At 41.0% G+C, this 71916-nt stretch overlaps 4 protein-coding genes across 5 annotated transcripts in view; 3 read left to right on the top strand and 1 right to left on the bottom strand.

Moving 5' to 3' along the window:
• Positions 1–5030, top strand: part of LOC307033374 (putative monooxygenase p33MONOX) — an 8273-nt gene extending 3243 nt beyond the window's left edge. For both annotated transcript variants that reach the window (XM_079671811.1, XM_079671812.1), the window contains 3 exons: positions 1911–2086; positions 2197–2393; positions 3877–5030. In XM_079671811.1, the coding sequence (XP_079527937.1) occupies positions 1911–2086; positions 2197–2393; positions 3877–4082 (579 nt within the window). In that variant the 3' untranslated portion in view covers positions 4083–5030. The remainder of the gene's footprint in view (positions 1–1910; positions 2087–2196; positions 2394–3876) is intronic.
• A 10035-nt stretch (positions 5031–15065) lies between these two features.
• On the top strand, positions 15066–31392 carry gfpt2 (glutamine-fructose-6-phosphate transaminase 2). Its single transcript, XM_079671793.1, has 19 exons — positions 15066–15216; positions 16199–16306; positions 17628–17735; positions 17956–18081; positions 18517–18575; positions 19364–19498; positions 20771–20832; positions 22852–22931; positions 24614–24731; positions 24929–25092; positions 25657–25752; positions 25990–26087; positions 26196–26316; positions 26504–26661; positions 26834–26948; positions 27755–27882; positions 28440–28607; positions 28741–28902; positions 30227–31392. The coding sequence occupies exons 1-19, from the start codon at positions 15210–15212 to the stop codon at positions 30269–30271; spliced, it is 2058 nt and encodes a 685-aa protein (XP_079527919.1). The 5' UTR covers positions 15066–15209; the 3' UTR covers positions 30272–31392.
• Positions 31393–32049: 657 nt separating this feature from the next.
• mapk9 (mitogen-activated protein kinase 9) lies at positions 32050–47643 on the top strand. Its single transcript, XM_079671808.1, has 12 exons — positions 32050–32249; positions 37901–38047; positions 38923–39052; positions 39864–39922; positions 40208–40346; positions 40971–41136; positions 42856–42927; positions 43930–44112; positions 44533–44657; positions 44954–45017; positions 45418–45489; positions 45651–47643. The coding sequence occupies exons 2-12, from the start codon at positions 37932–37934 to the stop codon at positions 45785–45787; spliced, it is 1263 nt and encodes a 420-aa protein (XP_079527934.1). The 5' UTR covers positions 32050–32249; positions 37901–37931; the 3' UTR covers positions 45788–47643.
• LOC307033377 (uncharacterized protein) lies at positions 47317–50100 on the bottom strand. The gene is made up of 2 exons (XM_079671815.1): positions 48972–50100; positions 47317–48101 (listed from the first exon to the last, which is right to left on the bottom strand). Exons 1-2 carry the CDS (start codon positions 49886–49888, stop codon positions 47864–47866), a joined length of 1155 nt encoding a protein of 384 aa, XP_079527941.1. The 5' UTR covers positions 49889–50100; the 3' UTR covers positions 47317–47863.
• Positions 50101–71916: the final 21816 nt, after the last annotated feature.

Here is a 71916-nt window from a genome sequence, read left to right as displayed (position 1 = left end):
GGTATGTCGATGAATTACTGTGTAAGCTGTAGCTATTTGTACACTCCGAACGAAAAGCAGGCCGTTAGCAAATCATCACTGTAGGGCAGCTAGCTGGGCTAGCATTCGTGCTAACCTGAGTAAACAAACTAGCGTATGCATTATATATCTCCCCGCCAATGTCAGTTCAACTACTGTGGTTATACCTGGGTCAGTAAAAGTTGATTCACAGAAACTAGGGCTGGCTAAGTAAGAAACGTAAACGTAGTGTGTAACTTGATGGTTATTATAGTAGCTAACGTTAGTTGTTAGGTTGCAGTCCTGCAGTTCTCTTTCTACATCCATGGCCTGCCACGGTTACCGTTAGCTCAGCATCAGTTAATGATCCTTCAGATCCCATTCTAACTTGGTCTCCTGAGGCAAAGTAGCTTCAGCTGTGCGCCTCATCTTTTCTTTTGGTTTTCATTCTAAAGAGGCTATCTGGACTGAGGCCCTAGCTAGCTGAATTATATAAAACGAGATTACAAGCAGCAATAGTCTTGCTTTCACATTTGCTATCGCTTTATTTAAAACTAACACACCACTAGCCGCACGTTTGCCTGCCCTGTGTGCTTACTTTAAGTGTCAATAAGTAAATTACTTATTTACTTTTACTCATATTTGTTATACAATATACCTGCTTCATTGAGGGGCACAGGGTCTAACATGCTTTAATGTTTTCTCTTTTCCCCTGCCCCAATACTTAAATCACACAACAACAGTTGAACTGTCAAAATGTTGTTGTGTCCTGATATTCTGGCTGAGGTCCAGCAGGGTGGGAGCAGTGATGAAATCCAAGGATACAAACCCAAATAATATTACAGGGCATTAAAAGCCAAGGGGGGACTCTTTCCTTTGCAAGATAGCCGTTACCCTATGCAGAATGCAGGACCACATCTACTAGAAGATATTGATATACGTGTATGGAAGGACCCTCAAGATAGGATGGGGAAAATGCCCACATTGAATGGAAACTTAACTTCAATACTCTAACAGAAAGAAGTACAGGAATAAATCTAAAGATAAAGGCAAGTATTGTGGAACATACATTTGCCTACTTAGAGTTGTAAAGACTATTATTTGTTGCTTTTATTGTCATTTGTACATAGCTACAGTGTAGTTATGTCGATGAAAATCTTAGGTCCCAGGCTCCTCCAACAGTGCAACACAATACAACAGATAAAATAGTGCAAGTAAATACAATAAAATAGAATAGAAGTATTGCCATAAGAGTCGAAGTGATACATAATTTGTAAGTTACAAACAGGTGAATGTTATGGATGTTCTTAGTTGCAAATCCACTGCAGGTTATATTCACTTGGACCGGTGGTAGAGCAAGGTGTTTTTTGACTGAGTTTGTATTAGTATGTGTAGTTTATATTCATTGCTGTAATGATCTTCAAATAGTATGACCTATTGGCTCAGCGCTTACATTATGAAACTATGTTATTTATTTAGACTATTAATAAAGTAGTTCATCGTCCACTTTTCTTGTTTTATTATACAGCAGTCCTCTCTTTGTGTCTTACCTATCTCTCTTTTCTTGCCCATGACACATTTGCACAGCAGGTTTTGGCTCCAACAATGTGTGTGTGACGCACTTTCTTGGTCTGCAGGTCCAAAAAAACACTGCTGACCTTCTGTCATTGTGTATTCAGGGAGAGTTTGCTCTTTAAAAAAAAAAGATCAATGCTCTATTGCAAACATTGGCTGTTAGTGTGACACAGCCTTGCCTCTTGTACAGAGTGATACCTCAAAATTGATCATCCAGACACTTGCCATTATTGATATCAAAAGATTGTGCAATCACTTTTAAATGTACCTCGTGAATCTAGAACATAGAAGATAATCTTTGATTGTTTCTTTCATTGCTTAATTTTCTCTCTTTGCAGAAGTTGAGAATGCCAACCGGGGACTTCAAGGAGGACAGGTGTACAACATCAGCACAATCCACCCCCAGTGTCACCCCTTGTGTCACCCCTTGTGTCACCCCTTGTGTCAGCCCTTGTGTCACCCCCAGCGTCACCCCCTGTGTAACTCCCCACACGTCACCGGCTGTTAGTCGCAGGTAAGCATCAAGCTACTGAGATATTTTTTTGCTCGTGTTGTTATTGTCATTTTTCAACATGGCTCAAATGATGATATGTTACTTTTTTCTTTTGCTTGCCCTAAATACAGGAACTGGTTCCAGCTGAGTCCTGCACCTTTTCTTGCCCCACCAGAGCTCAACAGTCCCAACCCCACCACAAACATGGGAGGAAATGAGGGAGGAGGAGGAGGAGGAGGAGGAGGAGGAGGAGAGAGGTGGAGCTTCTTTGGAACTCGATCTGTGGTACAGAAGTCCCCCACTGACCCAGGCTGTGAAACCGGCTCAGGTGAGACATTTATGGCGCATTTCCACGGCAGGGCCTCGCACAGCTTAGTACGGTATAGTTAGGCCTTGGTAGGCCAGGCTCACTTTATGCTGCTTTTCCATTACAGTTTAGGAACTGGGGTAGTAACTATAGTAACGCAGTGTCAGCGGAGCCGTGATGTCATCTTCAATGCGAAACACAAAACCAACATCAACCGTTAGCTGTTAGCACTCTCTCTTTCTGAACAGATATGAGGAGCTCACAGCTCCTCATATCTGTTCAGAAACTAGACAAAAGTGAAACAAGTACAAACCACAGACTGTCTGTGTCATGGCGAATACAGTCGCTGGTTTATTTATTTCTGTATAGGCCGTTGTTGTGAGTGTGGACTGTCGGAACAGTCGGAACATATACAACGTTAGCTTAGTCGATCTCCATTTAGACAACACGCATTTTAAAAGGTTTTTCGCCTGCCGTGCGTCTGCAGACTAATTAATTAAATCACGGTAAAATATGTTAATTTTGTTGTAGTTGCCAGCGATTCTCTCACTAGTTTAGCATACTCAGCTCGGTTGTCGGCCCGGAAAGAAACTCGATTTTGGAGAGCCTGAAAAACTGTGTACAAAAAAAGTACCCGCTAGCCGGACTACGCCTAGTTGAAACGCAACCAAAAACGGGCCGGGCACGGCACGCTTAAACCGCGCTCCACGCTGTAGTGGAAATGCGCCATTATACCCAATGTTGCTTTTGGGTAGGGATGGGTATCGTTAAGGTTTTAACTGTACTGCTACTTTTATTGATACCGCTTATCGATCCGGTAACAGGTAAACAAATTGTGAATAAAATTAACATTGCTTTTTATTTAAATTAAATAAATCATATTTCACATCAAAAGAAAACAACAATGTTTTAACAAATCTCGAGTTCTCTCCGCCATCTCCGCCCTGTGTGTGTGTGTTGCTGCATGTAGCAGCCACGTGTGTGTAAACTGCCCCGCCCCCTCGCACACAGACTGGAGAGAGAGATATTTCGTCTGGATTGGAAAGATCGAAAATACTAAAAACAATCATAGACGCATTTTGCAGTCTTTTTGCATATTAGAAACGGAGTTGGCGACTCTAAAATTGCAATATAATGTTTGTGTAGCATAATACATAATACATATATTTTAGATGTCTCCAGTACCGATACAAATACCGATAATGCTGGAGCTTAATGCTACCACGGTCTTTAATAATTCAGCACCGGGGCCTGTTTAATACTGGGGCTCGGTACCCATCCCTACTTTTGTTCTCGACTGTATCACGATATTTATGCCTAGTTGATTGGATAGAATCTCAAAGCAAGAGGTTTTACATGTGCCACCCAAAAGTGTTCTGTATAGGAAGGTATAAGTAAGGTAGTCCCACTAAGCAAAAATAACGACACAATATAGCATCCTCACTTGTATTACTAGTACTCCTATTATGTTAAGACTTTCCTCTCTTCCTCGTCTTTCCTTCAGGCTTCTCATTGCAGTCCTACTTCGGCATGCAGAAGTCCTCCACCATGGATAGCACTAACACCCAGGTCAACTTCAAGGTGGACGACCCTGCCAACTTCATGCCCCCGAAGATTGAAATCTCAGGCCTCGATGCCAACCGAGCTCCTACACGGCCTCACAAACTGAAACCTCGGGACATGAATGTTTTAACACCTTCGGGCTTCTGAAGCCAAACCAGCTCTTTAAGTGACACCTCTTCCCTCTGCCTGGGAGCTCCTTTTCTTTTCTTGCCCCCCCACCCCCCCTGCATTTCACTCTGGCTGAGAGTACTGCAGACCACCCGTAGTAGTAGCTCATCCTCCTCTCAACTACTCTGATGGACTGCCATCTTCTGCTATCCCTCTCACCCCCCCCCCCAGGCTCACTTGTCCAAATTAACATAATTAAAGTAACTTCATTTGTCATTCCCTATGATGGTTTTGCTTTGTAGTATTATTATTGTTATTCTGTTACGTATTGGGTGCATTAGCATGCATTGCTTTGCTGTCTTTGTTCCATTGTCGATGATGACATGAGATTGAAGTTGTTGACATATTTTTTCAGTCCTTTGCTCAAGTTATTCACTTTAGCATTGCTTCTGGGGAAATGAACCAGCTATTTCATTCATAGTGCTCATTTGCCTCATTTTGTATTTTCTTATGTTATTTTGAACAAGCTCACAGATTTGTAGTTGTAGTGCTTTCTCTGTTAGCATGCAGAGTATAGTGTGGGATGACTGATTTTGTGCCTAAACTTGCAGCATATTTGCTTTATCGAAGTACAGTTTTTGTTTTTATTATATCAAAGAACATATTATTTTACCCTGTGAGAGAGTATGACTGAAGTGATTTTCTAATGATTATTTCCGCTTAACTAAGTTCATACAGTTCTTCTTTAAATCAATCATAATTGTTCATTCTCAATAGGAGTGTAATGGGTTCATTACATTTTTCACTTGCATTACTGTATTATTTAACATGTTATAAAAATACAAAATATTGCCATGGTAACCATTTTTATAACAATTCAAGAGTCCCCGCGTTCCCATTTGAAAAAGATGTTGAATTCCAAAAAGTTATTGCACAAGGGAAATAGTCCCCTACTTAGATCTGTAAATAAATCTGATTCAAGCTAAATTCTTCCTTGTTCTTTTTTCATGGAAACATATACAACAATATAAGTACACAGGGCCCTTCGGAGCACCCCAGTCCTTTATTATATTATTATTATATATATGTTTATTAATATATATATCTGCAAAGTGCACAATCATTTGTATTCCATGTGAATACACAACATCATGCATTTCTTTTTGTGATAAGCATTATGTAGTTGTGTCTTGGAAACAGAACCAATTTAGTCTCAAACATTATTTTTGTATTTATGTTTATTAAAATAAACAAAGGCTTTGAAAGAACGGCCTAATTATATTAAACTGCCACTTTCTCATATTTCATATATTTGCTTTGCTGAATAACTCATGGATGTGGAGTGGATGGCAATATAAAATAGTAACTCATTGTGTACCATTCCTTGGAGTAAAAGTAGCTACATTAATTTGTAGATTTTCCTGTCATTCAAAAACATAAACCTGTATCCAACTTTAATTTTCTGTTGCGAGGATATCCCTGTTGTGATTCAAGGATTTTACACTAACCATCAGCCACAGTCTTTGTCCAGAAGATGGCGCAATAGGCTCACAATGCAGACATGGTTGTTGGAAATGAAGTTATACTCAGTCTGTCTCTTATGATTCACTATGTGTTATATTACCCAGATTACAATCAAGAAAAAGGAGTTTGTATGCTGGAATCAAATGAAGTATTATCAAGCCAACAGGGGTGCAAGGGTGATAGATAATTAGGAAATTAACCTTTGCCACAGACCCATGAATGGCAGGGGTGAAGAAAAACAGGAGAATATAAAACTCTATGTTTACTAATCAATCATTTATTGCGTACACACTGATATAATGAATATAGCGTCATTGATTTGATTTGTAACAACAGTTATATCGTCAAAAAATAGCTGCCGGTTGTAAACTACCCAAGCTCTCTCCTCTCCTCTTCACATCAAAGCAAACATCCAGGCCATCCAGGAAAATGAGCCAGCAGAGGGAGACAGTAGGGAGCAGAGTCTCTCCCCCCCCCCTGTCTCAGGGTTTACAGCTTGTTAAAGATCTGTAGCTATCGTGTGTGTGTGTGTGTGTGTGTGTGTGTGTGTGTGTGTGTGTGTGTGTGTGTGTGTGTGTGTGTGTGTGTGTGTGTGTGTGTGTGTGTGTGTGTGTGTGTGTGTGTGTGTGTGTGTGTGTGTGTGTGTGTGTGTGTGTGTGTGTGTATGTGTGTGTGTGTGTGTGTGTGTGTGTGTGTGTGTTACCTGGTTTTGTTTTACCAATGATGTCTTTGCTAATACCCCAAATACACCTGATGGTGCTAATATTAGAAGTAGGCTGTGCCTTTGACCTGTACATGGACCAGGCTTCCCAGGACAAGTATATCAAATACCAACCACTGCTCGATGTGCTAAATAGCCTTGCCACCCAAGCTGACACCCCAGTTGGCAGCTTTGTTTTGAAATAAAAGTTGTGGCTCATCGGACATTTATGAGAGAAAATCCCTAATGTCCGAGTGCAATGAATGCAGCACAAGACGCGAGTCTTGTAACCCCTGCCCTGGCGCGAGCGTGGAAATATGATTGGCGGCAATTTCATTTGAACGGGATGGCGCAAAACGAGAAGCATTCGGATTCGGACAGCCTATGATTCGGATCCAAGTAGACAGAAGGATTTAGGTATTTGCGGTGACAGAGAAGAGACTGTTAAGTTTGGCTGTACTCAGCATTGAATCAAAACGCACTCAAGCTTTGGATCTTAATAAGTTTGTGAGGCGTTTTGCTGAACAAGATGGTAATCGCCGCATTCAGCTGTTATAGGCATGCCAACTTGATGCTCTGCTCACAGATGACTCGATGAGCATAACAAACTGTTAAGATGATGACCTTATGTGTGTATAATATTTTTTTCTTTGTGGGGGTCTGCGCCCAAAAAACAGTTTTAAGTCCTGACAAAGTCAAATAAGACGGTGTGTAAAACTTCACTTCCCAGCCAAAAAACAGTAACCACTTTGATTTAACTAGGCCAGTAGGTAAGGACTTTCCACTGAATAATAACTGAAGCGATGTGTTTTAGCTGAATACACTTTTTTTTTTAACCCTAATTGATGCAGTTAGTCACTTCTTTAATGTTTGTTATTTCTGATGTAAAGTCAAGGTTGTAACTGTCTGCAGTAAAGTTGTGGGGCGCTGAACTGTTCCTTTGATTCTTATGAATTTTTCAGATATGATAGTAATTTGTCTTTCAAATTTGAAGGAGGGTGAGCAAACATTTTGAGGAACATTCATCATTAACTCCTCCCAAAAATATAGTTTATTCAATAATAAATGAATATGTGAATCATAACAGTGATTAACAGCTGATAGGAATAATATGATTGTTAATAGTATCATATTCATACAGACACACATCGATGAGACAGTTAATTAATGTACTCATTGCAGCAGTCTGCATAGATTTGGTACCACACAGCCGCGTTAAAAAAATCTTGGCGGTGGGCGTATCTAAAGCTTGGGGATTTTTTGCGAGCAACGCGACCAACAACCAATCACATGAATCTCCCGCCCCCGACATACAAAGTAATAGCAATGTTAAAACGAAGTAAACTGGTTATAAAATCCCCAAACAGGCGAAAACCTACCAGTTTCACCCACTGTCTCTGCCACCTCCCTCCATGCCTGGTTCCTCCGATTTGTATCCTGGTACGTTAATAGGGACTAGTCATAAAGAACCGGGTGATTTGCTACCGCAATAACTAATTTCTCCTCCATTTTTAGGAATATAGAAAAAGAACTGCGGTATGTCAATCCCAGCTTGTTACATGTTGTGATCATGGATGTTGCCCCTCGTTTCTGTTATGTGATTGGGATGTGCTATATGTGACATGTACTGTAGTAACGTGTGTTGTTTATTGTTCTCTTTTATCCTCACACCTGTATCTACTTGTCTTTCCTCCTTTTTATTTTATTTTATATATTTTCTACTAATGCTGTTGATATATTGTAATTTTAAGGGTTTCTATTACCATCTGGCCGGGGACAACAGCTGGAAATTAGCCATGTCGGCTAAAGCTGCACCATTTACTGTTTTTGTGACAGTTCATTGATAGGGACTGTCCACGACACTATAGATAAACTAAACTAAACTATATAAATACACCATGATTGGCCTGAGAATTGCTGGGATGCCAAAGAGAAAAGCCAAACAAATTGCCAAATATTGCTCTGTTTCAGCAATTATTGGCAGCTTAGCCGCGTGGAGAAGGAGGTGCTATGCGTTCCCTTGCGTGTTCTGTGCTGCTTAGCCCCGATATATTTGATTCCCTGTCTATGTAATATAATCTGTGAAATTCATATATTGGGACAACATTGAGGTCCCCCTGAGTGGAAAAATTAATTTTAGGGTGAAAACTTAGTTAGGTTTAGGGTTATGGTTAAGGTTAGGATAAGTCCCCAGGAAATGCATGTAAGTCAATGTAATATCCCCCGAAGTGATGTATACATGGTATGTGTGTGTGTGTGTGTGTGTGTGTGTGTGTGTGTGTGTGGGTGTGTGGGTGTGTGGGTGTGTGTGTGTGTGTGTGTGTGTGTGTGTGTGTGTGTGTGTGTGTGTGTGTGTGTGTGTGTGTGTGTGTACGCAAATGTGCCTGTGTGTCTGTGTGTGTTTGCGCGTGATTGTGTGAGTGCGCAGTTTATTTATTTCAGGGCGTGCCCTTCGCCCTAAATGTGTTACTAACAGAGACGCACCAGCATGCAATTGCAGTACAGTTATGTTTAATGCTGAATTGTGTTCCAAAGTAAAAGTCAAAGACACATCTTCCTTCTGATATAGTGCTATAGTTTTAACAGAAGCAATGCAAAAGATCACTTGCTTTCTCACCATGTTTAAACTTTGACTCTCATTTATTCAGACATTATCTGGAGCTCCTAAAGGGAACCCCCCTTTAACGTAATTACAGGCTGTTGAGTGTCCACGTCTGGTTTTTGGGTAGTGCTGCAGGAGCGAAGGTGAACATCAAATAGGACAGGCAAGTGCAGACAGAGAGCTTTCACTCAAAAGCTGGAGGTGGACTGTCATTAGTGGCAAAAACAGTGATGGATGACTCAAGATGACAGGCAGGCCGAAAGAAGATAGGATGAATAAAGTTAAGCCATGGGGAAAGAAGATTTGGTGGTAAAGTTTGTAAAGATTGCAAACAACGACAGAGTTTAAGTCCTGTGGCACATGTATGTTAGAGGAATGCAACAATGTCAGTATCAATAAACCAATGACGTACAGCAGTAAAGAGAAATTTAGGGTGGGGGAGTCTGGGAGGGAGTGGAACAAGGAAATATAGAGCAAAGGGTGGATTCCCCCAGCAGTCATGACATAATACAGATGGCTCTCTCTTTGGGTCCGACATGACGTGGTTTTCTTCTGTGCTACCCGCCCCCCTATGCTACGCTAAATCACTGAGCTCACTCACAGATGTGCAATGACAAGCTCCACCCTGCCAGGCTGACCACGCACCAAAACAAACCCCACATCTCATCTGCAATCTGACTCGACACACTCACTTAGACCTATCCTTATTTTGAAATACCGACCGGGTGACATTTTTTCATAACAACTACAAAACAATGACTTATGGGCTATATTTAAATTCCTCAAACCCTATTTATACCTGCTTGTCTCGCCAAGCTACTATGATGTGGTAACATAAAGAAGAAACAAATCCAGTGCCAGTTTAGAAGAAGATAAAAAAAAAGCAAGATCAGCTTGCTCCAGTGATCCAGGGTTTTTGTGTTTTTCTGAAAAAAGGTCAACTTTGATGAAGGTTGTGTGCACGTTTGTCTCATACATGTAGGAGTGGTACTGTATGAGCACTTTATGTCAGGATGACTCCAGGAATATGCCAGGAAATGCCTCTTAAATGCTTCAGTTCAGTTACAGGAATTTAGCAATACACTGATATCGGAGTGCTGATACCTGACCTACTCACAGTCCTTACCCTCAAGTCGTAATAAACTCTCACACAGGCTCCTGCACTGCTCCTGTGTTTTTTCAGGATCAGGAGTAGGCTACATTAGATGTTTAAGCTATGAAGATAATCAAGAGGACTCTCCGTAAGACAAAAAATAATAATAATAATAATAAGTTACTGTGATAAGATAATGATGTTCAAGAGACAGACAACACATTATTACTGGAATTACATTTAATGTGTTGCTTAGTTATAAATACAGTTTATCTCTTACATCAAACTCACTTGTTTATGTAAGAAGCTTCACTCACCACAATGATGACTAAAGTATTGTTTTTCGGATGTTATTGAAACCCCGACACGAACAGGGTTACAAGACTCAGCAAGGGATTTGAGGTGGTCCCTCTGACGTCTGCTGGGTGGGTTCCCTGTGTAAAATGCTGTGCCATCTGACTCCAGAACCACATCTGGGGCTGATTCACGGTGAGCTGGCCCAGATGTGACCCACTGAGCTAAGAGGAGCTTGGGGAAGTTAGAGGGGAGTGGTGTCTGCAGGTACTGTACCCTGTGAACGTTAACATCAATTATGCCTATTACCTGGGGATATAGAATGACAGTGTTACAGCCATTAACATAGATGTGGGTCACACACATAATAGCAGAGTACTTATGTTACGATTTAAAAAAACTGCTGTACCTCATGAATTGTGAAGACATGACCTCTGTTACAGATATCCATGTCCCTAAAGAGACCCTGCAGAAAGTGAGTGCATGTACAGTGTGCAGTGAACAACATTTGGATGGGTGCAAGCGTCTGAGCAGTACTATTTAAATGTTCTTAAAAATGTTGAGGCATGAAAAGTCCGATTTTAGATAAACATATTCAAAAAGATTAGATTAGGGAACACTGTTGGGTGTTTGGTACTTCTTAGCGTCTGGGTCCTGCCAGCAATAAACTCTCAATGCTGCGTGTCCCTGTGCTGTTCATCAGAAATCTTTGCCATCCCCCACTGAGAAGTATTGTTGTCCCGACCCCCCCCCCCCCCGGCCCTAACTTGAAGCAGATGTGGATGGGAGATCCCCCACAACAAGGTTTAAACAGTCAGCTGGAGCTCACTGGAGCCTTATCCAGATGATGCACTTACCCATGTTTCTTTACACTTAAAGTACAAGAAAGCTTTTAACTCCACCATACAACACTGACAGGGGAAAAGTGAAACAAGCAAGTGTGTGAGATGATTCGTTTCTTGGGTTTGCTGAAAGGGATGAATTTAATACCCAAGAATGTGTTGTGCAATTGGCCAAAGTGCATCATATTTAATGTATCTAAATTTCATAGTCCAGACTGTTTCCTCATGGAATCTAGCCAAAGATTAAGGTGTGTCCTCCAGTTACCTCCATGACTTGGCTATAAACCAGATTTTATCATCACTCAAACAGATATAGGTATCTTTAGACCAAAGTTTAAATGTTCCTGCTTCACATAAGCAATAACTGTTGCCAACATTGTGGTTGGTGTGAATTATGTTGTTGCGATTGTGTTACAATGAATAGTTTAGTTAGTATGTTAATTGTTTTGATGTGATTTGGGTGAACACTCGATTATCTAGATATTTCCTCACAAATATTTATAATACTTCTACAAATACTTATTAAAAGTTAAAGCTTTCAGGCTGATCGGCTTAAATGCAGACAACTTAAAAGAAATGCCTCGCAGTTTGCCCTTCATTTTATATCATCATATCACTTAAGGAACCTTTGATCTTTTGGGTGGATCTCATTGGATAACAGAGTCACAGAGCACACTTAATTATACTTATTAATCCCTTAAGCCAGGAGAGGAATGCAGTGCTTTGGTTTCTGTCACCGGTTTGAACTCACGCACATCCTCCACACACCTGATTAAAAGCTTTCCTTAAAGCTTTAGTTGTTCATTTTGAGAAACTATAACGAGTATGGTAGAATTTAAAAGAATCCAACCATCACTTTCATGAAAGCAGCTAGCAGCGCTGGCTACAATTGTTGCTCAATCTAGTGAGAAAGTTAATCTAACAGACAATATTTATAGGCCTCCCTCTTCAAGCAAACGTCAAATTATCACTATGAATTGTTTAGGTCAATTATAATTGATCAATACAATTCTAATAGCTATCGTTTGTACCCATAGCTTTCAAGCCTGTGAAAGACTCTGGTCACACGCAATGAGAAGTAATTGGAAAAAAGTCATGCCAAGCAACTTATACAAGATTTTTTATTTCTTTGTCAGAGCAATGGATTTATTGAATGCTGTCAGGATGTAAAGTGTCTTTTACACAGGAAGGCTAGACAATTAACCCCAAATAGCTCCTGATGGCGGGGCTAACAGTGTGTGTATGGCAGCCTCTGCCTCTGTATGAATGTGTGTGATCGGCTAAATGCTGACCTGAATGTGTAAAAGCGATGTGATGTGTCACAAAGAATGGAAAAGCTCTGTATAAATGCAGACCATTAACAATTTAAAGAGGATTTCAACAAATCTACAAAAATATGTTTTTTACAGAAGGTTTCCACCCCTAGCTTTAATAGTTTTCATATACAGCATGAAAAACAGCCAAATGGGAAAATATAGGTGTCAGGTATACAGACTGAAGCAATAGGTCATTTGCTAAATGGTCCATCCCTTTTGTCATTTTATCCTGATCACATATTTACATGCTGATGTGGTCTGGACTGAGCGAGGTGAGGCGTGTGCTGGCTAGACAGTAATACATTCCTGGAACAGAGACGTGGACAGCTAGTGGACATGATGTGGTCAAAGAGAAACACACAAGCGCTCATTTCATGCTTCTCTGAATCTGGTTTTGTCACTTTCTTTTTATCGGTCTTCCTGCCTTCTGCCTGCTTCAGTAGGGAGAAGACAGCAGACGCCTGTCTCCTTCTATCCACTCAATGAATGCTGTAGTGTAGCCCATCCAACTGTGATAAGTAGAATCTCTGACTCTGACTCTCACTGACACTTTTTAGAATATGCCTATAGTTGAAATGCGGTTTAAATGGTTAATGAAACTGAAGTTCATCTATAGAAGTACATTTCCCTCCACATCTGTGTTTTGAATAGGGCAATTCATCTTTAAAACCTGTTCAAGTTAATAATTTTTTATCATCCATTATTACTTTAAGTATTGCCTGGCAACAGATCTGAGTGCTGGCATGACCTTCGCACAGGAAAACCATAAGCAGTAGGAGTCACCAGGATAAAATGTTGAAAGGTTTCAGTGAGTGCATGACTTTGGAGCTGGAAAGATGCTTTTGATGGGACTGTTAGTTCAGTGACCTGGTAATACAACTTAAAGGTGGGGTAGGTACGTTTGAGAAACCGGCTCGAGATACACTTTTTGTTATATTCCATGGAATGCTCTTAACATCCCGATAGCAATGAATAGTGCTTTGACAAAAAATCCATAAAAAATGTCATCTGTGGAAGCCGTAGTACTGTAAAAAGCACAACCAATCATCTGAGTCGGCCCGGCTAAAATAACTGGATGGCCTACCTGCCTGTCAGCCTTCCATCTGTGCACAAACTTATCTCGTGCCCTCATTGGTCATGTGCACATTCGTGTGTGTTGGAGGAGGGGCTCTGCAAGGAAGTGGCAGATTTTTTCCGGCTGTGTATTTTCAAATTCTAGCGCACTCGAGCTGGTTTCTCCAAAATGACCTACCCTACCTTTAAGCGCTGAAGAAATTTGACGAGTGATATCTCTCGTGAGTATTAATAACCCTGCTTTATTATTTGTCAAATCAGTAGTTTGTTTATCTGTTTAATGTTTGCGTTGTTTAAAATGGATATATGTTATTGCTGCTGTTACATGTCATCTAGGTGAACCTGACACTTTGGATTATAAAACTGGTATTCTTTCAATACTCAATAGAAACAGATATTTTAATAAGATGTGAGCTTTTAATCAAACTGCACAGCCTATTAAAGAAACACGTGTTCCAGAGTCCTTCAGAGGGAATAAGGAGGAAAGTTGTATCAAATTTCCCCCGGCATCAAATCATCCATCAGTTTAGGTGGAAATATGTGAAAGTCATAAACACTTCTGTACCAGAACTGAATTATCTGCCATCTAGATCCATATCTGCAGATTCTTTGGAACTTCTAGAACTGAGCGGCTCCTCAGAGGTTAGGTGGTGCACAAACTGATACACAAAAAATATCAAAGTGATCAGCAGCTAAAATAAAAAGTCCTTCTCACACAGTACTCATAAACCACCGAATTTGCACTCAACTCCCCTGGATGCAGTTATTCAGGAACTTGTGTCAATAAGCTCTTAGTTCCTTCTTTGTTCTTCACTCATCCTTTAGTAACTATTTACACATTCCATGCAATGTACAGCACACTTACATGTAACTTAGCAACAATACAAGGATATAAATAGATTCCTTACTCTAGTCTGTAATACATTTATTACATTCCTAAAGAAATATTATATTGCTATATGTATTCACCAGATTTAAAACATCAATAGTTACTTTTATTCAGATCATTTCTTAAAAGAAACATGAAGCAAGCGGGCTCAACAAGTTTGCCAGAAATATGTTTAGGGAAATCAAAGATAACTGAGTTTACATTCACACATGTCCAGAACATGCAAAGCAGATCAGAATCAGAAACGGGTTTATTACCAGGTAGGTACGTACGAGGAATTTGACATGGTGTGGTGCATACATAAAAGTAAAATAAAAATAAAAATACATAGATAGAGAACTATTTTAAAAAGACTATAATAACATTACAAATAAATAGCTGTCACTCATCTTTAAGATGCCTTTCATTTAGAATGTGATTTTCCATTAATTTACTAAGGGGTTGGACCAAACCTTTATCAAACGTTTACAAAAAGTATTGATTGACAATCAAACTCATTATTTAAAAAAAGCTGTGGCAAAGGGATGTAATATGGGATGCACCCCATTGAAAGTGCATTTGAATACAGTTGACGTAAACAGGTGTATCGTCAATAGTTAATAGGCCCCTATAGTATGTGACAGGTGAGGTTTGTGAATACCTGCAGCCACGGCCCTGACAGAAGAGGGAGTTGTCAAAGGAGGCGTGGCCGCAAACACTATTTAAATGAACTGAGTCGGGAGTGCACTAACTCTGGATTTAACACGGCAGAGGCAGAAGCATCATTACATCGGGAAACTACAAGTCCTTTTCTCACATAAAGGTGTCCAGCAACGAAACCAAAGTTTGAGTCATGTGTGGTAAGTGTCCTTTTTTTAATCAACTTTATAGAAAACTTGTTGGAAGTGAATTATTTACACACCAACATTTCCTGACAGTCTCCTGCTCTGCCAAGTCAGACCGATGCAATGCGTTAAAAGCGAGGCATTCCCAACGTTATCATATCATACAACTGTTCTCTTGTGTTTATCATAATCTTTTTAAACAATTTCTGAGCTGAAATAGCGGGATAAGTGTTTTATTAGCTGTTTATTCACGTGTGGTTTTTTCAGAATGCAGCTGCGACGTGTCAGTATTTTTGACAAGCAGGTCATTCCAGTTACTGTCAAACGCACAGAAGTGAGGTATGAGGCTATGATGTGGCGCTACTGAAAAGCGGTTTACACCCAACCTCCATAACCTTAAGTCGAACCATCAGCGGTATTGCACACTTGGATATACTTTCCAGCAGTTTACAGCCCAAAGTAAATCTTTAACGGCACGTCGCCCTCTCCTGATCTGCAAGGAAGAGGCCAAGGCTGAGGGAGTGAACAGCAGCCTGCCTACCTGGCTGCTCCAACACTGCGCGCAATGTGCGCCCGTCAATGGCCAGCTGTGTGCTTAGGGAGCAGAGCTGCCCGGAACATTCCCTGACACCCCCCCCACCCCCCCCCCCCCCCCCCCCCCCCCAGACACACAAAGTTGTTTAATTGAATACAATGATGCATCAGCTTGACTAACTCATGTAATTCAATATAATGAGATGCCATTTATGCAAAGTAACACAGCTGGAATCCTTGATCAGCAGTGTTTTCCCTAAATCATCTTCACTTTTTTTTCAAGTGGATATTGGTGTCATCTCACAACTTATTGCAGCTTTTTGTTCAGATAAATACATTGTGAATTTAACCTACATTTCTTTATAGTGAACTCAAAAGAAGTCCGTTTTTTGCAGCCCTGTAAACTCTGCCTACATGGCTTCAGAGGGTTTAAGTTCTGTCTCTCTTTCTCCTTCTCTCAAAGGGATCTTTGCCTACCTGAATTACCAAGTACCTCGCACCAGAAAGGAGATATTTGAGACGCTGGTGAAGGGACTGCAGAGACTGGAATACAGAGGGTACGATTCAGCAGGTAAGACACTCGGCTGAGCCGTGTTGCCACACACACACACACACACACACACACACACACACACACACACACACACACACACACACACACACACACACACACACACACACACACACACACACACACACACACACACACACACACACACACACCCGCATCCACAAAAGCTTATAGTACTCCTTGGTAGCACCTGTGTGTCATGTCTTTAAAAAATGAAATCTTTGCTAATTCACAAGCACAATCTGCCTGTAATGATTTAGAATAAACACTATTTACGTTACTATAGCACTCAAAAAATATAGTCTCATATACTTGATGAACACTGAGAGGAAAGAAGCACACATTGATTATTTAAATCAGATTCTACTTCACATATTTCTACATTTCATGCAAATACACAATCCTAATGATCTTGAAAGAAAGGTAGCAAAACAGGTACAACAGGTGAAGTGTCTTAGAAACTTTTGGTATAAAATATTTTAGCTACCACTACTCCTTAGAAATCTTCAGTAACATCTAACTCAGAGGCCGTTTCTCAATGTCGAGTAAAGCTGCTCCAGAGCCACTATTTTAAGCATACTACGTAATTGAGTGGCGCAGAATCATTGTTTGTGCCACCAAGCAAGCCTCCTCGACCTTGAGAAACACCCCGAGCCTCCTGCCACCCGGACATTTGATTGTGTTCAAACACACCCACGCCTTGTGTTTGTTCATCTTATTTGTTTAAGATGATGCCACATAACTAAAGCTCCTTTCATGGCTGTTAGAACCACGTCATCACACACTGAAAAAACTGAACCGTTGACTTTATTTAGATATGTCAACAGATTTCAGATAACTGTATGAGGTTAGTTGAAAGCAATATTATTAGATAATATTAGGTTCAACTTAATATTATGGCAGCACGCACACAGACAAATGCTCACAATCCAATCCAACTTTATTGATATAGCACATTTAAAAACAACAGAGTTGACCAAAGGAATGTATATCAATAAATATATAAAAAGCTGCATAAATACATTTAGACAAAACCGATAGGGACAATAAAACCATACTTATAGCCCCAGACTGAAAAACTGTCATACACGATTCAAAAACAATATACAACAATATAAAACCCCAATTTAAAAGCACAATAAGTAATACCACTTACTACCATGTTAAATCCTGTCTCACTATTCATATCCTATCTATCCCCTTTCTATAAAAGCATTACCTTTCACCCGAAATCACACTTGAGTACACTTTGAATCTTAATGCTAAGTGCTTTTCTTACCGCCCTATGAATCAATTAAACCCCCCTCCTGTCTGTTTGCAGGTATTGCTGTGGATGGCCCAAAGAAGACAGGCAATGAACACAACCAAAACACCATCTGCTTGATCAAGAAGACGGGGAAGGTGAAGGCCCTGGATGAAGAGCTTTGCAGTGGGTTCATTCACCTTTGATTCAGATTTCTCATGAAATGTGTTTGCTCAGTATTTCCAATTTGATATATCCATAATATTATCTGCGTACCATTTAAAAAGGGTTTTGAAATACTACGTTCCCCCTACTTTGAATATCTTGCTTTACATTTTTCTGTCATTGAAGGGCACTGCAGTCTGTTCATGTCAGTGAAGGGATGTTTTGTGTTTTGTTTGTTCAGAGAAAGACTTACTTGACCTGGATGAGAAGCTGTTCACACACTTTGGCATCGCTCACACTCGCTGGGCCACACACGGAGAGCCGAGCGAGGTTAACAGCCACCCTCATCGCTCTGACAAGGAAAACGGTAATATGATATAATGTACTTTCATGCATGCTCACATACAGATCACATTTTGAATCACTTGATTGGCATCCAGTAATAATAGCCTATACATCTTGACTGATCATTCAAACTAAAGGCCAAGATGCTAGAAACGTTAATTAAACAAACATTTTATGTTTTAATGATGGCTACACCCATCTTTTTATCAATAATGTATCTTGACTTTGGATCATGGTATGTGTTCTTATTGAAGTCTAAAGAGTCAGTGAATATATTAAAATAAAGGAGAAACACTATTAACTTGTGTTTGCATATCAGTGGGGTTAACAGACACATTGTATTTGTCATTGATCAACTTTTGTTTACATGTTTCCGAAGTTGTCTAACTGTCACTTTACCAGTCTTCGCCCTATCACACCTTTTGCGGAACTTTTTGCTCTCACTCACTTTTCTTAGAGTTTGTCGTCATCCACAACGGCATCATCACCAACTACAAAGAGCTGAAGGCCTACCTGGTAAGTTACTTAATCATCAGGAATTTCTTTTGTCAAAATAAGCTTCAATACAATGCAGTGTCATTAAAGTTTAAAAAAGATTATACCATGTGACAATGTTTGGCAGGTTGTTCTGTGTACAGGTTAAACAAGTATGTGTGGCTGTATATTATTAACTATTTTTATTCAGCTGATCTATAAAACATCCTTGTTTTCTTTTCTTTTAAATAACCCCAGATGTCAGCTGAGACAACTGTATTCATTATTAATAATTCATTAAGTATTGACTTGTTAACGCATTATAAAGGTCAAACCTGGTTGAATAAACAAAATGATGTTGCCTAGCAATACTTTTGTTGATAGGAAGAAACAATTGAGTTACTAATAGCTGAACAAATCTTCTTAAAATAGAATAGCTTTGTTGCTAACATTACGAATGAGATATAATTAATTTAGCAAATCAAGTATTGATGAAAGTTCTTGGAAATGCTCTCAACTGGTCAATTGAGAACATTTCCATGAATTGAAGTAGCTAGTTTGCAAACAACAATCCCAACAGACACCAACACACGTGTGACTAGGATGCTAAGTCAACGTTTTTGTAGTTTGAACAAAATATCAGTTTTCCATCAGAATGTAAAAGGTATGGATCTCCTCATTAAAACTCTAAGCTATTATTGATGTTTGATAGTTTCTTTATATCCAGGCCTACACTATATCAAGTGACAACAAGGAAAGATTCAGATGGAATTTGACTGACTGTATATTTATGTTTTTGTGTAAATTAAAATAATCTGTACTTTCCTCAGATCAACAAAGGATATGAGTTTGAGTCGGAGACGGACACAGAGGTGATCCCGAAATTGATCAAATATGTTTACGACAACAGAGAGAATGAGGACATCGGGTTCTCCACCCTTGTAGAGAGGGTCATTCAGCAGCTGGTGAGTAACTCACACATAGCAACTCATAACCATAACACTGAAACGTTAAACGTCAACACAAACATGTGTTCCCCTTTACAGAAGCACAGTTTCTATTTAGCATGCTAATCTTTTTTTTGTTATTAAGTCACTTCAAGATATCAGGGTTTTCTAGTTTGTTCTTCTGCCACTCAGCAGTGAAGGGGTGTAACTAAATTTGATTCTAAACTTGCACTTAAGTACACTTTTGGCATACATACTTTTCTTAAGTGATAAAAACAGAATTAACAACCTTTTTAAAGGGGCAATCCTGCTTCATAAGAACTTTTAATTTTGATACTTAAGTGCATGTTCATGACAATACTTCTGTACTTTTACTAAAGTAACATTTAACACATATATCTGTAAGAGACCATTGTTGGATGATGGTATTTCTACTTTACTTAATTAAAAGATCTGAGTACTTCTTCCACAACTGCCAGGACACACCCAACGATACACACACGAACAGAAACTAATTTACTCATTTTACAATGTAAACTTGAATTTCTTTTCCAGTAAACCGCTGCACACCATTACAAAAACAGTCTCTATAGCAACCGCCGTAACAGCATCATGAGCAACGTCATCTCGAGTGACATCATCACTTATAGAGACATATTTTTTTTGGGTGAGATAGAGCAAGCCTCTCTTTTCCATCGTGTGACTTTCATGCTCCAGAGCTTCAAACTTTTGGTCGGAGTTGGTTCTCTCTCCTCAGTAGGACAGAGGAGGCCAAATCAGCCATTTTGGATTTGAAGTAATGGGAACCAGACAGTTCGACCCACCAACAGCGTCAGCACCATGACCCCCTCCCCCTCATCTCCCTGTCTTATCCCCCCCCCCCCCATTTCAACACCGCACACACACAAACACACGCTGAGCCAATTCTGCTCCAAACCCCCGCAGGCAGAATTGCAGTTACTGCTTTCGAAACACAGCTGATGTTAAACAACAGAGGTCTTATTTCGATGAATAGAAATCACCCCCCCCCCCCTGTACACCACTACTTACCACACTCACGCCCCCCACCCCCAAAACCACTGCCAAACCCCACAGGGTCTAAAGAAACATTTGTTTGTGTCCCAAAAATGTATCTCTTCGAAGTCAAAGTTAACAGAAAAACACAACTAACTTTACATTGTTTTACTATCTAGAACTGTTTCTCTTCATGTTCTTCAACGTTGGTGTATTTAGCGTTTCATGAAGCTAATGTAAACTCTGCTGTGTTTCCTCTGCCTCTTTCTGTCTCAGGAGGGGGCCTTCGCTCTGGTGTTTAAAAGCCGTAATTTCCCCAGAGAGGCAGTTTGCACCAGGTTTGTACCCCACACACACACACACACACACACACACACACACACACACACACACACACACACACACACACACACACACACACACACACACACACACACACACACACACACACACACACACACACACACACACACACCCACACACACACACAGGCACATTTGCACACACACTTTTTAACAATTTGGTCCAGTGTGTGTACAAAGAGCCAGACTCATGGGAGAGGAGTCATTCTTGTTATTGCAACTCTGAAGCAATCCCAATTTTGAATTTTGGGAGATTTTGATTGAGTCATTGTGGCTTATCTTTGCCAACATCCATTTCATGGGATTTGTTTATGAACCTGGACCTGTGTTGGTTAATTATGGACAGTAGAAATGTTTTCTGTATGTGCCTGTGAATGTGTGTTAGTTCCCGTCTGCCTGCATGTGTCAGTACAATCTGCATCTTAAGACCCAGGCAGAGACAGGCCGCAGAGCTGAGGTTTAACTCAGGTTCCCCCTCTCCCTCCTGGGCCTCTGGCCTCTGGACTGCTGCCTCTACGCAGGCTTCTTTCTGTGACTCATTAACGGAGAGATTCAAGAGTTTCCTGTTTCTGCTGCCGGGAAATGACCCTGCCACAAAGACTCATAGTTAATCACTTCACATCATTTTTTTATTACTTTATACCTTTCCTGGTTCAGTGGGCAGTCATGGATCAGGGGAAAGGCAGATCGCTGGGGCGGGGAGTGAGAGTGGAAAGAGGGCAACAGGATGAAAGTGGGTCTCGTGTTTTCTGCGGGCAGGTTGCCTAGCAGTGCCGATACCTGCTATTTGGCCCACCTACAGCTTAATACACTTTGGCATCTCATCTGTCTATTGTTTGCCTGTAGTTTCTGAAGCAAAGATATCAGTGTATTGCACAGCTTTGGCTAACACAATGCAGTTGTGCGGTTAAAATGTTGAATAGTCAGCTTTGTGTCCTAGGACGGAGGGAGGAGGGAATGTTTGTAATTATCTAGTGATGCTCGTCACCACCCCACCCTTTGTCGTTAATCTTCCTGTAAAACTTTCTCTCTCTTCTTCTCAGCTTCTCTTCCTTTAACTCTCTATGTATTGTTCATCTTTTCTCTTTCTTTCCACCTGTCTTTCTCTTACTCCTTTATTTTCTTTCATCCCACAGCGTCTCTTCTTTCCGTCATTCCCTCCCTAAGGGTGAAATATATTGTATTGGATAGCCACCACATGTTTCTGTTTGCAAGCCCTATTCAAGCCCCACACCCCTTCAAACAACCGATGGTCTTGCGTCAGCGTAGCCGGGCCCCAGAGAACAGCCAAGCAGAAATCATAGAGAGGTCCAGACGGAGAAAGACAAGAAACAAGGAGAGGCTCTTTGGACAGCGTTTCTCAAGGATTTGTGTCATAAGTTACTCGCCATGAAGAGGGTTGTTAAGATTTACTGTTTGAACTGTGGTCACAATTATAAGTGTGTTAGGGTTTCATCTATTTCATAGTCTTGTCACACCCTACTCCTTCACCTGTTAAATCCATTTGGTCACACCTTCTCTGCCTCCACAGCCAATAGGAGAAGCCCACATGGAGTCAATGAGGAAGTATAGTGACTCTGTCTAGGAAATGTGAGCAAATTCAAGAGGATAGAGACGAACCGAGGATCAGTTTACCTGTCTTATGTTTGGGATTAGGAAGTTTAGAAGAGATCCGGAATAAGTAGGGGGATGTCTGAGACTGGGAACAACCCAACCTAGGATTGAGTAAAGAAAGATCAACAACTAAGGCTGTAACAAGGAAGACAAAGTCAGGGATCTGGTTAAAACAGTGGTGATCAAGAGGAGCAGTTTTGTTTGAATAATAAAGCACAATAGGAAGTCCGGGTTAAAATCATTCATACTTTTACAAAGCACCATGCAACAGTGTATGTATCTGATGTTGGGCTGAATGTGCAAAACCCTAATCATCTTCTTTCTCCCACTCTCTATCTCTACCTATCTTCCTCTTTGCCTGCCTCATTCTCGTCCTGACAGGAGAGGAAGTCCGTTACTCATTGGTGTGCGAAGCGAGTATGAGCTTTCAACTGAAGACATCCCCATCCAGTACAACAATGGTGAGCTCTGTTCCTGTCTCCATTTGTCTTTTTATCCACTTACAATGCACCCTACATCTCTGAATGCTCACACACAGACATAGGTAGAAACATAGAGAGAGTTTTCTAAATGTATCAGCATACTTCATTTAATAACAAATTAAATGATCTATAATTATCGGTTTAGTACATTTGGAAATAAACACATTTTTTCTTACACAGCAAATAAGTATAATTAGAACATATAGACTTAAATCCAGACCGACCACTCATACAGGAAGTTGTGAAATACTACATCGAACGCGAACCTTTTTTAAACAACTGAAAATCACTATTCTTAAATGTATCACTTCATATGATAGAACAATTAGAGAAACCATTGCTTTATTCACTTTTCACATTGTCTGGTTTTTAAAAGGATAAAGCAGGCAAAGACACATTTCAAAACACATTGTGCTGTTTCTCAACAATGTCTGACTGCTGCTTTTTAACTCACAGCCCCATGTATTCTTTCCTACTGAAGTTATTGGTCTTGAAATTGGTGATTATTTATTTTCATTTATTTTTTAAAGAGAGTCAATGCTTTCCTAAAACAGCTGGGCTGTGTTGTTTAGAGACACCTCAAAGAGCAGTAAATGTTAGTAGGGGACTATTTTCAGCCAGCTGGACGGTGCATGTGGAATCAACTCCAAATAAACTACGCTGCCCGTGTTTTTTGCAAAGAAGGAACATCCCTGTTCAACAGTGTGGCTCATTGATGTGTTTTTAATAGCTCCCAAATGGAGAGTTAAATCAGGCTTTGGTTGTACAGAGACGTGTCAGTTTGTTTTGTTCTTTTTATGAAAACTTCAGATTTATACAGGTCTGCAGAAAGAAGCGTTGTACAATAGCGTTAAAACATGTATCCTATCAAGGGAGATTCTTCTCTTTTCCTTCTCTTTGTGTCTGCGTATAGTTTATATGTTCTTACTTTTTTTTCAGGAAGTAGGCTGACAAACACCACAAGTGACGCTTTTGGCTAACTTAGAAGTAGTACAAGATGTTTTGTAGCTCTGTTATTCATTGTGCAATAATTGTGTTTAAAAACCTTCTTAGAAATCAATTTCCCTTAAAGGTTGCTAGTTTGTTTGTGGAATACTGGATAAAGAAAGTAGTTTTCAATCCTAGAGTTAGCAGAAATTAAGAGAGTTAAAGACAGTGTTTCTCTTGTAATCTCTCAGATAGGCTTGTTACAAAAATAATCTGTCAACAATTATAACAAAATTGTACATTTGCAACAACCTGCTTGTTTTGTTATTGAGTCTTGAGTTTGAGCTGGAGTGTAACTGTGTCCTCACTTTCTTATCTATTCAATATAGCTTGAGGGTTCAAGCAAGAGTCTGAGTACAAAGTCCAAGGGGGGTGTGTCCTTTTAATGGTGGAAAAAAGCTTTCCATTTTATTTGTCCAACATTCTTCAGTTAACATGATTACTGATTTCACTACGAATCTTATTTAAAAAGTTAAGTTGTTTAAAAAACATATTAAATTAGCGCATCTGTTAGAGCATTACTCTTTTCTTCTCTTTTTTGTATTTCACGACATGACAAACCTATTTAGAAGTTGAGTGAAGGAATTCAAGTCATGAGCACATCTTGATTGTTTTAGTCACTCAAATTCACTGTGCAACCTCTGACCTCTGACCCGTGTCTTTCGACCTTGTAGCCCTCTTCAAGGAGGGAGTCCAGGAGAAGAACAGCCATAATCGCGCTGACTGCTCCAGCGACATCGACTCAGTGGGAGATGGCCGAGCTGTGGAGTATTACTTTGCCTCTGACGCCAGGTGGGATACTAATATTGATGCAATTAGTCAAATCATTGAATTCTTATCTGTCACGTGATTATAATATGTTATGTATTTTCACATGTCTCTCTCTTCCATATCTATCAAGTATTCATGACGAAAGATAGTTCAGGACCTTTTTTAATCACTAGACTAAAGGACATCTTCATGTATTGGTCTTCTCTCTCTCGTCACAGTGCCATCATTGAGCACACCAACAAGGTGTTGTACCTGGAGGATGATGACATGGCGGTGGTCTCCGAGGGGAAACTCTCCATCCACAGGTTGAGACGGAAGGTCAATGAGAATCCAGTGAGGGCAATCCAGACCCTGCAGATGGAGCTGCAACAGATCATGAAAGGTCAGACAACGGACACAAAGACTTGAATGATTGCACGAGTGAATGAATGCATTTATAACAGGAAACAGACGTGTCAAAACACTGTTTAGCCTAAAGAAACTATCCGTCCAACTTCAATCATACCCAGGAAACATGGTCACAGCAGGAGGTGTGTGCCTCATCTTGGTTATCTAGTCTAAACAACCCAATGCCTTCAGCCTCGAGCCTGCGTCAAGAAAACTGAGACACAACATTTTATAACCTTTCCTGATAACACAGGGTGGGACAAAAAGTAAGGGAAAGATTAGTGACGGTTCACTCCAACGCTGCAGAAACACAAAACAATTCAACAATTCTTTCTCTACTTCCAGTACTCTGACAACATGCATGCAGTGCTACTGATCCGGTCTAATTTGTAGACCAATACTTGCTCGCCCTCTGCTGGCTGAGAGGGAAAACAGCAAAGACCCTCCCATGTGCCTCTGTGTTCTGTCTTATCTCTTGGGGACATTCTGCATGCCCTCATCGTGTCACAATGGGTAGGGACCAGATCATCTGATGTACATATGTGCTCCTTTTTTGCAGGTAACTTTGATGCCTTCATGCAGAAGGAGATCTTTGAGCAGCCAGAGTCAGTCTTCAACACAATGAGAGGACGGATTTGTTTCGACACCAACACAGGTGAATAGAGATCTTGCCATCCCGCCCTGCCTTTTTGTAAACATAATAAATGTACAGTTCCCGGATCCCATTTATCAATATTGGCAGGCACTCATTTAGGATGCAGGATCTGCAGTATATCCTTCTTCTTATTTGTCTTTGAACGTGGAATCCTTTGAAAGAGGGTGACCAGAGAGTGAAGCATATATTTTCCCTTATTCACATTTTACTAATGTAACTTTCCATCCATTTCCCCAGTGATCCTCGGTGGGCTGAAGGATCACCTGAAAGAAATAAAACGCTGCAGGCGGCTCATTGTGATTGGCTGCGGCACTAGCTTCCACGCTGCTGTGGCTGTGAGTAGAACAATCTCAAATGAGGATAAGCGTGACAACGATCATTCACTAATAAAAGTTCAACAACAAATAAGATGATGCATGGTGATTATATGATGATGATTTCAGACAAGACAGATCCTGGAGGAGCTGACGGAGCTGTCTGTCATGGTGGAGCTGGCAAGCGACTTCCTGGACCGCAACACGCCAGTCTTTAGAGACGACGTTTGCTTCTTCATCAGCCAGTCAGGTACAAATAAAAATATTTGTATGTCTGTCACTTTGCGTCTAAGACAAATCTGACCATGAAACTGTCTTGTCATTTGAAACCGATTGACAATACCCTCATATTTTTGTGTTTTAACCATACAGTGGCATTGTAGTTCTGTAATTCTGCATTAAAAGCATTTCTGTATTTATTCCCTCTGCTCCTTTAGGAGAGACAGCAGACACCCTGATGGCACTTCGATACTGCAAGGGTCAAGGTGCTCTGACAGTTGGTGTAACCAACACCGTGGGCAGCTCCATTTGTAGAGAAACAGACTGTGGAGTCCACATCAATGCTGGGCCGGAGATAGGAGTGGCTAGCACCAAGGTATCATTTATACATGCATCCCATTGGTTTATGAAACCCTTGTCAGAATCTGGCAAACACAACTATCTTTAAATGCTGCATTCTATAGACATTTCCGTGTTATTTGTTATATATGCCACAATGTTCAGCATGACTTGGGGTTAAATGTGTGTCTGTTGTGTATGTGATTCAGGCCTACACCAGTCAGTTTGTGGCCCTCGTCATGTTTGGTCTGATGATGAGCGAGGACAGGCTCTCCCTCCAGCAGCGAAGATTGGACATTATCAACAGTCTCAAGATGCTACCCGGTCAGTCCCAAAAAAATCTGTTAATCTCGCAAAGCCTTCACAGTCTCAACATGTCACAACAAAAAATTCATCATAACAATGGCATTGCAATATCTATTTAAAGAATTGGGGCGGTAATACAATTTTTATCTTGTAACTTTCAAAAATAATATCACACTCAAAATCCGAGTGTAGAGAGGCGAGAGAGAGAGTCTGAATAGATAACAACATATTAATGTTAAAAGAGGTGTTGGATTATTAACATGATATGTGTATTATGAACTTGAATTGCAGATAGACAGAAGATACTACATTTAAAATGTTTATTAAGTAGAGTTACACTGTGTAAATTTACTTAATTTACAAAAGTGTTATCAGTTAAATGTACTCAAACTAAGTACTCAGTATGCAGAATGGCATTTTGTTATAGTAGTTTATAAATCTGCCAATTTGACAAAATACTGGGTTGATTAGTACAGTACTTAATCATATCATACAAGCATTGAATGTGTTGTTAGAAGTAACTAGTAACTATTAGTGTTAAATACATGTTGTGGATTAAACAGTCCGATATTTGCCTCTGAAATGTTGAAATGTAGAGGTATAAAGTACAAACATGTCAGAATTGTAAAATATGGTACTTAGTTGTTGCATAATTTACATGATATGTGTATTTTGAACTTGAAATGCAGACAGACAGATGATGAACCATGTTTGACCACCACTGACAAATCAAACTAATAATATGCTGCAATGTTTGTTTAAAACATGTCCTCTTAATCTCACTGTTACCATAACACTTCCATCTCCCCATCATAATCCTCCAGACCTGATAAAGCAGGTGTTGGCTCTGGATAAGAAGATCAAGGCCATCGCTGACGAACTGTATCAGCAGAAGTCTCTTCTGGTCATGGGCCGAGGTTACCACTACGCCACCTGCCTCGAAGGGGCACTGGTGAGTTGAGAATGCCACAGTAGACAAATACTGCAGCTACCTATAATAACATAATGAATCAAAGTAGAAACCTCAGATTACACATCAGCAGAGTTGTTGGAAGCACTTAGATCAATTATTTTAAATTCTCCATTACAGTTGAAAACAGTACATTTCAAATGTTTCTTAAGTAGAGTTACACAAGTGTTATCAGTTAGATGTACTCAAAGTAAGTACTCAGTATGCAGAATGGCATTCTATTATTGTAGATTGTAAATGTTCTAATTTGAGGTACTTTGACAAAATACGTTGGGTATTACAGTACTTAATCATAGCATACAAGCATTCAATGTGTTGTAAGAAATAACTATTGAACGTTAAATACATGTTGTGATGTAAACAGTACAATATTTGCCTCTGATATGTTGAGATGTAGAAGTATAAAGTACAAATATGTCAGAATAGTCAAATATGGTACTTAGTTCCTTTCCAGCATTGCATAGCAGAGTTGAAGTGTCTGTCTGTTATTGTTCAGGATATCCTTCTAAAATAGTTTTGTTCTTTTCACTTTCATGCAGAAAATCAAGGAGATCACCTACATGCACTCGGAGGGCATCCTGGCTGGGGAGCTGAAGCACGGCCCTCTGGCACTTATCGACAAAGAAATGCCGGTCATCATGATCATAATGAAAGACTCTTGCTACACAAAGTGCCAGAACGCTCTGGAACAAGTCACTGCCAGATCGGTAGGTCCTGATAAAACACATATTACTGCAACACGTAAGCACTGAAGCACACACATTTCACTGTTCTGAGTGCTTTGAAGGTAGCTAAATTATTTGGCTGACGTTCTTGACCTTGACTCTCTCTCTCCATCAGGGTCGGCCCATCATCCTTTGCTGCAAGGACGACACTGATATTTGTAAGAATGCCTACCACACCCTCGAGTTGCCTCAAACTGTGGACTGTCTGCAGGGCATCCTCACCGTCATACCCCTGCAGCTCCTGTCCTTCCACCTGGCCGTGCTGCGAGGATATGACGTAAGTAGTCAACACAATTTTCGATTCAAGCTTTACATACAAAATATCGCTGAATTTGAAAAATAGTCACCTTAACTTGCTTTAACATTAGTTTTGAGCAATAAAGTGTTGCTTTTTATCTAGCGTATTGTTTGTATGCTAATGTGATCACTGAATTGAGCCCCAGAAATGAAGGATCATCAAACAAACAATGACAAATTAGTTCATTATCATGTGAATTTTGAAAAGGTCAGTTTCTAGTAACATGTCAATACCATGCAGTGAAAATGATAGCGATGAGATATAATTGCACATGAAAGATGTAGGGCTTTTTTGTCAAAGTGCTTCTGTTTTATTGATTTGCACATGGCTTTGATAACTCTGTAGTTCAGACATGAGGTGTTCTTCAGATTTATGTTGTTAATTTAGCAATAATTATGAACATCAGAGTATACATTGTTATGCCAGGTTTGTTACCATGGCTGGATTTTTTGTTTGTTTTCAAATGTATGGAAGGTTTGGTTTTACATACTGATAATCTCGTTCTCACCTTTCATTGCTCTCACCATTTGGGATAATGTCTTGACGTAGTTTACACAGTTGACATGTGTAATCAGTTCTTATCACGAGAACAAGAACTTGCCTTTGACTCAGACATCAATATTTACATTGTGTTTTTTTAATGTATCTCTTTCTTTATGAGTGCTTATCTGTCCTTTGTACCATCATTTGTTCTCCACCTTTTCTAGCTTGTCCATTTGTTTTAAGGGTCACCTATTATGCAAAATCCACTTTTCCATGTCTTTTATACATAAACATGTGTCCCCTCTGTGTAAAGAGATTATGAAAGTTTCAGGAAAAAAGATTTGCTCACTTTCTATCCTGATCCAATTATATAAAAACCTTTCTGAAAATGAGCTGATCAGATTTTGGCCACTTTCTGATGTCATAACGATTTACCTTATCACCTGAATTTCCTCCTAGAGCACCATTGTGTTCTTTTTAACCAAATATCTCTCAGAGGGGCGTGGGGAGTGGCACTTTTTCTTCATCTAAAGTGAAGACACAGAATCAGCACTGTTGAAACAGGCCTGAAACAGAGGGTTTTATGGGATGCTACAATGTATGATGTGTTTGGTATTTCGAGCTAAACCCTTCAGAGATATGCTTTGTATATATCTGAGACCTATAATATCTTTTGATGAAAAACATTATAATAGGGGACCTTTAACGTAAAAGATAACTTTATGTTTTCTAGTTAATAATCAGCAACAGCACGTAATGTGATTCAAGACAATCACGGTTTAGGTTATCAGCTCTAACAAACCGCTTTCTATTTTTGCAGGTTGACTTTCCCAGAAACTTGGCCAAATCTGTGACTGTGGAATAATTACAGTTCACAAAGCACAGGAGAGCTGAAAGGAGGCTCATCGATATACAGTGCAGTTGTGCAATTTCTTCAATGTGTGTGTGTGTGTGTGTGTGTGTGTGTGTGTGTGTGTGTGTGTGTGTGTGTGTGTGTGTGTGTGTGTGTGTGAAAAGAATGAAAGAGGTAAACGGTACAATGATTTTTAAAAGAAGAGTAATGTGAAGTCAGACAAAGACACTGCTGAGGATGCGCCAGTGCCATTGACGTCTCACAGAACAATCTATGAAAACAACATTCACACACCTAAAGCAACCATCATGCTGTGCCTTTTTCTTATCTTGAGATGAGCCTAAAACACTTTCTGCATCTGAGCAGAAAAATCAATAATATGGTATAAATTGAAGTGTTTCCAGTTGTGCAATATGAGGACCAAATGTGCATTATGCATGTACACAATCATGCTTGATGTAGTTTATTCTCTTTTTTTTAATGCATTTCTAATGTCTATCGGTGGTGACTTACCTCTCTTTACGTAATGGGAAATGAAGGTATTAAACATTTTTATTCCAGTGAGTTTTTTAAATTATAAAAATCTGTTTTTTCCTAAATAAATATTTTACTGCACCTTTATGCCAAAACTGTGCCTTTGAGCCATTATCCCATAATTTCAATATTGTTGACAGCTACTACTAGAAGACAATTCCATATCAATTTGACTTTCACATTATACTTGATTATTTTATTATGTTTCTGCTCCATTTTGTTTGTTATTGTATTTTAATTTAAAATATATATTGTATGTTCGTTTATTCAGTGTAAAAGGAATGCCGGTTCCAAAGTCAGTTCAAGGTACAACATTAACCTTTTTTCATGACTAACTCATTTTCATCATAGGTTGGAACATCTCTGTAGACAAACCTGAAAATAATTTAAGCAAATAAATTATACCTTGACCTTTAATAATACTTTTGTTTGTCAGCAGTTTGAATGGGCTTATAATTATTGTAATATTCTGTATTTATCTGATTTATATTTTATATGGGCTTATCAAAGGGTTTGATTTATATCTTTCACTGTAATTGTACTTTCTATTGTATGTTTTAAAGAGAAAAGCAGGCATTTAATAAAAAGGTAAAGAATTATTTTCAAAGTCTGCCGCTGTTTTATCTTTTTTCCTTGACCCAGTGTTTCTTCTTTCAAGTAATCATATTATGATGCTATTATTACTCCAACATAAGCATACAATGTCAATTATTATTCATTTAAATAAATAAAGTGATTCAGCCCGACAGAGATGAAAGTTTACAGAAATTAAACATATCACGACAGAATAAATGTGTATTTTAAGACCTCTTCTTCTCTTTTACAACTGCTGGATAGTGAGTTACTAATTATAGTAGTATTTAGAATGCCTTTAATTGGCAGTGAGTGTCATTGGTGACATTCATTTGGCCAAAGTTACATATTTTAAGATCTGATTTTTACATCTCATATACAGCATCTTAAATTATACATAATGAGGTATAAATGAGTAGAATAAACTACATGTTAGTGTAATAATCAGACTATTGACTGTTCTACAATACTATTATGAGTGGAGGACTTGACTGTGATTGAGTTTTTACCTAACTCATGAACATGATCTGATTACTTGTTACACCACCGATAATGACGACATTTTATCGATAACATCCGGTCCAAAAAGTTTTTTTCCACAAAGTTTTCGAGGAAAAAAAAAAAAGTTTGCACTCACGTAAATAAATGCGCGATGACGTCACCCACATGCTCGCTCGGTGCTTGTTGTGGCGTCGCCTTCCTCCGCACCGTCCCTCCGTGCTGCTGCCACCGGAGTTAGCTGGGAACCGGGGGAGGCTCTATCTGTCGTGACAGTCCCTTTTCCTAAACTTTTCCGGGTCTAGGTTGTGTCTGAAGGACGGAGAGAGGGTTTTGTCTGTGTTTTCGATGCATGGGAGTGCCCTGGGAGCGGCGAAGGGAGAAGGTAGGTCTGCCGCCGCCTCCTCCGCTGTCCTCTGGTCCGTCAGAGCGCTTGGTCCAGCCCGGCCCGACTACCGCATTGCCTCCGAGAGAAGTGAAAACCCGGGGAGTGTAGGCCTCGGTAACTTTGTAACCGACCAAAGGCACCGTGATTTTAACCGGTGTTTATGCTGGTTTGAATAGGGTTGTGTGAACCGATCATTCCTGGCTGTGTGAAACCAGAGAGTGCCAGCTGTGCTGCGGTGTGTCATACACGGTGACTTCATACCTTTGTGTGTGTGTCGGTGTGTATTTTAGAGTAGGCGTGCTGCGTGTGGATATTTTTGAAATTCTCAGTTTTAAACCTGGGTAATGCTGTAATAACACAAGGTTGGCAGTATACATAGCTTACCAATTGACCTGCGCTGATTTAACTACATTCATTCAAATGAATGACATTTATGTATAGGCCAAGTATGCACAGGTTATGTGACCAATACCATAGTTGCCATGGAAATAGGTGAGTTATTGTCTTAGGCATGAGCCATATTTCAAATTTTGCATGGTATGTCATAGGCAAGTTTCAGTCTGTCAACAAATAATGTGTCAAAAATCTGAAGCATGTCAAAGCACATTTTGGGCCGAAGGGGGGATCATACACGGAGTACCTTACACATGAAAGGATTACAAGATTGATTCGACAGCAACACATGTGATACTGACATACATCCCTTCATATTTAGCATCCTCTTTGAGAGACTGGTCTTGCACTCAGCAGACCTCTCTTGTGCAGCAGCATGGCTGTAGATGTACCCGCCCCTGTGTGTTTTCTAACCCTGCCACATGAGGATGAGATGCTGAGTCTTCAGGCCATGCTAATCTAAAATCATAGCCAGCTCACTGACTCCCATCCAGCTCCCAACGGAGCGCCATGGCTACATCACACCCCAAGGCTCACTGGACTGAGCTGGACAGTAGTCATGGTGAGCTGGGCTGAGGATGGTGAAGGTCACTTCTCTTATCCACTCCTTCATAAGAGAAACATCCAAATAGGAAAAAAATCATGCCTTACTCAAGATTCAAGGCTTTTATTATCAAGTGTGCATAGCTACAGTGTAGTTATGACAATCTTAGGTCACAGGCTCCTCCAACAGTGCAACAAAATAAAACCGATAAAATAGTGCAATAAAATAAAATAGAATATAGTAGAAATAGTGCAAAATAGTCTATATACAAGTAATTGGAATATTGATATATATAAGTTGAAAACAGATTAATGTTATGGATGTTCTTTCAAAAGTATAACTATACATTTGAAGGATCAAAGATGAGAGAAATGTATGCTTGCCTGCCATCTTCACATTCATATCATTCTAAATCATAAAACAAAACCTTGAGAATTGGAGATATCAGCAAGGATTGCATTGTCTGGCAATTGGATGGCGAACACTTCTCATCAGTAAAAACAATATTGTCTATATACAGTGGGGCAAAAAAGTATTTAGTCAGCCACCAATTGTGCAAGTTCTCCCACTTAAATAGATGAAAGAGGCCTGTAATTTCCATCCTAGGTATATCTCAACTATGAGAGACAAAATGAGAAGTAAAAAAATCCAGAAAATCACATTGTCTGATTTTTAAAGAATTTATTTGCAAATGATGGTGGAAAATAAGTATTTGGTCAATAACAAAAGTTAATCTCAATACTTTGTTATATACCCTTTGTTGGCAATGACAGAGGTCAAACGTTTTCTGTAAGTCTTCACAAGGTTTTCACACACTGTTGCTGGTATTTCGGTCCATTCTTCCATGCAGATCTCCTCTAGAGCAGTGATGTTTTGGGGCTGTCGCTGGGCAACACGGACTTTCCACTCCCTCCAAAGATTTTCTATGGGGTAGCGATCTGGAGACTGGCTAGGCCACTCCAGGACCTTGAAATGCTTCTTACGAAGCCACTCTTTCGTTGCCCGGGCGGTGTGTTTGGGATCATTGTCATACTGAAAGACCCAGCCACGTTTCATCTTCAATGCCCTTGCTGATGGAAGGAGGTTGTCACTCAAAATCTCACGATACATGGCCCCATTCATTCTTTCCTTTACACGGATCAGTCGTCCTGGTCCCTTTGCAGAAAAACAGCCCCAAAGCATGATGTTTCCACCCCCATGTTTCACAGTAGGTATGGTGTTCTTTGGATGCAACTCAGCATTCTTTCTCCTCCAAACACGTCTAGTTCTAAAGTTCTATTTTGGTTTCATCTGACCATATGACATTCTCCCAATCCTCTTCTGGATCATCTAAATGCTCTCTAGCAAACTTCAGAAGGGCCTGGACATGTACTGGCTTAAGCAGGGGGACACGTCTGGCACTGCAGGATTTGAGTCCCTGGCGGCGTAGTGTGTTACTGATGGTAGCCTTTGTTACTTTGGTCCCAGCTCTCTGCAGGTCATTGAATAGGTCCCCCCGTGTGGTTCTGGGATTTTTGCTCACCGTTCTTGTGATCATTTTTGACCCCACGGGGTGAGATCTTGCGTGGAGCCCCAGATCGAGGGAGATTATCAGTGGTCTTGTATGTCTTCCATTTTCTAATAATTGCTCCCACAGTTGATTTCTTCACACCAAGCTGCTTACCTATTGCAGATTCAGTCTTGCCAGCCTGGTGCAGGTCTACAATTTTGTTTCTGGTGTCCTTGGACAGCTCTTTGGTCTTGGCCATAGTGGAGTTTGGAGTGTGACTGTTTGAGGTTGTGGACAGGTGTCTTTTATACTGATAACGAGTTCAAACAGGTGCCGTTAATACAGTTAACAAGTGGAGGACAGAGGAGGCTCTTAAAGAAGAAGTTACAGGTCTGTGAGAGCCAGAAATCTTGTTTGTTTGTAGGTGACCAAATACTTATTTTACCGAGGAATTTACCAATTAATTCATTAAAAATCCTACAATGTGATTTTCTGGATTTTTTTTTTCTCATTTTGTCTCTCATAGTTGAAGTGTACCTAGGATGAAAATTACAGGCCTCTCATCTTTTTAAGTGGGAGAACTTGCACAATTGGTGGCTGACTAAATACTTTTTTGCCCCACTGTACCTAAGAAAGCCATACATGTACATCCTCTGAATCCACCCTGTCTCTTGTTTTGTCGTTAAGTGTCATAAGACTGATTATTGTAAAGGTCACAAAGGAAAATGTTATACAATAAATGACACATGAGCTTCATTCAGCCTTCCAGGTGTATCCGATGTCTGAATGTTTGAGACTGTTAAGGGATCCCAGCATGGAGAAGGATTACATTTTTAATGATGCGTTTTTTCATGAATGTATTTCTCTAGTGATTGTACTGCTATGATCACATCTCTGCTAAATATGTCATCGATATAATAATGTGGCTTGTTTATTCTTTCTGTCTGTATCTCTTATTAATCTACCTGCAAAGGCCTTGATTTCCCTCTCATCTCCAATAACTCACTCCCCTTTTGAATTTGAACCAATTCCTCAATGGCTGCTGGCCAGAGCTATAACAGGTTTCATCTGCTGTCTGTCTGGCTGCATAAGCTTACATGCAATGTTCACCTCACTTCAATTGTCCCCTGTCAGTGTCTATATATCTATGCTGAGTCAACTCTACATTTAGCCTAGTCGTGCCGTGCTTGGCGGTAAGTGAAGGATTGCACACTGGCTGCTGCAGCTAAAATGGCTTTTGGTTATGATGAATGCCCTCTTTATAGTGTTCTGTAGCTTGAAACATTAGGCAGAAAGATACTGAAGAAAAATATCAGAATGCCACTTTTAGCCATGGCATCTTCCAAGCTGAAGGAAAAGGTTCCGCAGGATATTTAATGCACAAGGTGTTCAAGTGCTGTGGGGAATCTGTGTCAAGGAAAACTTACATTATATTATAATTTAGCACAGCCAGAGCCTTGGCATGTTGTCTACTGCCCCAAAAAGCTCTGCTGTGAAATAAAATGTTCATCAAAAATATATTGTACGTATCTGTCAGTACCCCACTATCTTTAATTGAGGCCAGAGGGAGGATGGGAGAAGGAGTACAGAAGTGAGAGAATCTCAGAAGCATAAAATAACAACAAGGAACCGGAAAGATTGAGAGAAATGAAAGAGATTTGCAGCACTCCCCTTAGGTGTAGTGAGAGCCAGCTGGTCGTATGTCAGAAGGAGGAGAAAATGCCGGGGAGGCAGAGGAAGAAAGAAGATAGAAATGAGAAGGATGCATTTTTCATCTGAGTAATGGTGTGGTTGCAAAACCAACACTCTATATCTGATCTGAAGCCATTTTTCTTTTTGGTGTTGGTTTATTTCTGAAGCAACATAGACAAAAGACACAATGGCGTGTTCATGAGGGATTTAAAATCCTGGGCTTGGAACCGAAACAAACCATTCAGAACAAACGAACATAACAAATAAACAAAACAAAAACTCAAGATGACAACCAGACACTCCGTGGGATTATATGGCACAAACAAATGAAGTCATAAACACGGTGGGATGTGGCAACCAAACGAAACAAACAACGAAACAAAGTATTTTTTAAATTGTTTTCTTCCTATCTAAATTGCATTCATTTATTTATACAACACAGTGGAATGACAATAATGTACAGAATAAATATGATTTATTTAAAAAAGAAAAAACGGAATCCTGGAACTGTATAAAATAAATGTCCTAAACGTGTCCATTTATGGAAAAAGTGTATGAGCCAGGGAAACAATTAGTATGATTATTTGCTTCATAAAATATTAAAATCAGAATAAAAGAGTTAAAGTAAAACATGTAATACTTTTATGATTATTTATTCACCAGTCATTAAGCCACCCTTAATAATACCAATGTTAATAAAGTTAAGTGCGAGCGTTTGTCTCGTTGCTGCCTGTCAAACAAGCAAGGCTAAAATATCCCTCTCCATGAACCTGTAGCTGTTTCCTGAGGGAATAGCACACAGCCTTGACTGCTTGCTGTCGCATAGCTACACAATTTATGTGCCCGCGCCCACACAAACACACACACTCACACAAACCATGGCCAAGAATAATACTCCTCCACTTCCTGCCTTAAGAAATCAATGTTAACGTTGACATTCTTTTTTTTATAAACACACGTTAGCATGTGCCCATCGGACTGTACAAACACTTGTGACGCTGAATGCATATCGAAGAACAATAAACATGCCTGAACCTAATGCTGCTTGAATCAGTGTGTGTGTTGTGTTTACTGAGTGTGTCAGCATGAGTTTAGAAATGGCAGCGAGAGCGTCGGGTACACCAAGCTGTCAGCTGCCTCTGTTCTCAACGACACGCACCACAACATTACCAGCCTCGGCTTCAGCTCCAATCCTCTGTTAGCGTTGTCAGATGAGCAAACTGAGGGCGGATAGATTGCTTGGCTTTAGGACTGGGCTGAAAATGGAGGAAGTGATGCCAGGTTCTGACAGATGGGACCATATTAGGCCCTGCCGTCCTCTGTGCATCATTTGAGTGGTTCAGGGGAGAAGAAGGTTTCCAGATCATTATATATATGTATAATTACCTCTCCACACTCAGAACTGTGCTAAAACGTATTCTGCGCAATTATTTAGAGACAAATGACTTTGTTTTAGCTTAAAGTCACTCCTTCTCTGTGGCTGTTAATCTGATGTTTCCCCTCTATGTGTTTTGATGCCCCCCCCCCCAGACAGTGTCGGTGGTCCTGACTGTTTGGCAGGATGAGTGAGGTGGACGGTCAGTTCTACAGCGTCCAGGTGGGGGACTCCACCTTCACTGTGCTCAAGCGCTACGAGCAGCTCCGCGCCATCGGCTCCGGGGCCCAGGGCATCGTATGGTGAGAGGCTGACCTTTTCTTAACATCTTAGTGGTGGTGCCAGCCCTCAGTGTTGTGTTACTGAGCAACATATTTAGGTAATCATTTATAGTTTTGGCTGCATAGTGTACTTAAATGGAAATATTTCGGATGTCTTGTGCATCATTTCTACTTTTTCAAAAAATCCAGACAAACAGATTTTGGTGTCATTAATATGGACGTCCATTATAATATAAAATCAGCTTCTGTGGGTTAAAGGACTGGTTGACTTATGACAACTGGTTATTGTCACAGTGGAAATGAAGATATTGTTTAATTTAAAATATATATTTCCTAGTAATTGGTGAATCTTTGAACTCTGGATTGGAACCACAGTCAGGTCTTAATTGTTGGTTTATGAAAAGGTACCAAGAAAGCTAACACATTTCCATATTAGTCTGTCTATTACAGAAATAATACTAATTAGTAATTTGGCAGCCCACTGACCTCTCCTCTGGTACCACTAAAAACAGAGGGTTTTGTATTGTTAATAAGAAACACATATCCTATCGTAGGCTTGAGCACATTGTGGATGCCCGTTTTCATTTTGGACACTTGCAAGGTTGCAGTTTTGATATTGTGGTTCTAATAAACATCATAGCCCGTAGTCCCTGGGGATTTTATAAACTGCCTTTGTTACTTTGCGTAGGCCTTTTTTGGTGTTCAATGTGCACAGAGAAAAACAATTATTGTACCTCTTTCACCTTGTTTGAAACATAAATGACCAGGAACAGGTAGCTAGTATTCTTCTCTTGTTCAAAATAAGTAAAAAAAAAACAGCTTTGCTTTGCAGGAGGCCTTCATTTTGTTCCCTGCTAACCTTTCCTCTGTCTGTCCTCTACACATTGTGTGACCAGCTCGGCTCTAGACACAGACCTGGGTATTCCGGTGGCAGTGAAGAAGCTCTGCCGGCCTTTCCAGAACCAGACCCATGCCAAGCGGGCCTACAGGGAGCTGGTGCTGCTCAAATGTGTCAATCACAAAAATGTAAGATTTATTGTACTTCTTTGTATTTTTATAGTTCATTATTAGCATATTAATGTGTTCAAATGTACATTAAAACAGCTTGATCTGATCAAACATGCTGTTGATTCCATCCATAAGAGTGCAAAAACATATTGCAAAGTTTACATGATGTTCATATGAGCAACGGAGAATTGTTATAATACAGACTTGAAAACCATCTTTTAACGTCAGTTCTTTTTACTTCCCCATGGAGTATGTTCTTTATGTCTGGTATGGTGTGGTGTTTTTTATTTAATGAGCTGTTCAGGGCAGATAAAAACAGCTGACAGTCAAACGATAATGTAGCTTACATCCTCACATCTGTTCATGTATTGTGTAAAAAACACTTCTGAATTAGGAATTATTTTCCTGATAACTTTATTCAGCTGACGTGATTCACAGTTGTCCTTGAATATGACTGGCAGGATAAAAACTTTAATTGTCCTTTGAACTGAGAAATAATAATAATAATAAATAATAATTTAGGAGGAGCAAATGCGGGTAGAGTGTCATGCCCAAGGACACAACCGCCTGACGCAGTGGTGGCCGAGGCGGGTTTCGAACTGGAGTTCCCCAACGCCCCTTGATCTGATGATCACACTGCGCCAAAACCGCCCAAATGTACAAACTTAAGAAGTAGAGAAGGTCAGCTTGCTGCTATTTGGATGTCATTTCTTGCCCGGAATCAGAAAATCCAGGCAAACCCACTGGAGTGCTCGGCTCTCAGTTGGCTAGCTCCCCGAAGTGGAGGAGAGAAACAGAGAGGAGTAATGGTCTGTCCCTCTGCTTGCAGATCATCCGTCTGATCAATGTGTTCACGCCTCAGAAGTCCCTGGAGGAGTTCCAGGACCTGTGAGTTGCCCTATGATGTTTTTGTCTGCACCAATCTTTCTATAGGATTCCTAGATTTAAGCAAAGGCTAGCATTTAATTAGCATCCCTCGATACCAGTGGACCTCTACTAGAGCGTTGGTCTCTTTGCTTTAGTTCCCTTAATGTGTCTTTTTCTTTATGAAGTATTCTTTACTTCCTCTTTTTTATTTTCCCTCATATAGTCTCTTGTCATTTGTTTCCCTTGTCTATCATTTGGCCTTTTTGTATCCCTACTTCACTTTTTCATTCCTTCCCGGGCTCTTAGGTATCTGGTGATGGAGTTGATGGATGCCAGCCTCTGCCAGGTGATCCACATGGACCTGGACCATGAGAGGATGTCCTACCTGCTCTACCAGATCCTGTGTGGCATCAGACACCTGCACTCTGCCGGCATCATCCACAGGGTACCAGCACAAGAGGGATTGTGCTGTGGGCTAAATGTTGATCAGACCACTTTGAAGCCATCCATTTCAAATGCTGCACAGATTTGACTTTTAAACCACTTACCTCTACACAGTTACAGACAAAGATTACACTCATATTATTAGTAGGCTGTTATACTACTTGTGGAATGTTATTTCCAGTCTTGGCGGCTTAATGTCGAGTGCGTTTGGTTAAGCTTAATAGTAAAAATGACCGGTTGAGACATGAAGGAGACAAAGCTGCGTTTCAACTTATTATTGAATTTGTATTATTACAAATGTACATAAACATTCCTTTTAATAGTACATATTTCACCATCTCTAAAACCAATGAACGTCAGATTATCTGCTGGTGTTAATCATTCTATCAATTAGCCAGTTAAATTAAGTATCTAGTCTTAAAGATTTATCGGCAAGTGACATTTTAACATTTAAAAGAAAATCAGCTTGTTTAAGAGTGTTTATGAGCAAAGGATCACGTCTTTGATTCTAATGTTTACATGCAAATAGTTTCTCAAAAGAAACTGGCACCCAGACTAATCTTTTTACAGATACCAACAGTATGGAAAATATCTCAAAGGCTTTAAAGATGTTCTCTCCCCTAAGGATCTGAAGCCCAGTAACATTGTGGTGAAGTCGGACTGCACTTTAAAGATCCTGGACTTCGGCCTGGCTCGGACGGCCTGCACTAACTTCATGATGACGCCCTACGTGGTGACCAGATACTACCGCGCCCCCGAGGTCATTCTGGGCATGAAGTATAAGGAGAATGGTAAGGACATCAAGGAGCCCTTATTTAAAAAGGAAGTAAATATATTGTATTTCTAAACCAATCCTCAGACAACATTATCCGTCCCATTACAATACCTTTCACCCAATGTGAACCTTCCCAGGAACGCTTGATTTTTTTTTTAACACTTAAAATACCTCAGAGTTTTATAAATGTTAACAATAATAACTTCTATTAACCTTTCATGAAACCCAAGGACAATTTACAATAAGAAAAGGGCCGTACGGGGGGACGAAAGGGAAAGACAGTCACACAACAGGGACGAGAAAATAAGAAGATAAATAAACAAAATAAAAAAAGGCTGAGCACAAACATTTAGAGAGTTAACTGAGGCTGAAGGCCTTGACAAACAGATGTTTTTGAGTGCTTTTTTAAAATTAACCACAGAGTCAGTGGTCCTGATTTCAAGGTGACGCTGAAAGCTCTGACAACAAAGAGCTATCATTATTGGTTGATCATTCTAACATTACATATAGAGTGGTTTCATATCATAGAAGATAATGCAGAGGTTTATTAAAGAATACTAACAACATTACATCGTTTGTCCAACAGACCTGATTGATAACAACTGACACAACAAGCATTACAGTCAAATATAAAGAACATGACAGCTGAACAGAAGAGGCTGGCAGTTCAGAATAAAAAGTGCACAGTGAAAAGACTTTGATCCACTATCAGTCGGCTACAGCTGGTTATTAGAGGTCAAAGCACCACAGGGGGCCTGAACACTCGTAGAAAGGATTTATTTTTGTTGTTGCTTTTCGGGTCGATATAAAATTAACCCATAATATAACATAATTGGCTTAAGCTATTGTTACCAGATTTTGCACATTTTCTGAGGCTAACTCTGACCTCTAAAGGCATCACACTTTTATATCGATTTTTATTTTTTAAACAAATTAGCACATTTTTATAAATAATAATTTGTCAACAAACAGGGTTGAGATGAAAGTATTGTTTAAATAGCTTAACTACAAGGTGATGCAATAAAAATGATCTCATGCTAGGATTTGAACCAGGAAGTGGTCAAAATACTTTTTTGTAGCTTTAGTTGGACTGGCCTAACAGAAAAACAGTTGTTCCTAGTCTAAAGTGTACCTACCCCGCTAAACACAATGAACAGTGTAAGACATGTATGCATTGTGTTTGAGGATTTGACCTGGAGTGGTTTGTATGATCTGGAGACGTTTAAGGAGCACACAGACCGTTCAGCTTGAGTAAAGGTGAAAATAGAGGGAAGAGAGAAGTTAATGGTTATTTTCCACGCTTGCACGCTTTAGCTAACAGCCAACCCAGATAAAAGAAACTATTTACATGCTACTCTGCTGAGCGCACACACAGGAGAAGTGATGAAGAGAGCAACAGCTGTGCAGACTGATAAGCAGAGCAGCAGAGGAGAGGAGAAAAGCCTGGAAGGCTGCGTCTGGCCAGAGAGAGAGGAGACAGCCTTAAGATGAATGTGATGAAAGCATCAGGCCATGGCTCGGCTACAGGATGGACCAATGAGACCTCAGCTACTGTTCTGCATATATTTGTTTGCCATTCAATTACAAACCATGGAGCATGTTGCTCAGCTGGCAACATCTGAAGAGTTGTTCTACTGTTTATTTCACACGCATTATACTTTATTATGTGTTTGATATTATGTTATAAATGTTACAATTATGTTCTGCATGTGTTGTTATGTTTCTCTGTTCCCAGTGGACATCTGGTCAGTAGGGTGCATCATGGGAGAGATGGTGAAGGGCAGCGTCATCTTCCAGGGAACAGATCGTATCCTTCATTGCTCTTATCCTCTCTGTTGTTGTCATCCATCAACACCCTCCATCAAGCCTTTTCTTAACACAAAGTATTTCACTCATCTCTTCTTATTTTTCTAACAGCACACTTGAGTGGCAAGACATTTTGCATTTTCGCCCTCTAAACACAATCTTTTAAATTGGACTTCTCATTTTTTCCAGCACAGCCCAATTTAATCAGAGAGCTTTGTGTGTTTCCTGCCCTCCTCAAAGATTATACATCTGTAGAGCTGTTTTTCGGGAAGCTATAATCCCCTTAATTGATAGCGGAAATTAAATTGAAGCAATTCAAATCATTTGCATTTTTATTGGCCGTTTCTCTATTTCTAATGGGTTTGGCACCTCTTCCCTCACCAGCTCGTTTCAGTGCCGCTGTCCATTTTCACCTGAATAGCTGAGAAAAGATGAAGGACACAGTGCGATTCGAGGATAGATTGCTTTTCACCAGGGGAAATAATGGCTTTTACTGCAATTGTTAGTCAGCCGAGCAGGTCCAGGTTTTCGTATATATATTGCTATTAGCGTATACATTCATGTTTCCTTCAGCATAGTTGTACTAACTGTAGTAGCACTCTCAGGTTTTTGTTTTCCAAAATTATTTGGTTCATGACCAAATATCTGCAAAACTCAAGCTCAACTGTAGTTTGGGATTTGTGTAAGCATTTTAACATGCTAAACTAAAGATGGTGAATGTGGTAAATATTATTCCAGATTAACATTAAAATGCAAACATTGTCATTTTGAATATGTTAGCAAGCTAATGTTAGCACCTTGTTCAAATATGCACTGTGGCTCAGTACAGCCTCCAGCTCCAAATATTTGTCTCGTCTGTATAATGTTTTCAGATTATGCAAAGTGCTTTCATTTTATGTATTTATCTCTGGGTTCTGTGCCTTATCAAATGTTCCTCTCATTTGCTGACACATGTACTAGCTCATAATGATGCTGAGTTGTCCCTAACGAGTGTGCTGTGCAGACATCGACCAGTGGAATAAGGTGATCGAGGTTCTGGGCACGCCCAGCCTGGAGTTTATGAACCGGCTGATGGAGACCGTGAGGAACTATGTGATGAACAAGCCGGAGTATCCTGGAGTCAGCTTAGACGAGCTTTTCCCGGACTGGGCCTTTCCCTCTGATTCAGAACATGATAAAATAAAGAGTAAGAATTATCCAAAAATAATTGTTGTACTTTAAATGCATATAGTTGTTGTTCCCCTGCATGGATGTTTCAGACAATTTTCAAGTTTCATGTTTTTTTAACCTTTTTAGTCAGAGATATTTGTCTGCAATATATTGATGTGACCAGACAGTTTCCAACTAAATTACAGACATAGAGGTAGAAAACGGGATGTCGTATACAACAAGTTCAGAGAGTGACCATGCAGGTCAACAGTTGTTCTGCCCTACTCTGTGGCATTTAGAGTAAGGTCAGCCAAACAAAGAACACATCTTGACATTCCCGGAGATGTTACCCAACTCTGCAAGAGGAAGTAATCAGTTATCATAAAGACTGTTGAAGGAAATCATGTCATGGGCCTGTTTCCATAGTAACACTGCCCTTCCTCTGTTGCCATAACAGCAGGTCAAGCACGGGACCTGCTCTCCAAAATGCTGGTCGTTGATCCTGAATGCCGCGTCTCCGTAGAAGAAGCCCTCAATCACCCCTACATCCACGTGTGGTACGACCCCGGAGAGGCCGACGCGGTGAGGAAACTGTGTGTGTGTGTGTGTGTGTGTGTGTGTGTGTGTGTGTGTGTGTGTGTGTGTGTGTGTGTGTGTGTGTGTGTGTGTGTGTGTGTGTGTGTGTGTGTGTGTGTGTGTGTGTGTGTGTGTGTGTGTGTGTGTGTGTGTGTGTGTGTGTGTGTGTGTGTGTGTGTGTGTGTGTGTGTGTGTGTGTGTGTGTGTGTGTGTGTGTGTGTGTGTGTGTGTGTGTGTGTGTGTGTGTGTGTGTGTGTGTGTGTGTGAGCTGGCTGATAAATGTTTCTCTCTTTGTTTCACAGCCTCCTCCTCAGATTTCAGATAAGCAGCTGGAAGAGAGAGAGCACTCCATCGAGCATTGGAAAGGTGGGAGCCACTGCCCTCTAGGGCCATCTGTCTGCAGTGCAGCCAAACTTCATTCATGTTCTGATTCCAAAAGATACAGGAAACTCTTAACCCTATTAAGAATCATGTTTCTTCCATATCTATCTATTTATACGTAGGTATTCTATACACGTGAAAAAAATAATCTTTGTTTGTGTTACAAGACTCTGACAAATCATCCTAAAAAAAGATGTGTAAGTAAATAATAATAAAAAACAAGACCAATTAACAGCAGTTGATGAGATTTCTTCGAGCTGATGGATTCACCTCAGTTAATTAACACATATTTGGCCAATAATACACTATTTCTAATGTTCTGCATCTGAAAGGCTGCATTCTGAGCACACACTGACGACACCTAACTTTTTCTGCTTTTCCACAGAACTCATTTATGAAGAGGTGATAGATTGGGAAGAGAGGAACAAGAATGGACTGATGAAAGAAGACTGCTCAGGTACACCCATGCTCCATCTTTATTCATTAGATGCAATAATATGTTAGTGGTCACGTCCAACCCACTATTTCTTGCAGTAAACGCACTGTTTTAACTCTATATATTATTGGTATAATGACCTAAACGATATTCTGGTTCTCTCCATCGTGTGTGTGATTCAGATGTGGTGTCAGGGTCCGCCTCCCAGTCTTCATCAGCCAACGACATCTCGTCCATGTCCACGGAGCACACCCTGGCGTCGGACACGGACAGCAGCAGCATCGACACGCTGACGGGAGCGCTGGACGAGAGTCAGTGAACACATCGCCTCAGTCCTCCCATTTACAATTTACAAATATCAATCAACTACCGCCTTCATTTCTTCTCTTTACTTTTTCTTCTTTCTTTTCTCCTCTGTAACCTCGAAGAATAGGTCTATTTTCTTTCTGTGTGTGTCACATAGTGGATGTTGTTGCTCTTTTCAATATCAAACTTTGTTTTGGACTGCTGCCAGGAGGTCAAAGTCTGTCTATTCGTTCTGAATAGAGAGCTTTATATTCTAACTGTTGGGTCAAAGGTTGGTCTTCTTTGTGGATATTGTTTACCTTCGTCAAGTATACATGCATTCAGATTGATTTTCGGGTTCCCAGAAGTAGGTGGGAGATTGTTGTCTGTTCTGTATGCCTGTATTTTAATAGTTTTATTTTTTTAGCAAATGTTACATTGAGACCAGAGGTCATCAAATTAGAGCATAGATGCACTGAACATAGACCACAGCTGCTCTCATGCATGATAAGCCTATATGAACAAAAACTCACCATAAGTCGATCGCACCAACCATTTAATGTCCATCTGAGGATCAAACACTCATCCAGAGTTGGATCGATCCTCTCCACAGCAGTGCTTTCTACACTTTGTTTTTAAATAATTGCCTTGAGTGGTGTGGATTTTAAACTCTTCCTCCTGACAGCTAGAGAAAGCTGGGATTGCAGTGTTACATTTTTGTGTCCTGATATTATTTTCTGTTTTTAAATATGTCCCGCTCTGGCACTCATAGTGACTGTAAAGCCTTTCATTACCTATAGATAAGGTGTGCCCATTTGTTACGAATTCAACATATCTGTAGCACTATATATTGCACCCCCATTGGACATAAGGTACCGACTAACAATGTGTATATCAAAATCATAATCTTGTAAATGTTGGAGAGGCAAAAAGATACATGTTGTATTTATTTTTGTGTTCTTGCCAAATGTTGCACACAGTCACGTCGTGGCCCCGTGTAAAATCAGCCTCTTGTCGAAACATTTCATTCAAAAATCAACGCATCGGCTGCTCCTTTTCTAGACCATTCCATCAGTACTGGAGCAGTCCCAAAACTCATCGTGAATCAGACTTCTTATAGAACACCTGTAGGCAGTCAAACACAAATAATGGTGTTTAACTTGCATGAAGGCATTAGAGATGCCAATAAGATACCGTAGTTCTTGTTATAAAGAAATAATCCGTTCCTTTATTTTACTTCCAGTACCTCGATGTTCTGAATGACTGTTTGATGCAGATGTTGTATTTTCTTTGCCTTGTAAGCCAGTGCGTGTGTTATATAAATGTACTGCAATTATCTCCTTCATTATCTCCTTTATAAACAGCAGTTGTAAGGTAAGGAGAAAGTTGACTCCTCTCCAAAAAGACACATGGAAGTTTAAAATGAGACTGAATGAAAATCTGGATTTAAGGATTCATGATGGAAACTCGATGATGAAGATGATGATGGTGGAAATGGACTGGAGCTGCTTTCTGCAGAACTCGTTGCACAGGGTGATGGAGATGCAGAATTATGACACTATGGAGACGCAGAGGACTTTATTGTACGTTATATTTTCCTTTTAAAATAACTATGACCTTATTCTTTCAGTCGTATCTTTTAATGACGTGAGGAGCGGCTGAATTACCCCCACAAATCTTATCAGCTAAGGACTGAGCATTACAGTGATCAGAATATCGTTCACCATGTTTTAAAAGAAAACACATGTTCATTGTATACACTGTGCAGCTCAAATTTTTGTTTTGTTTATTTCTCCTTTCATTGTCAGATGTCTGATTGCAATGACCACAATATAATCCCCCGGCCAACATCTTTGCCGTTACGTAACAAATAAAGTGGACATCAGTGATTATTCTTTCAGTGATGTTTTGTATATTCTCAATGAAGAAATAACTGCAGACCACCATTCTCAATTAGAGACGGAAGTATTTGGCTTTGATAGTGACAAGCTACTTTACATGATAGGCTACTTACTAGAGTTTAAAGACTAACCAGTCTTGTCCTTCTCACATACAGTTAATTTCATCACACACAATTCATTTAATTCCATACAATTCATATATTCTCTTTTCAAAAGCTTTTGACGATATACTCTGTCTTCTTGGCCTCATTGTTGAGCTCTCCGAAGGTGTCGAAGAACTGCTCCATCTCCTTCTGCAGAGTGGCGTTGCGTTGTTCTGCGGCGGCCCGGATCCTTTCAGACTCGGTGATCTTATCCTCGACGGCCTGGTACCAGTGTCGCTGCTGTGAGAGGTTTGTTTTCAACCGAACCACCTCGACCTGCAGCTCTTCATTTCTCTGCTCTAAGCTGATGGTAAATACACAAAGAAGAGGGTTGCATTAGGGTGAATGAAAGACTGAGATCTATGTTAGGTTTCTAGCAATGGCCAGCAGTGTATTTCTGAGTCAATCTAACATGTATGTTGATAGTTTTTTTTAATAGGTCTGATTCTTGATGCCTTAAATGGTTAGTAGAACAGGTGGTTTATATGTTTTACGATAAGCTATAAGTATTGCCCTTTTCCTCTTGTCCTTGCCAACCAGTACCAGTGACCTTACACTGAGACTTGCTCTATCTATATCAGTAATAAATGAGGTATGTGTTGTGTCTAGGTCAGCAGCATGGCCCCTTAAATTAGCTCTCTTTCCAATGCCATGAGCTGTTTCTATAGGTCAACCACACAGGATGTGCTTTTTTTAAACGTAAAACCAAACCGCTATTTACTGTCTTAGGTCAGTGCAACATTATATGACACATCCAAGTGTGATATATAGAAATGTCCACAGTACACTGAAAACACAAAAGTGGATAAAAGAATGAAGTTGGAAGGACTTAATTAGTAATAATCTTAGTACTTTCAATGATGGGAAATGTTCATGTGAAATAAAAACAGTTGTTGGTGTGCTTCAAACTAAACAGGATACAGGGTGAAGCTCGAGGTCAACTGAGCAGCACAGCTGAGTGGACACACACAATTTCTGGGCCTGGGAACATTGTGTCACCCTCCACAGCAATACACCAAGAACTGGGAAAATCTCAAGTCAGTGAACTGAAAGTGTGATACTAAAGCCAAAAGCACATTAAATGCAGGACATTTGGTTTGTCTTTGTCATGGTGTAACATCCATATTATGTTTGCTTTGTTTGAAATTGAGAAGAAAAAAGAAATGAACGTTACCTGTGTATTCGTGCCTCGTACTCCTCCCTCTGTCGGACTATTTGCTGTTGGAGACCAGTGAGGATGCTGCGGAGGGCACTGGCAGAGGGGTCTGCCAGGGGTACAGGGGGGGGCACCCTGGGAGACCAGGATGGCTCCTGGGTTTCAGCTGAGGGCCACAGAACCTGGCTCTGCTGAGGGGAAGTTGCTGTAAGACGCTGTTGAGGGTAGGACATCTGGAGCTGCAGCATCGGGTCCCCCTGCTGAAATCCACAGGATCCAGAGTCCAGCTCTGGCTCCTGATCATGCTTTTTGTCTTCTTCTGAGTTCTGGTCCTGGTTATTGTCAGCGAGGATGATCTCACAGGAGGACCAGGCACTCTTGCCTTCACTCACTCCCTCGCCGTCCATCAGTCCCTGGAAGTGCTCAGGGAGCCACGCCTGGTACATCTGCTCCTGGAAGCTGGTTTCCATCTCAAAGACGTCTTGGAGGCTGTCAGGGGTGACAGCTTCAGGGAGGTTATCGTACACAGAGAGAGCGCTCCGGTGCTCCTCGCTCTGCGATGGATTTGGGCTCTGGTTCTGATTAGATCTGTCCTCAACTTCTCTGGCTCTGTTTATGATGGGACCCCGCTCTGCTTCACAGCCCTGTCTTCCCAAAGCTCCTCTCCAGCTGCAGTAGCTGTGATCTGGCCAGGCGCCAGCCTCTCTTCCCCCACTGAGCAGTGAGGGACCCTCAGCCACAGCTGGGGCCGGACAAGGTGGAGGGCAGCAGGGGCCTGAGAGTCTGGTTACAGCCGGGCACACAACCCTGCTCTCCATTGCCTTTGCCCTTTTGCTCCCTCGCTGGGCAAAAGGTGGGCAGTTGTCGTACAAGGGGTCCGTGGAGCAGGAGCTAGCTGTGGTTGGAGTCTCAGTAGGAAGACAGTGCAGCTCCATGATCCACCCAGGCACATGTGGGTGCTGAGGGTCTTTGAGCTCTCTCTCTCTCTCTCTCTCTCTCTCTCTCTCTCTCTCTCTCTCTCTCTCTCTCTCTCTCTCTCTCTCTCTCTCTGCTGCAACCTGGGATCCAGAGCCTCCCCTGTGCCAAGTGCTGATGTCGTGGGGAGAGGAAGGTGTAAGAGACCTCCTGTGTGTGTGTGTGTGTGTGTGTGTGTGTGTGTGTGTGTGTGTGTGTGTGTGTGTGTGTGTGTGTGTGTGTGTGTGTGTGTGTGTGTGTGTGTGTGTGTGTGTGTGTCTTTAAGCAGGAGTGACATCAGCTGTTACTTTAGCAGAGCTTCTGAGGGAGGGCTCAGGGTGTAATAGAGTCTGGCTCATTCCTAAAGACAGTCCCATATAACTGGAACCACAGAAATAGACAGAGGCCATTGGCACAAAGTGAGAAGCACACACAATGAACCCAATAATCTGCAGTCAATATTTGTCAAAACAGATGTTTTAGATTTAAGGACCTGATATATAATTATTTACATTTAAATGAATGCTGCAGTGCTTACTGTGATTACTCTGACTTGTATACTGCTTCTCATGGCCCCATTACCTTAGCTGGCTCATTTATTTTTCTTCTCAGTTTTAGTGCATCCTGTCTACATTCACACTGTAGGATGAGTTCACAGCCAAGTGTTTGTACTACATAAAGCTCACCCCGCATAATCTGCTGCAGTGCATGTATCACTTTGAGGGACGCTCACCACTAAACCTGTGAAATGCTGTCAACAACAAGAGACAAAAACATGCATTATGAAATCATGGAGGTTGTGGATTGAACCCACATGATAGAGAGGGGACTTGTGTCAGGTGTTTTCTGTGTCTTTTAGTGGTGCAAATGAAGGATAGAAATTATTTAAAAGACGAAGCTGTGTATTACAGACAAAGAGAGTGAGAGGGAAAAAGAAGACGGACACAAAATCAGAAAAATCCTCAAAAAACTTTCTTGTCACTGTTACTTAAAACCACAAGGTGGAGCTATAGACAACATTATGAAATGCCTACTCTAAATGGGTGGTGTAGCCTACTTTGAAATCATAAAACATTTTTTGAGGAAAAGGATGATGATTCAGACCTATAGTATTTAGGTAAGAATGTTTTTATTTGGTGCTCACACTATAACTTATAGCTAACATCATAGTAATTTGGTTTGCCTCCAATGCATTCTTCAATTGCATGATTCTGTTTTTAATCTAAATCCAGCTTGCTCCATGTTTAAATCATATCGAGCTAATTTTTGGAGCCTTATAAAAATCAAATGAGCCCAATTGATCCACTATTGATCAACAGCCCAGTGAAGAACTCCCTCATTAGTGAGATGCCATGGAGGAACTATCAAAGGCAGTTCCTTTTGACAGAGGAAGCCCCCATGCAGATGCTTTGTCCTTAAATCCCCTCCAGTTTAACGGCTGCAGAGAGGAAGTGACGCCTCTTAAACTTTTGTTCAACCACTAACCACATGCGGCCTCTGTGTGCTTCAATTTCACACCATTTTTGCTCAATATTACTGAGAATAAAGCGTTCCACAGGATCCTTGGAGTGTCACTGCAATGCTTCACAAATCAAGGCCGCGCCCGCAAACTCATTTCAGCACGGCCGCATTAAACCGTCAGTTATCCGTCAACACTGATAAAACTCCACTCTTATCGGCTCTATGTAAATCACCCTGCGTCCTTCAAGGCTGTGCAGACAGAGGAGAACCTTTTATCTGTTAGTACACACACATTGGAGATTTGAAGTGTGGGCAGAGTTTACTCATGTCATGAATGAATGCAAGACGCTCTCTGAATACTCGGAAAGTGATGAAGGTTAGACCAGCAAAAGGCTCTGAGATGTCCCTTGTGAGACATCAAGAAAACAACCAGCAGGAACCCCACACACATGCTTTAATCTGGCTCATGCTTCACCCTGACCTCCATCTGTCATTGAACATGTGATGGACGACCCCTCCGACTTAACCCCCCCCCCCCCCCCCCCGCCCTGACCCCCGCGACTTATCACAGCTGGATGGCCACAGTGCAGAGGTTAAGCTTCCTTCAAGCCCCCTCATCGCCCTGAACTCTTTCCTTTTTCTTTCGTCCTTCTCCACTTCCTGTACATGTGCGTGGTTGTTTGTAGCCATGACGACAGAATCCATGGCAACACAGATCATGGTTCTAAATAATAAAGGTGGATGGATGAAGGAAGAGGAGGAGCGGGTCGGGGGGAGGAAGGGCACTGTGGCTATTTTAGCAAGTGTCTCGATGGAGAGTAATTGAGGAGGGCCCTTGTTAACAAGAGACAGGGTCTGCTCTAGAAGAGGCTTCCAAGTGTAATACACAGCCAGCTTTGTGGTTATAGAGAAACATGAGCAATATAATAGGCCAGGATACTTATTCATCACTGGGCATACAACTAAGACAAATCAGGGGTATGTGTGGATGTGAATGTATAGGAGTGACAAGGAGTGACAACGAGTGGAGCAGATAGGCAGCAACATGGAGCGTCAAGGAGAGATAAGGAAAAAGCAGGCAGTTTGTGTCTGTAATGCGACGGTGTATTCTCTTGCATGCAGGTGTGTTTTGGAGAGATTAACATCCCTGCCTCTCGTTCCTTTGATCCCCAACCTGTCTGTGTGTGTGTGCTTTAAAGCTGCAGTGCTACCAGAGCAGATTATATACAGTCTCTGTGCTGTTTACTGTTGTTTTATCGAGACTGCCATGGTTCTGAAGCTCACACTGAAGGAAACAAAGCCCAGCGTCACACAGAGTCAGACTTTAATGCCGCTATTAGTGTCGCTAGACGGTGGGGAGCAATTACATTTTTTTGTTTGGTTTATTCTAATCTGAGTTTCCTTCAGTGGCGAAAAGCTATTCAGTAGATTTTTCATATACCGGTACTCCACTTAAGCTCAATTTTGAGATACTTAATATTATTCCACCACATGTAAGGGGAAACAGTCGGTCCATTATTAATTGTTTTGGAGCTTTTCATCAACAAACAGCAGATATCTGCCTTTGTTTTTAGTTTTACAAATTATAATCAAAATGTATTTGATATACATTGTCCGGATAATTAGAATATTGCTGATGTTTATTATTTATTTATTTTCATTACAGAATGACTCAGGATGTAATGTATCATTGATGTGTAGCTGCCTTTCTTTCTGATGCATCTACAGGATGGTAATTAAGGCGTAACTTAAAGAATTATTAAGTTGGCGCTTATACTTTCTTTCTGATGTCCAGAGTTTAAATCAGACCCTTTTGAAAAGTATTTTTGTCAGGAAGCATCTGTGCCTCATCCATTTTAAACCTTTCTCAAGGTATCATTCCACGCTGTGGATTATTTGAGAACAAGGACAAGGTGTCTTCGGGCAACACGAGGCTCTCATTCACATGCAAACACACTCCTGCTCTCTCAAACAATCCCACATATATGTATACAGAGGAGATGTGCGTCACTGCCATCCATGTGTGGGTAGGTTATGTTGCTGCTATGCTAAATTGGATTATATTGCTTTTTTAAGACATCTATCCATGATACACACTCTCAATTAAAGCCCTCTGCACATTTGTACTCCTGTGTGAGGGTCCACAGGCTCTACAATTTCATTATAGCTCATATGATTAACATTTTCATTAGATATCTGTTACTGTCATCTCTGGTGGCAGATGTGCGATGCGATTACATTACATTACTTTACATTGCATTTAGCTGACTCTTTTATCCAGAGCGACTTACAATAAGTGCGTTCGACCAACAAAATACAAACTTGAAGAAAACAGAATCATATAAGTACATCAGGTTTCATAGAGCTAAAACATTTCAAGTGCTACTCAACTGGCTTTAGATAAGCCAGCCCTTTATTAGTATATAAGTGCTTTGTTAATAGTTCTATCGCTCGAAGTGGAGTCTAAAGAGATGAGTTTTCAGTCTGCGCCGGAAGATGTGTAAGCTATCTGCTGTCCTGATTTTAATGGGGAGCTCATTCCACCATTTTGGAGCCAGGATAGCAAACCCACGTGTTTTTGCTGATGGGAACTTGGGTCCCCCTCGCAGTGCGGGTGCAGCGAGCTGTTTGGCTGAAGCAGAGCGTCTTGAAGTGGATTCTAGCAGTTACTGGAAGCCAGTGAAGGGAGCGGAGGAGCGGCGTGGTGTGGGAGAATTTAGGAAGGTTGAAGACCAGACGAGCCGCTGCATTCTGGATCAGCTGCAGAGGTCGGATGGCACATGCAGGTAGACCAGCCAGGGGGGAGTTGCAGTAGTCTAGGCGTGAGATGACGAGAGCCTGGACCAGAACCTGCGTCGCTTTCTGGGTCAGCTGGGGACGTATCCTCCTGATGTTGTAAAGAGTGTATCTGCAGCAGCGGGTTGTAGCAGCAATGTTTGCAGTGAAGGACAGTTTGTTATTTAGGATCACACCCAGATTCCTTGCAGTCTGAGTCGGGGAAAACAATCGAGGTGCCGATGTTGATTGTTAGGTCAAGAGTGGGACAATCTTTTCCCGGAAGGAAAAGCAGTTCATTCTTGTCAAGTTTGAGCTTGAGGTGGTGAGCAGACATCCACTGAGAGATATCAGCTAGACAAGCAGAGATGCGTGCGACGACCTGGGTCTCTGAGCGGGGAAAGGACAGAATTAGTTGGGTGTCGTCAGCGTAGCAGTGGTATGAAAAACCATGCGGGCTAATGACAGATCCGAGCGAGTTTGTTTAGGGAGAAGAGGAGGGGACCAAGAACAGAGCCCTGAGGGACCCCTGTAGTTAATTGACAAGGGTCGGACTCGGACCCTCTCCAAGTTACCCTGTAGGTGCGGTCTTTGAGGTATGAGGTGAGGAGGGAAAGTGCAGAGCCTGAAACTCCAAGTTCTTGGAGAGTGTGAAGGAGGATCTGATGGTTCACCGTGTCGAATGCAGCAGACAGGTCCAGAAGGATGATGACAGAGGAGAGGGAGGCTGCTTTTGCCGTGTGCAGTTCCTCAGAGACAGCAAGGAGAGCAGTTTCTGTTGAGTGACCTGCCTTGAAACCAGACTGGTGCGGATCCAGAAGGTTGTTCTGATGGAGATAACAGGAGAGTTGTTTAAATACAGCGCGTTCAAATGTTTTAGACAGGAATGGGAGGAGAGAGACAGGCCAGTAGTTTATAATATCGGACGGGTTGAGAGTGGGTTTCTTTAGGAGAGGGTTTACTCTTTGGAAAGTGACCAGAAGTTAGAGAAGTGTTGATGAAATGGGAGAGAAACGGTAGAATATCAGGAGCGATAGTCTGAAGGAGGTTTGAGGGGATAGGGTCCAGAGGACAGGTGGTAGGACGGGCAGAGGTAATGAGGGTAAGAACCTCACTTGGAGAGAGAGGGGAGAAGGAAGTTATTGTGTGGGTGAACGGTGGGTCTGGTGACCCAGCGGTGAGTAAAGGTGAGTCAGAAAAAGATGAGTGAATATCATCAACCTTTTTTTCAAAGTAGTTAACAAAGTCACTTGACAGAAGGGAGGAGGGGGGAGGGGCTTTGGGGGGGGTCCAAGAGGGTGGAGAAGATAGAAAATAGTTTTTTGGGATTGGAATAGGAAGATTGGATCTTATCTTGAAAGAAAGTGCTTTTTGCCTGAGAGATGGAAGCAGAGAAAGAGGAGAGGAGAGCCTGATAGGTTAGGAGGTCATCATGGTGTTTGGATTTCCACCATTTCCGCTCTGCTGCCCGAAGGATGGTTCTTTTAGCACGCAGTGCGTCATTTAGCCAGGGAGCAGGAGGGGACTGACGAGCCGGCCGAGATGTGAGAGGACAGAGAGAGTCCATAGGATGAGAGAGTAGAGAGGAGAGTTTCTGCAGCAGAGTTTGGAGGCAGGAGTTGGAACGAATCAGAGGAAGGGAGGGCTGAGAGCACCGATGAGGCAAAGGTAGAGGGGGAGAGGGAACGAAGGTTGCGGCGGACAGGTGCAGAATTAAAAGAGATTAGGTTGTTATGTTTGGAAAGGGGTAGAGAGAATGAAATGAAGAAGTGATCGGATGTGTGAAGCGGGTTTACAGAGAAGTTAGAAGTAGTGCAGTTCCTTGAGAATATGAGATCAAGGACATTGCCAGCGTTATGAGTTGGGGGGGATGGAGACAGTGAGAAAGCAAAGGTGGTTAACAGAGATGTTAGTTCAGATATCTTCCCTGTCTGGAGGTTGAAGTCTCCGAGAAGTACAGCGGGAGGGCCAGTTTCAGGGATGTGTGAGAGGAGATTATCTAACTCCTCCAAAAAGTCCCCCAAGGCGCCTGGTTGACGGTAGAGAACAACAATGGTTAATTGTATAGGATGGGTTACTGTGACAGCATGGAATTCAAAGGTGGAAGGAGTGAAGTTAGGTAGCTTGAAGAGGGAAAAGCTCCAGTTGGGAGAGAGCAGGAGAACAGTGCCACCTCCTCTGCCAGAGGGTCTGGGTGTATGGGAGAAGGAATATGCTGTGGAGAGAGCTGCTGGGGTGGATGTGTTGGATGGAGTGATCCAGGTCTCCGTGAGAGCAAGGAAATCTAGAGACTGCAGGGAAGCTTAGCCAGAGATGAAGTCAGCCTTAGGAACAGCTGACTGGCAGTTCCACAGGCCCCCTGAAACGAGATGTTGGATCTCAGTGGAGCATGTGGGATAGACGAGAGCAGGCCGGTTAAATCGATTAAAGTAAGATATGGAATGACTGAAGGGAGAGGTAAATAGGTGAACCAAAAGGAGCTGAAAATACTTGTGCGAGTAGAGAGAAAACCGCAAACGGACCAGGAGATAGGAGGTAAAAAAGAAAAACACAGCTGATTTGATGACTTATTCAGGGTTCTTTTAGAGCTCTCTTCCAAGGAGCACTCTGGGAAGGAGCATGTTTGAAGTCTCTGAATATGTGATAGTCTGTCTGTAAGTGGGAGGTGGAGCAGGAGGCGGCAGAACAGACAGAAGAACAGATATGGAGAGTGTGGAGGTGAGATAGCAAGGGAGGAAGAAGAAGTAAAGAGTAGCTGGAAATAGAGAGGATGTCAGCGAGGAACACTGCGGAGGCCTGCAAACCCGTAGTCAAGAGGCTACAACTCATCTCCCACAGATTGATGGATTTGTGCAGAAAATAAATTCTATAGGAAGGCAGGACAGAACAATGGAGTAGAAAATTCTTTATATGAACAAAAAGACAACAGGAAGCAATGGAACAAGGAGAAAGATAGACATATTATCGGAATAAAGGGAATGCAAATCAATAAAAACAGCAGCTTGAACATTTTGAATCCATTACACCTGGGAACCAATGTAATGCACCTCAGGAGCTGCAGATCGGCTTTCCATGCCCTTGTGAGGAGTAAGGACATGTTCGACCTTCTCGCTGGCGGCTAATGGGCAAACAGAGGCAGACAGTTTCAAAGTTTAACAGGACGATGTGGGCTCACAGTGTTGGCTCCCAGGCCCAGAGTGTGTGTGGCTGAGGCTGAGCACACATTTGAAACAGGTCCAGTTTGCAAAGAGCACCAGGAGAGCTCGGCTCATTGGCCAGCCCTGCGGTCGCCGTGGGAGACAATCCTGGGGCGGCTGATTGGGTCTGGGAGAGTAAACAATGGGATGATGGGAACAGCCAATGTGAGGGTCAAAGGTCAGCAGGGAGGTTTGCATGTATGAGCTGACACCTACCTATTCTCAAATACACAACTCACAGCAAGCATGCCTTCAGGTAAAGGAATTCCATTTCCTAAGAGCACATTATTCTTGATCTGTCCTGAGTACCTGTGTGTGAGAGAGAGAAAGTGCTGATGCAGCAGTGCGTGCATGCACCGTGCAGGTTGCCAGGCCTTCATGCAGCATGTGTAAGACATCAGTTTTACCCCGGGTCCCTCCCGTCATAGAATGTAACGGCTCATATTTATTTATACAGCTGATCTGCACAGAGGGAGCCGAACAGACGGCTGTTATTCCAGATAAACAGGAATATGTGGCTTTATAAAGGGATGCAGGGAGACCGCATTATTTTTATAGAGGTACTCAACATCTCAGTGATGGCTCTTATTTTACTTACTATGGGTTTTTTTTAACAGAGAGCTGGAAACCAATGACTCCACGGGTGATGATTTTATTTGTACTGGTGTGTTTGTGTTTACTGTAGATGTGCTTCTGTTTCCAGATCTGCCAGGCTCCCATCCCCCTCTGAGGACAGTGAGGACGGCGGTTTGTGTGCTGTTTACACTGTCAACGGACCAGAGCTCTGCACCACTTTCATTACTGCAGTCTCTCAGAGGCACTGATGCTTTATCTCACATATTTCTCAAAGCAATAATATATGTTATCTAAATATATCTGTAATCTATTACAAGTCGGCTCTCTTGTGTAGTTTTGTCTATTATTTCTAACTGTTAAAAAGTCAAGGCTGAGGTATTTATTTGTAACAAAGTATCCCTCTGATATATGTGGGATACAACCACCAGTAAAGTAAAAAATGTCACCTAAAAATGTAGATGTATAATAGCTTCATACACAAACTTAATTTGGACCTTTCAAGATAACTTTACTTATAACATGTTTCAAAGATGTTTGGTTTATGGTTGTGTTTAGTGTAAATTCTCAACCCTTCTGATGTCTCAGCAATTCACTTGTTGAGCGCCATTTTTGTATAAGCGATATACTGTAAATGTTGGCCAAAACTATAAACTTAAGTCCCGTGTCCTGTGTCCACCTCATCACACTTTTAAATTGATCCACAATATTTTGTTCACAACAGGAAGGCTCCATGTATTCTGTTACACACAGAGGTTGCTGTATTTTATTCTATGTCTCAATACAAACAATAACCTTTTTTTATCATTTATAGTTTGAACTTCCCAATTACACACACTGGAAGCTTTGTTGGTGTAATGATGGGGCAGAAGTATTATGTTTACATTTACTCTTGTTGCACTTTTTTCATGGTCAATCTAAAAAGAAAATATATATATTTGGGTTACGTTTTGCAAGTTTAAGTGCATTCCTTACAGATTGAAATACAATAAAAGTTATCGATCATATTGTAGGCTTCCTTGGTCTATTGAAAAATGTGTGATCTACCTTAATTGAACAGTGACGTCACGTTATGCACCTCCCGGCGAGCAGTGCACGCTCAGTGACACAAATCAAACAAACCCACAGGTGCATTCTGGGTCTGCTAACATGGTAAATGTCAAAATGCTAAAAATCTCATCTGGGAGACTTCTGCATTCATTGAAAACGTTCGCCTGCAGTAAGGAGTTTGAGGCCTTTCTGCTATTTCAACCAAGTTTCACGGCATTTCGTGTTATAGTCACATCAATTAATCTATTGATTCGTGTTCACCATCACGATTTTCCTCTTTCTTTCATGTCACACAGAACAATTTTAAAAGCAATTAATTTCTATTGGTAGTAGGCCTATGTTTCGTGCCTGCACCACGTCTTTTTGTCCGGTCGGGTCTTGGAAGACCGGAAGCTGTGTGGTTCATAAAAACATGTTCTTACTCAATATCAAGCCACGATTATTGTTTTTAAATTTTAAATCGTATAATGTCAGACTTATTGCCGTCTGTGAGGAAAATAAATGGGGCTCAGAATACTGAAATCTGTATTTTAAAAATATTTTTTTCCTTCTAATTTGTTATTCTTTTCTAAATAACACACTGTTATTTACTCAACAATAACTCACAATTATCCTTGTTTTTATTTATTTGTTTGATTCTATAATCTCTGGCTTTTTTGGCGTCTGTCAGGAACTGAATTTAAAAATAAAATAACCGGAAACAGACTTAGGCCTATATGGGACATTTCGAGCATCATTGCGACACACAGCCTGATTACCCAAGATCCTCAGCTATGGTTTAAGCTCGGTGATTTGGATGTTTTAGCCGCAATGCACGTTGGGATATGGTGTTTATGCGATATGAAATCCCAAAAACATTTCGGAGTTTAGGATGGCCGAAGACACTACACTACCCATAATCCTCAGCTATCGTTTTGGACTACAGTCCTTTTGCTTGACAAACCCCATGATTAATCTTCAAGCTCTGGGATTGGATGTTGGAGTGGCAGTTTGCCAAGGTTACGCCGAGCGTCAAACAGCACTTTGAAATGGAACGCAACCACGGCAGACTATCCAAAACTGGACTCGAACGGGACCAGCCCCCTACAGCCTAATAGTAGTGATGTCTACACCTCATGTTATTCATTGTCAGACTTATAGATGAATTGTGATTCATTAGTTTCGTTTTGTCAATTTTCTGGTTAATTCAATTGAAGAACACAGAGAAAGGCTTTTTTTTGTAATTGATAACCACTTAGCAAAGTGCTATAGAAATAGAATTTGTCTTGGTTTGGACCTAAGGTTTCTGTGCTGTGATATCTGATTAGACCCTTTTTCAAATGTAAGGCCAAAACCTTTAGTACTTATATTTCCCTATAATATATGAGTACTTTTCCATCCCTGCCTGCAGATGTGTCACACACATGTTCCCCCTCCCTCTCTGACTCACAGGCTGTTCCATATCACTTGAGCTCTGGCCACTTTGCAGCCTAGTTTGCAGTAGAGTGACTACAGGAAAACAGCTCTTTATTTGGCCATTTTGACAACCTGAGCTGAATATTAATGTTGCTATAGCAATGAAACTTAAAGGAACCCTTAAAGGAAGTGTATCCACATTCCTGGCACATTACTCTAAAAAGTCATTTGCTCACTGCCCGGACACTGAATTGAACCAATATTTGCTTCCTGATCAAAAGTAGGTGCGACAGTAAAGCTGACACAAAGCAGGCACTTATTTTCCTCCAATGCTGGCTGCTGGTTGTTATCCCTAGCTGTCTTATTTTCTTATGTGTCTGCACCACTGCTACTGTAAGTCGAGTACAGAGAGACATTGGTTAACTAAAGGAGACACTGGAAAGCAACACTAAGGAGAGCCAGAGGCACATGCTCTGTGTCTCTATTTTACAGCGCTGTCTTCCTCAGTGGGAGGGCTGATGATCACATACTCAACCGTCTACTTCTGTGCGTGGTTCTGCACACCTGCCACTTGCAGCCCTGCAGGCAAAGACATTTGCTATCTATAGAAAGATTGCTTGCTCTTTAATTCAGGCTGAGTGGAGACCTGTGCTACAAATGACAATAATACAAAATTCACAGAGCAATCGTTTGCTTCCTTCTCTGGATAGTCATTCAAATCCCTATGACGGATACAGAAGCGTTTTATGGCACACAATAAGAAGGCCAATACTCCATCTGTCACACACAATTCCCAAACCATTATTAATCCTTCCATGGGCAAATAGCAGGTATGAATAGAAAGAGTCTTATCTTCTACAAGATTTGGTTATGAGTGCCGTAAAGCGGAGATTTATTAGGAAGAGGCTGTTCTTTTAATATACCTGCTGCTGCATGAGCCCACGTTCATCAGACACTCCTTAAATTCCCTCACACAATGACAGGAAATAGGCTCATTCAAGCTTACAGAGTATCATATAAGATCAAATTATTGAATATAATGCTTTCCCTCTCTTCCCTGCTTTGTGTCTATCTCTCTGCCTCTCTCGAATGCACACATGAGTTATCACTCCCTGCTCTGTCCTCCCAATTTCTTCTCTTTCTCGTCCAGGCTTTTTTGAAGATTTTTCAGATTTGGTTCCCATCAGGAAATGTGTCAGGCTGAATAATTGAAATATTCTTTCTATTTGCTTTAGGACGGGGAGAAATAGGAGGTCAGTACTTTGCTTCTACATATGAAGGAGGATTTTAGAATCTCTCGGAAGCAAGACATTTATTTTCAGAATAAAAAAACAATGTTCAGTAAAATTGCCGAATGACATGAGGGCACTCATATCTGATCTATGCTATTCCACCTCTTCATATTGATTTATGACACATGTTAACATGCTTTATGGTTACAAGGCCACATCATTTACCCTGCTCTCTGTAAAGTATCCCTATTACAGCCACAACAGCCTTGATCAATGACATTTAAGACGCTCTAATGTCACATTTGTCCCGCAAGCTCTTTTCCTCTTTTGCTATGGTTTTCCTGTATTCCTCTGTCCATAACTTTGTCCCACTCCCAAAAGAAGCAGACATCATAAATGTGATTATTCTAACCCTTTCCCCCAACTATATCCTAATGTATTTTGTTAAAAAGCCTATTCCCCTCTATAAGTATGGTATGTGAAACAAAGCATTTTCATAGCAAACTGTTTCTGCACTTGCAGTGTTTCACCTCTATTTCATCACAATTTGTTACATTTCCATGCAGCTGTGAACAAGTCTTCTTATTTCCTTTTTGTATTTCATGGTGCCTATGGCGTATATCAAAAGCACTGACATTTCAAGCAAATTCACTTTGCCGCATACTTATTTTCTTTTGCCTTGGTGAAAGCACTGCATGTAAAACCCTTATATATACAGTCTATGGTAAAACCTCAGTTGATACGCAGTAAATGAGATTCAGTTAGAGCTCAGGCATCTTAGGGACATCTTGAAGTGTGAAGAGATGCTTTTTCTACATGTAAACAGTATGACTTGTCAAGTTCGTTAAGCAAATATGTATTACTCATTAACGTTGGAAAAAGTAGTTGGTTATTCCAGTGTTCGCTTACATTTCCTCTTCTAAAAACGTGCTCTTCTGACATCATGATTCTTACCTGTGGGACTCATTTAGTCTTTAAAACAAAGAGATGAGCCTAACAGAGTGAAGTTCAGAGATACCTTCTCTATGCACACACAGATGGTTTCTGTGCCGGAGGAGTAGAGTGGGTTTGGATTTAGTGTTTTGAGCAGTAGTTGTTCTCAATCTTTTTTCCATCTCATTCGGATTTTTCTTTTTTCCACCCCTCAATGTACCCTTCTGGAGTACTGGAGTAATGGTAATCACCAAGTCAATCCCACCTTTTGCTGGCTAAAAGATCAAATATCTGATTATTATTTAAAATAATAAATTCACATGGATTCTGTTATGATAAATGTATTATTACTCCATCATATAATATGTACTTAGTGTGTTTTATTCTTGCGACTTTCTAAAGGCACTGAGCCGTTCCTTGTTATCCTTGAACATGTGTGTCAGAGCAAACAGTGATTGCTGTATTAGCTTTAGGCGTCATTTGAACCTGAGCTTCTCATTGTTTCCCACATTCTTTCTTTCTGCACAACACCAGCTCAGCCTGTTTTGTCACATGTTCGCAGAGGTATCTTCTTACCTTGGTTAATGACATTTCTTTCACTGTTTCGTAAGAGGCCTCATTACGGGAGAGGCACGGACACCCAGTCTCACACACCCTAATGACTATTCCCCTGGATCTTATTAGGCCTTTTGTTCGGGAAATCAATTAGGATCCAGAGAAAGATTACACAGACTTCTTAGCCTGATCAGCCAGCAGTTAAAGATGAGATGTGTAGTCATTATTTATCCATTAGATCCACATCGAGTCAGGCAAGGATTTGAGGGCGCAACAAGCCAACCATGATACCGCAGACAAAGTAATGATGGAAGAGAGAAAGAGGAGGAAGTGGGGCAGAGGGGAGGAGGGCTAAAAAGTCTGAAAAAGAATCATCTAAATTGGCCTATTGAAGAAGGCCAGAAAGAGTGGAAAGCAGTATGTGGGCCAGCCGGCCAGGTCCCTCTAAAGGTTCCTGTCACATTAGAAAGGCTAGTGCCTCCTCTCTAAAGGTAAACCTTGCTTGAATGAGCGATCATTTTAGACTCAAAGGCTTCTTAAACCAAGATTCATAGCTCTTATATTCAAGGAACCAAATTCAATAGAGCATATCTCGGTATGTGCGTGGTATGAAAATGTGTCCAGAGCTTTTCTAAAGGGCTGTGATGTGATTTGGCCTGTCTCCTATCCATAGTATTTTACAGACAAAAGAGGAGCCCACGCAGGCCCTCCTCCTTCCTCTCTCTCCCCCCGCTGCCGGTAGTCATTTCTCAACTATCCATTAACTGCACCAAATAGATGCCTGGAGGAGGAGGAGGAGAGGAAAAGGTCCTCACTCTGTTAAAGGGATTTTCTGAGAGATGGAAGGACATGGAGGCAGGGAGAGTTAGGTAACAATGAACTGGCAGTGAAGGAAACGGTGAGGGAGTGGGAGAGATGGGGGAGGAAGAGATGGCTTTAAAAGCTGCAGATTGGAGAGGAACAGGAGGAGGTGGATAGATGGCACTCAGCTGCGTGAAAACACGATGTAGAAAATATCTCCTGACCTACTTCCGAACATGTCAGTCATTACGTTCCTCTTGGCTATTTCCCTGTCGCCGGTCACTCATTAACTCTCTGTATAGAATCGTATTCAGTACGCATGAGATCGGCAATCAGTCATGGAGTACTGCACTATCTGAGCACTATCCCACAGAAGACCTCAATGGCATTATTATATAGAGATGAAGTCCTCCACCCTTTTCAAACTATCCTCTGTGTCATTGGCTTCATCCTGACCCGGCTATTTCTTTTATGGAGAGATTCTTTATTAGTTTTTCTGGAAAACTGAAACATGATAGTGAAGGCTTTTTTGTAATCACATTTTGAGCTCAATTGGTATTAGCAACAGTATATGGAAGGTTTATTACCTTATCATTTTAACCAAGATATAGCCCACAGTTCTCATTTCAGCATTCATAATCTGCACTTTGGATGAGGTCTGGCAGCTTTTCTATGGCTGAGGCTCAGCTGTAATTTGTCGAATGCCAATACAAATAATGATTGTCTTATCTTGGATAAATAATAAGCTTTACGACTGTAGCAGTGGTTACTTATTTAATTAAATCTAAGGACGGCCAGTCTTTTTTTCAGTATGTTAGAAGAAGCAATGAAAGAAATCCTCTAAACTGAGAAACAAAAGATAGTGGTAAAAGCTAAGCCAGAATCGATGTACTGTATGACTGTAACGGCCCCTACGCACGGCGGCGTGCGTTGCCGCTTGGCGGTGGGCATGTCTTGAGCTTGGGGAGTTTATGCGAGCAACGCGACCACAACAACCAATCACATGAATCTCTCCTGTCAATTGCATAAAAGGTTTTACATGTCACACTTTATATGATGAACATTTATGACATTTATGTCTATGGTGCTATTTTACCCAACATTCCATGCTGGCTAAATACTGTCTATGCCTGCTAGCTGTCCATTCAAACGAAGTACACTGGATATAAACTCCCCAAACAGCCGAAAACCTACCAGTTTCACCCACTGTCTCTGCCACCTCCCTCCATGCCTGGCTCCTCCGGTTTGTATCCCGGTAGGTGAACAGGGACTGATCATAAAAAGCACCGGGTGATTCCCTACCGCTATGATTATTTTCTCCTCTATTTTTTGGCATATGAGGAAATGAACTGCGGTCTGGCTCTCCCAGCATACACGCAGTTTGATTGGCTAGCGCTTGTACTGGCAGATTTGCATAAACTGGATTTGATTGGCTGACACCTCCATCGAGGCGGCAAAAGTAGAACATTGCTCTACTTTTGCAGCGAGCACCGTGAGAGAAGCTACGCTTTGCTCCCACAATGCAGTGCGGCGAATCGTGACGTAACGGCCCCTACACACGGCGGCGTGCATTGCCGCTTCAACGCTTCTGCCCATTCACTTTGAATGGGGTGACGTCACGATTCGCCGAACTGCATTGTCGGAGCAAAGCGTAGCTTCTCTCGCGCGGTGCTCGCTTCAAAAGTAGAGTAATGTCCTACTTTCGACGCCTCGAGAGAGGCGTCAGCCAATCGAATCATATGCCAGTACAAGCTCTAGCCAATCAAACCGCGTGCTTGTGTGTCTGGGTGGGAGATTCATGTGATTGGTTGTTGGTCGAGTTTAAGCCCCCCCCCCCCCCCCCCCCCCCCCCCCCGCCGGCAAGCCACAACGCACGCCGCCGTGTGTAGGGGCCGTAACGGCCCGTCCACACGGCGGCGTGCGTTGAAGCTTCAACGCTTCTGCCCATTCACTTTGAATGGGGTGACGTCACGCTTTGCCGAACTGCATTGTGGTTCCGTTGCTCGGTTCAAAAGTAGAGCAATGTTCTACTTTTGAAGCTTCGACAGAAGCGTCAGCCAATCGAATCATATGCCAGTACAAGCTCTAGCCAATCAAACCGTGTGCTTGTGTGTCCGGGGCGGGAGATTCATTTGATTGGTTGTTGGTCGAGTTTCACACATGCCCGCCGACAAGCTTCAACGCACGCCGACTTGTGGACGCTGCTGCGTAACTGTATGTGATTCTCCTCTCACTAAACAAACATATATAGTTACACATAGTTATGTGGACACCGGAAGAAGTGACGCACACTTTACAGCCATTTGGGATTGCTGGATATAAAGATGTTCCTACAAGTGTCTCCACTGTTCAAGACAATATTTCCACAATGTTTTAATCATTGATAAGGGGATTTGCTCAAATTCAGAAACAAATACACCAACATTCAACCATTTCTTTATAGACACTGCTTTGTGCAAGGAGAAACTGTTGTGTAAAAACAGGAATGAGCCTACCTCAAACCTTCAACTTGGACTGACACAAGATTAAGATCCAACTAATTGGAACTAAGGGACTTGTAAGACCCTGATAAAAGGCAACCAACTTAAAGCACACACAATTAATATTCCTAGATGTTGATGACACTATTTGTGACCTGTTTTGTGCGTAAACGTAATTGTTATGAAGTTCTTGAACAAATACATTTAAAGTTGAAGGCACAACATTAAGTACCCTATATTAATATCTTATGTCATGTTTGGTGAAACCTTTTGCTTGGCTCGTGTTGCTCTGTCATCTTGTGAGGAGGTTTCCACAATATGCAGAGATGCCTTTGTTAGTTTCCCTCACTTGCCTGGTTCTTGATGTGATTATATTAGTGAGTCTAAATGTTTTGTGTAATGCACTTGTCAGGGGGCACTCAGTTCATGGAATAAATACAACAAAAACTCTCTCCCAAAAGCGTAGTGTGAATGTATATGCACTCATGCATCAGAAACTGGGACGCATGCACACCTCATCGCACAGCTCTCTGGGTAATCTTCAAGGCTCAATCTGCTGTAACTCCTGAGACACAGCCGAGTTTCAACATCTAGCAGAAGTCAGTCACACACACACACACACACACACACACACACACACACACACACACACACACACACACACACACACACACACACACACACACACACACACACACACACACACACACACACACACACACACACACACACACACACACACACACACACACACACACACACACACACACACGCACACACACACACACACACACACGTGAGCGTTTCCCCGTGTGTACACTATTTAAAAGATCACCACACATGAGCATCACACTGTGCCTCAACACAAAGTTTGATACTGTAGAAATGGATTCCTCTTTTTGCTATTTAACTATGAGACCACATCCAGCTGTATCTGGGCGTTTGATTTGTGCTGGTGGACAGCCAGAGCCAGACGGGTGGGAATGGCCTGGATCTAGATGTGGATCTGGGTTCAGCCCCCAGACACAGTGTCTCTGGCCCTCAGCGCGCTCAGCCTCCTCTAACCTCCCAGACTGAGGTAAGCAAGGAGCAAAATGCGTTTAGTTCTCCTTAGAGTTTTGATTTGTCTATTTTCCCTCAATAACCTTTAAAACATTTCCTCTGGTAAAGCTTATTGGCAGTCTGAAGTCTTGAAAGCCCTACTTTAATTAAAAACAACAACATAATAACACATTGATTATGGAAAAGTTCCATGCTTTCAAATCGTCCATTAAGTGGGTATGAATGCATAATGAGCAGCAACAGGGTAAATTAACCCACAGCGGTGGGTGCACGTGCGTGCGTGTGTGTCCATCATGTATCGACCCATGTCTGTATCTGCGTCTGTGTGTGCCAGGGAAGCATTCGTCACCACTACAACTTTCCCGACAATCACATATCTGAAGATGTATCCCTCGTCTCAAACGTAGACAACTGAATTGCTAAAAAACTATTTTGGAAATTGAATGTATGTTTAACATTCAGTACAAGTGAAGTAAAGCACTGTGATGTTCCCACAGAGGAGGTGTGAGCTTTTGACTTTTACACGAGAGCCTTGGCCTGAGCTCCTCTCTGGTAATTCATCCTACTTTTTAATTGGCTAACAGTTGTAGAGAAGGAATGAATGGCCACATGTGTTGCAATATATAAGGATCATTCACTTTAAATAAATCTGGCAGTGTTAAGATTATCCTTAAAAGAAATCTGATGAATACGTAAAAATTACTTGACGCAGGGCTGAGCTATATATGGAGAGAACCAGATGTCACAATATGTTTGACTGAATACCTTAAATCAATATTACGATGACATTGTCGGGTTGGCTATTAGTCTTTTCACAAAATATTAACAGTCTTATGAATATCTCGGGTTAGGTTCTGAAATACAACTTTAAAGGTCTCCTATCATGCAAAATGCACTTTTTTACGTATTTTATACCTAAATGTGTGTCCCCGGTGTTTCAGGGAACTCACAAAGTGTCAGAAAAGAAAAAACATCTTTCTTTTCCTCCATACCTAAATCTCTAAAAACGGGGGTACAACAGAGCTGATCCAGAATTGCGGCGGATATGATGTATTATTGGAGATGTGGACCCACGGCCCTATCAGAAACAATGCCTGAATGTTTTGGACGTAATATGGTCTTTGTTTACATTAGCAAGCATCGCTAATAACCTGTACTGGAGAGAGTAAAAAAGCAGGAAATAAAAAAAGGAACTAACCTTGTGGTAAAACCGCAAGAAAAAAAGCATTTGAGCTCCATACTGTTTCAGAAATAATCCTTGATGTGGTTTGGAACATGATATGGCCTTTAATCACGGCAGCATTGAGCTGTAGCTCGTAAAATTCTGAGCAGGTATTAGCTCCCCCTCCTCTTTTTTTTTTTCAAGCTAAGGACCCAGAATCAGCCATTCTCTAACTGGGCTGGAATAGAGGGATATGAGGGATGTCTAAAATGCATGATCTGTTTGGTATTTTGAGCAAAACACATCATAGACATGTTTTTAATATATTTTTATATATCTGAGACCCATAGTATATACGCCTAAAAATTGCATAATAGGAGACCTTTAAGACAGCCTTTAAAGGTGGGAAAACACTACCGCAATAATAAGATTTCCAATTATCATATTACCAATATATTGCCCAGCTCTTATCCCAGCACCATTAAAGTCATCATGCTATATTTGAAAAATATATTGTAGGGCCATACCTATATAAAACATGTCTGTGAAGTTTTTTTTTCAAAATACCAAACAGTTCAACCATTGTAGCCATGCCTCATACTGCTCAAACCCCTCTTTTGCAGCCCTGTTAGCCTCTTAAGCCCTGAGCCTGTTTTTCAGGTTTCAGGCTCCAAAATGCCACTAACACAGCAAAGACTTTATCTTCACTTCTAAAAGGGGTAAATTAATCATCTTTTCTCTCAAAGCAAGGTTACATCTGTGAGTTGGATGTAGAAGTGTCAGAATCAATATAGATGTTTTTATTTTAAAGTAAATTCAGATGGAACATAGTAAAAACATGTAAATTCTAATGTCCGCCTAAAAAAACCCCATTACTTATAGTGAAAACCACCCTTGAATGATGGGTTAGTAGACTAAAAGCTTTAGGAATCCAAACTATAACATATAATCAGTACCCTGTATCAAGATTGATGCAAAAAAAGTGAAATTTGACCTTTTTAGAGAGGTTTAGAAAAATGACCTCTAGGTAATTTGGGAACCATCAGTTCCATTTGACCTTTTTCACTGTAAAAATCATTTTATTACTTTGAATTATCCCTATAGGTATTCATTCCATCCAAATACAACTGTTGTGAAAAAATTAAAAATTAAAAAAACATACTCTGTTATCCTCTTAGGCCCCACAATGCTAACAGTGAGCCTCTGGATTAGCCCCGAGCGAAAAATGCTAACCTATTACTGCACCGAAAATCACTCCTAGCTCCCTTATTACTTATCCTAGCTGCACATCCAACACATCGTTTATGATCGTAAAGACACAGAATCTAACAGTGCTCACCTAAACACTGAAAGATACAAACTCGCGACGTTATCAACAAAAACATAAATCAAAACAAGTGGCGCTAGGTAGCTACACAATGCTAACATGGTTTACCTTCGTCTTTGTCTGGTCTAAACTGGTCTTCAATGGCATTAAAACGATAACAACGATGATGTAGTTAATCCATAGGTTAATATCCAATGTGGCTGTGTCCTGTAAACTGTGTTCGTTATTCTCCCGTCCAGGAGAGAAGCTTTAAAAGGAGACTAAATGGAGTCTCTGTGAAGGTTCAATTGGGTACTTTAATTTAAAAAAGGCGCGGGTATGTCACAAGCATGATATTGTTCAGTCAGAAAAACAGCTGTGATCTGGTCCTCGTGAGTGAAGAAGAGAGACCGACCGAGCTTCTCTTTCCCAGGTGTTATATCTCCTCTGCTGGCTCCTCCCTGCGTCCGTTGTTTCGTTAAACAGAGGATTCAGACATTTGTACATTCAATATACTTAAACACACCTCTTTTCCTCATATTCTCTTTCATCACTTTTCATGTAACACATTCCAAACGCTGTAATCAATATTCTAAAAAATACAGAAAATACTTCACGGCTGGCTTGGTTTCCGGTCGATGTTATCACATGTTGGCTCACGTCTGTAAACACTAACTTTATTCAAATAAACTGTACTTCCGTTTAATATTCAGCAATAATAATATCTCTACATCTATGGTTGTAGTGTTAAAATCAGTAGGTTCCGGTGTACATCACTCCATGTCATTTCGCTACTAAATTCACCCCTATAAGAAATTGTAAATTTACCACATGCTAACTGCTAACCGGAGATGAAAGAGTTTCAGAATAAAGCTTAACAGCTGGTTGTGCACAAGCATTTCTGGTTTTTCAGTATAAAACAGCATTTAAACTGACGGCATGTTTAAACTACATTACACCATTAAAACATTTTTATAATTTCTAACAGTCCCCTTTGAAATGTTCTGATAATCTATAAGCAATAAAACTGCAATTCTGTTATCTGCTGTCCGCTCTGTGCTCCGTGCGCTCTGGGTCCTGCAATTCCTGCTTCCTTACGTAGTAAACAATAAATAAAGTCTGCTGCGTAAGCTGGCATTCTTCATACTTTACGCAGGACCATATCTCTGGAACCCATTGGTCGATTTAGGTGATTTACACCTTTTTCTTAACCATTACATCCAATAGAATCGATGGGCAGCTTCCAAATCCACGTAAACATTACCATTGCAGACTTAATAGAGAAGCAAACGAAGCATGTCTGAAAGTACAACCTGGACGGCAAAACTTTATACCCAGTAGGCCTATATTGCCATAAATATGATGGTGGATTATCAGTAAAAATGTCTACGTGACACAAAGACATTGGATTAACCTTGATCGGCGTTTTTATTCCGGTGAACACAGATTTTGATCACAAATCAAAAAAGGTAAGACGTAATTATTGTAATATTTTTGAAACCGGATGTTGTTTACTTTCTCTTTTCTGGCTGATAGCTCCGCAATTCGGGGTCCTACAGTGATGACATTACATGTGTGGAATTTGTGGAGTCTCAGTTTTAATCGGATATCTTGTTTGTGCAGTGACGATAAGTAGGGCATTGCTACCGTGAGTGCTGTGCAAAAGTCCGTTAGCATTAGTTAGCATTTTTTCGCTCCATGCTAATTCAAAGGCTTGATATTACTCTTGTGTTTCTTTTAGCTAAAAATGCTTCATATTGTTAGTTAGCTGAGTTTCTTATCGTTAAAAGGGTATGGAACATTAATAGTTTCATAAACGTTAAGAAGCCCTGAGACATAGTCTCGTAAAAAACGGTGGGGGGGGTCCACTGGGGGGACCTTCGGGCTTAAGAGGTTAGAGAAAGGCGGACCTCGGTCCTTAGCTTGAAAAGAAGAAAGAAGAGGAGACGGAGCTAATGCCTTGCAGGTTTATCACAAGGTGAGTTCTTTTTTTATTTCCTGCTTTTTAAACAGATGTGTTCTTCAGT

Source organism: Notothenia rossii (assembly GCF_949606895.1).
Source record: "Notothenia rossii genome assembly, chromosome: 3".
Classification (NCBI taxonomy): domain Eukaryota; kingdom Metazoa; phylum Chordata; class Actinopteri; order Perciformes; family Nototheniidae; genus Notothenia; species Notothenia rossii.
Note: the sequence above shows the minus strand (reverse complement) of the source record. Positions and strands in the feature narration are given on the sequence as shown.

Excerpts from the sequence above, each read along its gene's own strand:
- gfpt2 (XM_079671793.1), top strand. Across the intron at positions 16,307-17,627 it reads CAGAGGGTACGATTCAGCAG|GTATTGCTGTGGATGGCCCA; the intron begins GTAAGACACTCG and ends GTCTGTTTGCAG. Across the intron at positions 20,833-22,851 it reads AGAGAGGCAGTTTGCACCAG|GAGAGGAAGTCCGTTACTCA; the intron begins GTTTGTACCCCA and ends TCGTCCTGACAG.
- mapk9 (XM_079671808.1), top strand. The coding sequence starts at position 37,932 with ATGAGTGAGGTGGACGGTCAGTTCTACAGCGTCCAGGTGGGGGACTCC. Across the intron at positions 38,048-38,922 it reads GGGGCCCAGGGCATCGTATG|CTCGGCTCTAGACACAGACC; the intron begins GTGAGAGGCTGA and ends TTGTGTGACCAG. Across the intron at positions 39,923-40,207 it reads CTGGAGGAGTTCCAGGACCT|GTATCTGGTGATGGAGTTGA; the intron begins GTGAGTTGCCCT and ends CCGGGCTCTTAG.
- LOC307033377 (XM_079671815.1), bottom strand. The coding sequence starts at position 49,888 with ATGGAGCTGCACTGTCTTCCTACTGAGACTCCAACCACAGCTAGCTCC. Across the intron at positions 48,102-48,971 it reads TACGAGGCACGAATACACAG|CTTAGAGCAGAGAAATGAAG; the intron begins GTAACGTTCATT and ends ATTTACCATCAG.